The sequence below is a fragment of the Grampus griseus genome, assembly GCF_964374135.1.
Source record: "Grampus griseus genome assembly, chromosome: 18".
Taxonomy (NCBI): domain Eukaryota; kingdom Metazoa; phylum Chordata; class Mammalia; order Artiodactyla; family Delphinidae; genus Grampus; species Grampus griseus.
This window is the reverse complement of record NC_139012.1, coordinates 59584079-59656167: the sequence shown is the minus strand read 5'-3', so window position 1 is coordinate 59656167 and position 72089 is coordinate 59584079. Positions and strand designations below refer to the sequence as shown.

General features: G+C 38.0%; 1 protein-coding gene across 1 annotated transcript; it reads right to left on the bottom strand.

Moving 5' to 3' along the window:
- Nucleotides 1-15242: 15242 nt before the first annotated feature.
- On the bottom strand, nucleotides 15243-57822 carry LRRC63 (leucine rich repeat containing 63; the record flags this gene model as incomplete). Its single annotated transcript, XM_082675630.1, has 8 exons — nucleotides 15243-15486; nucleotides 25892-26131; nucleotides 27677-27760; nucleotides 34038-34174; nucleotides 38941-39039; nucleotides 45552-45712; nucleotides 56161-56249; nucleotides 57629-57822. The coding sequence occupies 8 exons, from the start codon at nucleotides 57820-57822 to the stop codon at nucleotides 15243-15245; spliced, it is 1248 nt and encodes a 415-aa protein (XP_082531756.1).
- Nucleotides 57823-72089: the final 14267 nt, after the last annotated feature.

Sequence of the window (72089 nt, the reverse complement as noted above, 5' to 3'; positions counted from 1 at the left end):
CTCCTAGTAAAGATGAGTACAATTAAAAAAAAAAATTCTATTCAAAGAGGAAATCAGCTCTCATGAAAGAGAGTTAACATATATAATAAGAGATCAACATGCTGAGAATTTTAAATAAAGGATAATCTGAAAGAAACTATAAAATAAACATATTTATAGTGACCAAATTTTTCATAAGCTTAGAAATCATAATAACAGCATAGGTTCTATGAAAAAGAGAGTTAAGAAAGAATCAAATAGAATTTCTAGAAATAAGTCATTGAAAAAAACTTGTATGAATTAAACAGCATGTGAGGAACAGCTGAAATACTGGAAGGTAAATTTGAAGAAATCGTCTTGAATGCAGTACACCAAAATAAAGAGATGGAAATATACATGAGAAAAGTTCAAAGACATGGGGAACTAAATAAGAGATTTTAAAAAATTACATCTAGAAGGAAAGCATAGAGGGAAGGAGGGAGAGGCCAATGAAGAGACAATGGCTAAGAATTTTCTAGAGAGGAACAGTATGCAGTCTCAGTTTGAAGAAGCATTCTGAATTCCCAAGCATAAAAAATAAAACCAAGTCCACACTAAATATTTTAGGGTCAAACTTCAGAATATCAAAGACAACAAGGAAATACTAAACACAATGAGAGGATCCACAGGTTACCTACAAAAGAATAGTAGTCATGCAGAGAACAGACTTATCAACAATAGGTACAAAAGATAAATGTCACAGGGCTGAAGTGAAATAGTCATCAGCCTGGAACTCTGTACTCACCTAAATTATTATATGAGAGTGAAGTGAAATAAAGGCGTTTTGTACATCCATGCCTACCATGTAACAGAAAGTCTTCCTGTAGAAATTCTTCCTGTATTTAAAATATATATTTGTTTCTAAAAATTAGTGTTTCTCATAATACACTTTATAAATGTTACTACTGTTGATTCAGTTCCCTGGGCAGAACCAAAAAGCAGGGGAAAGAACGCCAAGTTTACCAAACAAGTTGAAGACAAAAATCCTTGATCTTGGACTTCCAGCTCCAGAACTGTGAATAATAAACTTCTGTTGTTTACAAGCTACCCAGTCGGTGTTGTGTTGTCATAGCAGCCTGAACGGACTACCAGATAGGTAACAAATAGTCTGTGGACTGACAGGGATCCACAAAACACGCATCATGTAGCACTGTCCTGCAACACAGTGGTTTCACCCAGAGGATTATTCGATTTTAGAATTTTAGAGCTGGAAGGAATGCTAGACCCCATCCAGTCCAAATCCTTGGTTTTACAGTGTAGGATACTGAGAACCTGAAAGTTTTAGTAAATTGCCCAGAGTCACACAGTGGGTGCAATTCCACATGAAGTCAAGGCCAAGTGTCCTAAATCTCTCTCCTCACCAGCACCCCCTGAAATTCCCAAAGGAAGAGGAATTTCCTCTGAGGTTCCTGCCAAATAGTCTTCAGGCTCCATCTGACATGGGATTTAGTAGAAGGGCCAGGGTTGCCCTCCTGGATGGGGGCATGATGTGGAGGATGAAAGGGGTCATGTTCCAGCTGTCTCTTACTAGAAGAATATCTTTGGGAAAATTACTTAAATTCTCAAAAACTCAGTTTCTTATATCGTAGGCGTCCCACCTTGACGTTTGCTGTGTGGATTAGAGATACAAAACTAACGTCTCCGGTGTTCCCTCTTGTGGTAGGCAGAATAATGGTCCCCCGAAGATGTCTCGGTCCTAATCCTTGGAACCTGTGACTGTGTCATGTCACATGGCAATGGGAGAATTTAGGTTGGCAGGTGGAGTTAAGGTGTGCTAATCAGCTGATCTTGAGATGGAGAGATTATCCTGGATCATCTGGGTGGGACCATTGTCAAGAGGATAAGAATCCTCAAAAGACGGAGAAAGAAGAGGAAATATTAGAGATGACAGCGAGAGACAGAATCATCGCTGGCTTTCAATATAGAAGGGTGTCATGAGCAAAGGAATGAAGGCAGCCTCTAGAAGCTGGAAAAGACAAGAAAATGGATTCTCCCCTAGAGCCTCCGGAAGAAACACAGCCTTGCCGACACCGTGACTTAAACCCTAAACCCAGTGAGACCCATTTCAGACATAAATCCTCCAGAACTATACAATAACGAAATTGTGTTGTTTTAAGCCACTGATTTGTGGTAATTTGTTACAGTAGCTCTAGGAAACGAATATACCTTTCATCTGAGCGTGATTCCTGCTTTCCTAGAGCAGCCGTTACTTATCTTCTGGAAGACATAGCTCTTTGGAGGACATATCTCATAGTGGTATTTCGGGCAGAATATGCTCTAACAAAGCCAGCCAGAGCAGAAAGCCAGCTTCTTTTGAGGGTGTAGCTTCTCTCCTGCTGTTTCTCAGTTGCCTTTAGCTATGTGGGTTAGAAACAGTGATTTCATTTGGGAGTCATCACACTTGGGAATTCAGATGTATTCTAAAATAGCTAATCTGATTTTGTTTTTCTCTTGCCTGATTGTACATTTTAGTTAGAGCTGCCTTCTTGCAATGTGTCAGGCGCTGTTTGCCAGGAAAGGGTTAAGGGAGCAGCAACAATGAGGTTCCGTGGTGCCTGGCAGTGGTGGCAGCAGACGGTTTGTGGTCTCTGCCCCTTGCAACACCCATCATCCTGTTTGATGCAACCCTTTGAGGCAGTGTGAAAGGGCAGCGACCTGCTCTGTTTGACCCACTTCCTTATACTCGAGCACAGGTATTGGGATTTGCATGTTTCGTAACTGGGTATTCATTACATTGCATAAAATTCTCAGCATGTGGAGACACCATAATATGACCGTTGCCAGTGATGCGTTTGTATAAAAAAAGGAGAAAATGCAGCGTGAGGCTCAACCTAGTTTGGACACATGCTTGTCCGCTTGCTTCCAATCACATGGGTGTGTCGCCCTGAGCTTCTCTGGTGATACTGATGCTGGTGGGGACCTGCTGGCTGTTGAGAAGAGGAACAAACTTTTTAGTGGTTCCTCAGAGTAAAGAAGCTGTTTCTGTTTCTGAAACAAGCTGTAGAAGTGTGGGATACTTTTAGCTTCCCCCTTTTCTAATTTTTTTTTAGAATAAAATAGCTAAGTCTGGCTCCAGGTAAAATAGTGAAGCATTTAATCCATTTCCTTAAGATTTATGGCAATCAAATTTATTTAATTTTATTACAAAATTAAACTAGTAGAAAATAGGAAATTTAAAAAAGACAATTCAAATAACCACAATAAGATACCAGTTTCCCCTCTCAAATGATTAAATATTTTAAATGACAATCTCAGTGTTTTGGTGAGTGTGTGGTGGAAAAGGTGATGTAGATTGCCGGTGCGTACATGAGTGAACACACAAATTTTCCAGAAAGCAAACTGGCTTTCTGTGTCAAGAGCCTTCAGTGTGTTTATATATGTAACCCTGAAATGATACTGTTCAGAATTCATCCTTTTTAAACTCATCCTTTCAGTTTCCTTATCTCTAAAATAGAGATATTAATAGAGACTATTTCATAGGGTGATTTGAGAATTAAATAATGGAAAACTGGCACACAATGTGTGCTAGACAAATGTTAGGCATAATTATTGATGAAAAAATAAGAATCTTTCCAGATAAAAATTATTACAACATGATGGCATAGAACTTTCAGATATTGGTACCCTGTGTGCTTGAACAAACCTAAAAAAATATTTTAGGAAGAGAGCTTTGGTCCACCCACTGCTCTGGAAATAGATCTCTTAAGATGTCTCAAAGTTATGTAAACTGGAGCTTTTGATTTAATTCAGACATATTGTCATAAAAAGGGTTAAGGACTTCTTTTGTGATACGCAGGCCTCTCACTGTTGTGGCCTCTCCCGTTGTGGAGCACAGGCTCCGGACGCGCAGGCTCAGCGGCCATGGCTCACGGGGCCAGCTGCTCCGCAGCATGTGGGATCCTCCCAGACTGGGGCACGAACCCGTGTCCCCTGCATCGGCAGGCGGACCCTCAACCACTGCGCCACCAGGGAAGCCCAGGACTTCTTTGACGTAAGAAAACTACACATATAATTTTTATGGATTGCTTTTAGGGTAAACTTTGTTGTGTTTTTTTTTAAGATTTTTTTGATGTGAACCATTTTTAAAGTCTTTATTGCATTTGTTACAATATTGCTTCTGTTTTATGTTTTGGTTTTTTTCGCCATGAGGCATGTGAGATCTTAGCTTCCCAACAAGGGATCGAACCAACATCCCCTGCATTGGAAGGTGAAGTCCTAACCACTGGACTGCCAGGGAAGTCCCTAAACTTCGTTTTCTGAGGGAACATTCTAGTGAGCACTCAGTGCCTGGAATTGTACATTTCATGTGGGCTGATTGAACTTTATAAGCAGCAGGTGTGTAGGATTAGGGTCTGGGTCTATTTGAAGGTTTTCAAAGGTCTTTGATGACGAGCCTTCCTGGCCCCTAAGGAACAGGAATTCAGATTGCTTTGGCTGGTAATGATTGGGCTGTAGTTTGGATGAGCAAATCAAAGTCTGTTGTGAAAGGAAAGAGGAGAATTCGGCTGTTTGGGAAGACAATAAAGGGAGTGTGCAACAGGAACTCACAGAAAACAGAGAAGAGAACGCTGCAAGTAGTGTTTATGGGATGGAGAGCCAGTTACCTGGGACTTTAGAGGGGATGCTCAGAATGCGGGGAGGGAGGGGGGAATTGGGGAGGGGAGTAGACTGATAGACCTGTCCTGGGTCCTTCTCATGCAGTTGGAGCCGCCTTGAATGGTGTCTCCATCACTGACCCACAAGCGTTCACACATGTAGAGACCTCCGTCCCCTCTGCCGCTGAGCTGCATATAGGGTAAACCTGGGCTCCACCTGCCCTGTGTTTTGTCAGCTGAAAGAGAGACCCTCAGGCTGGGACAGTGCTTAATGGCATCCCCATTACCATTATAAGGTAATATTGTTCTCCTGTTTTTTAAAAACCTGTTTGTCTTTTACACAGGACATGCTATCTGCTTGTGTCCATTGTGAACTGTAAATAGTGGTAATTCCATTTGCTCTGTAAAAAGGAGGTCAAGGAGATAGATCCGGTAGTCATGATAACAAACACCTTCTGTTATCATAATGGAATGAAGACAGCTGCAATCTAAATTCAGGGACTTTTGGGGGTTCTTTGAGAAATCACCAAAAGGAATACTGTACATCACTTTGGGTCTCTTTCTTGGTGTATTGCCAAGTGGACAGGGAAAATGAAATTGGAAAGTTCCAGTTAAGGCAGTTCTTTCTCTGACACATGATGTTACAAAACAGCGCCCTTTCCTGGACGCTGTTTCAAGAACTGTCTATTATCGTGCTTTCTGGGCCAAGAGCATCTTCAGTTAAGGTCAATTGGAAATCTGGCGGCTGAGCAGATATTTCCCAAATAGATAATGACTTTTTGTAATTGTCTCTGTATCTGTCCCAGGCCTTCTGGAGACTATTGATCTGTGAGCCGAGCCAAGTTTTGCATTACTGTAAATTACTGGGGTAATTCTTACTTTTTAGTGCCTCGCTCCTTAAGTGAAAAGTGTATGACCAAAGCAAGAGTGACTCAGGGGTCAAAAAATGCCATTAGTGTGCATCTCTTTTTAGTACAGAAAACACCTACCGTTTATAAGCTATGTGAAATTGAGCTAAGAAAAAGTAAAGGAAGAAAATCAAGATGACTGTCATTTGTACAGTTTCAAGTAAGCCCATGGTTCTCCCTGAACTTTTTAAAATTAATGGTAGGTGGCTTAGCTGAGTTGCCAAGGAATATGCCACTTGTCCCCATAAAGTTTCAACTCTGGCTTCTGCAGAATTTTCTAACATCAAATTCCTGTATTTGAAAGCCAGTGCAAATTTAGTTGGTTCAGGTTTTCCCAGTGATCAAACATACTCAGCAAATTGCTGTGGAAATGCTGTTAAGGCGGGTCAGACAGCATTTCAAAACTGACACTTTGAGGAGGCTGGGCCTTATTCTTCTCATGCGCCAGGCGCCAGGAAACGTCCTTTCCAATTTTTAGAACAGCCGGGGTAGAAATTCTCTCAAAAGGGACAGGTGGTCCCAGGGTCCTGCACTCGGGCATTGTCCTTGCGCCACGAGGGCCCGATGGCGAGGGGGCTGCAGCTGCCCTTTTTGAGCGAGTGGGACCCAGTGAGGGCGGAGGCCGTTGTCGGGAAGGGGGCGGCGCCGAGTAACTTGACCCTTTCTCAGCACAGCCGTTTATATCCACGTCCAAGGGCTGGTTCTTTCCCTGCCCCGGCATGGAATTTCTGCTAGATCCCGAAGTCCTCCTGCCCTCTGTGTCCTAAGCAGTATCCTTTCAGTACCAAAGCAACCAGTCCAGTGAGATAATCACACTCGGAACTCTTCAGCAAGTAAGAACATATTGGGTCAGGCCTGGAACCCATGGGGGGGAGGGGCTGTGATCCACTGCATCTGTCACCCCTCACTACCCTCCCCCACCTTGCTCTCTGATTGCTTAGCTACAGTGTCTGACCTTTCAGAGAGGTGCCCCGGGGGGGAGGGGGTTAGGAGACAAGGACACAGTCTCGTGTGCTGTCATGATCTGGCACTGCGCCACGTGGGCTTGGTGGATGCTCGAAGCCCTCTCTTTCTGGTAGTTTTGTGGGTTTCTTGGAGAGTCCGCCACGCCCAGGAATCCCCCATTGCGCCTCCCACCAGTCAGGCAATGCTTCCTTCAGTTGCCGCTTCCGTCTCCCTCAAGCCCTGTACCTCCAGCAGTAGATCCCCCTGCAGAATCGTTTGACTCCACACCCCAGTAGAGCTCCCAGAGAGAACCCTTTCACAACGACTCCAGGCCTGATGTGCCCTCTGGTCGCCTGACTCGAAGGGAAACTCCTGCATCCTTGCCCCTGAGTGTGGTCCTGCCACTCGTGCCCAAGCTGTCCTGTCTCTTTCTTTATCTTTGCTTGGCCACCTCAGGCCTGTAGCCACAGTCTCTTCCCTTTAGAATTCTCTGTGCGTGTCCTTCACCAGTGCCTTGTGTTCATGAAGTTCCAGTGAACATACAACTCATCAAGCAGGCCCTAGAAACCTCTCCCAGGTGCCTTAAGGCAAGGGGGAGGCTACCTCCAGGATTTCTTTTGGGTAGCTGGAGGATACCTGTGTGTCTGCTTGTCTGTGACGGTCACAAATCTAGTTTTGTCCACCTTATTTCCAAGCTCTATATAACGTTTTGACTTGAAATGTTATGTGTAACACCTCAATTTGGAAACTTATTTTAAGCATTCAGGCCCCCGCAAAACAAACACCAAGAGTCCCACTTTAGCATCCTGTTACAGTTGCTAACCAGCATCAAACAATAGCTTAGAACCCAAGAAGTGATATCAAATGCATTTATAAGGTGCTAACATGTAAACAAAGAAAAGCTTAGTCTGACAAGTTATACTGACAAGGATTCAGAGGCAGGTCAGGACCTAGCAGGTGTGAGTGTTAGGATTGATTAGTAATGCCTGCAGGGAGCTGGGGAATATGATGATGCGGGGCTAGGTGTCTGCCGGTCCCAGAAGATGTTGGGGGCTCAATAACAAAGCAGATCTTACATGCTGTTCCCAGGCTATCTTGGTTTGCTCTTTAGAAGATTTTTTTTTCTTTGAAGAGGTGGACAGAGGTACAAAAAGGAAAGTAATTGGACCAGGAGTGGTTGCTTTCTTCCTTGCCAGTAGGCTAGATAGACCAGTGTCTGGTGAGGTGAAAGACACGGGCCCCCTGCCCCACCTCACAAGTGGGATCACAGCAAATCAGTTTGCTTAACCTTGTTCCCAGCCTAACATTATAAACCTAAGTGAAATCAGGTTTAAAAGAGCAGCTTCAAGGGAAAAACAAGTGAGCTCAAGACAGATGACTTTAGCAGGGGGCATATTACTCTTTGCTGGTATGGTTAATTGGAGTCACACGACAAGCTATATTTGTTAGGGTTAGGTCTGGCTGGAGATAACAGCAAATGCAAAATATCAGTGGCTAAACCAAGCTAGAAATTAATTCCTCTCTCATATACAAGATATGCAGTACCAGGTCTGACTTTGTGGTTTATGGTGTCATCAGGTACCTGGGATCCTTCTTTCTATTCTCGAGGTCACCTCATGGCCCAAAGTGACTCCAGTTGTCTGGTTTTCATCCCAGGCTGGAGGAAGGAGGAAAGGGCAGAAAGGGTCTTCTCTTGGATCAATCTGATCCCTTTAAACAGACTTCCTGGAGCCCTGTGGAAACTTTCATGTCTCATTGGCCATAATTTCCTCATCAAATCTAGCCTCAAGGGAGCCTGGGAAATTCAGTATCTTATACTGGGAGGCAATGTGCCTAGCTAAAAATCAAGATTCTGGTCCTAACGAGGAAAAGGAGAAAGGAAATGCTGTGGGTTTTCAGTCTTCTGTGCCACATAGGTAATACTAGAAAAGCAATGGCTTTAAAATCCCTCCATTCTTTTGGTATATGAAAGTGCTTTGCAAATTATAAAATATTTAGGCAATGTAATCTGGTTTCTAATGGGTTGTAAGAGTTTGAAGTGATGCAAAGACAGGGCACTATTTGGTGAGAGGTTAAATGAGCAAATTAGGAGTATTCAAATCGTAGTGTCTTTTTCTCTTGATAAATAACTTAAACATTGTGACCATATATCTGAATTTTTTTTTTAAATGAGAATGTATAGTCTGGCATCTCATCTGAGTCTGGCAATAGATCAGAATATTGTGAAGTCATTTTACAATATGTTATTAGACTCACTTTCTGTTCTGTTGAAAATTTATTCAATTGAATAAAAACATAGAAGGTACCTGCTATGTGTAAGGCATTGTAGTAGAAAATACCTGAAAAACTAGCAAAAGGGAAAATGGCATACCCAATTTTTAAAAAGGAAAAAAAATGGCCAATCCATTAGAATGTGAATTTCATGAGGACAGGAACTTTTGTCACTTTCATTCACTGCTATAACTGAACGGTCTAGGACAGTGTCTGGCATACAATAGGAACCCAATAAATATTTGTTAATTGAGTGAATGACTGAATGCATCCTAGAAAATATTGACCTGCCTCCTACTCTAAAATAACAAAACATAAATCAACTTGAAAGTATATATATGTGTATGTATTTCTTTATTTTTTTTTAGGCCACGTCATGCGGGACCCTAGTTCCCCAACCAGGGATCGAACCCATGCCCTCTGCATTGGGAGCACGGAGTCTTAACCACTGGACTGCCAGGGAAGTCCTTATATATGTATGGTTTTATAAGTATGTTTCTGAGGAGTGGTATATTAAATCATACTTAGAGCTAATAATTTAAAGATGCCATATAAAGATTTTCAAAGAATGCTTTTATTAAGAGAATAATCAGCCTTACTTTGTTTGTTTGACAAACCTAGATTTTTTTAATATGTGACACTTGCATAAAGTGGCCTCAACTCCACTTCAGTGCCCAGAAGAGAACAGAATATGACTTAAAACTAACATAGTTTCTAAATATCATATCAGCTCTATAAAACTAATTTTTTCCTATGACAAAGTTATAGTCTTGGTGAATTAATGAATGAAATAAAGATTTTTTTCATACTTCGTCCTCCTATGAAGTATAAAACAAGGGAATCATTCTAGAGACTTCCCTCTCTACATCATGTTCAACATCTACTAATTTTATATTTTTAAAATATTTTTATATATTTTATTTTATATTTATATATATTAATATTTATATTTTATTTATACTTATATTTTTATATTTTATATTCTAAATATTTCTTTTTTTTTTACATCTTTATTGGAGTATAATTGCTTTACAATGGTGTGTTAATTTCTGCTTTATAACAAAGTGAGTCAGCCATACATATACATATGTTCCCATATCTCTTCCCTCTTGCATCTCCCTCCCTCCCACCCTCCCTATCCCACCCCTCCAGGCAGTCACAAAGCACCCAGCTGATCTCCCTGTGCTATGCGGCTGCTTCCCACTAGCTATCTACCTTACGTTTGGTAGTGTATATATGTCCATGCCTCTCTCTCGCTTTGTCACAGCTTACCCTTCCCCCTCCCCATATCCTCAAGTCCGTTCTCTAGTAGGTCTGTGTCTTTATTCCTGTCTTACCCCTAGGTTCTTCATGACATTTTTTTTCTTAAATTCCATATATATGTGTTAGCATACGGTATTTGCCTTTCTCTTTCTGACTTACTTCACTCTGTATGACAAACTCTAGGTCTATTCACCTCATTACAAATTGCTCAATTTCGTTTTTTTTTATGGCTGAGTAATATTCCATTGTATATATGTGCCACATCTTCTTTATCCATTCATCCAATGATGGACACTTAGGTTGTTTCCATCTCCGGGCTATTGTAAATAGAGCTGCAGTGAACATTTTGGTACATGACTCTTTTTGAATTATGGTTTTTCTCAGGGTATATGCCCAGTAGTGGAATTGCTGGGTCATATGGTAGTTCTATTTGTAGTTTTTTAAGAAACTTCCATACTGTTCTCCGTAGTGGCTGTACCAATTCACATTCCCACCAGCAGTGCAAGAGTGTTCCCTTTTCTCCACACCCTCTCTAGCATTTATTGTTTCTAGATTTTTTGATCATGGCCATTCTGACCGGTGTGAGATGATATCTCATTGTAGTTTTGATTTGCATTTCTCTAATGATGAATGATGTTGAGCATTCTTTCATGTGTTTGTTGGCAATCTGTACATCTTCTTTAGAGAAATGTCTGTTTAGGTCTTCTGCCCGTTTTTGGATTGGGTGGTTTGTTTTTTTGATGTTGAGCTGCATGAGCTGCTTGTAAATTTTGGAGATTAATCCTTTGTCAGTTGCTTCATTTGCAAATATTTTCTCCCATTCTGAGGGTTGTCTTTTGGTCTTGTTCATGGTTTCCTTTGCTGTGCAAAAGCTTTGAAGTTTCATTAGGTCCCATTTGTTTATTTTTATTTCCATTTCTCTAGGAGGTGGGTCAAAAAGGATCTTGCTGTGATTTATGTCATAGAGTGTTCTGCCTATGTTTTCCTCTAAGAGTTTGATAGTTTCTGGCCTTACATTTAGGTCTTTAATCCATTTTGAGCTTATTTTTGTGTATGGTGTTAGGGAGTGTTCTAATCTCATACTTTTACATGTACCTGTCCAGTTTTCACAGCACCACTTATTGAAGAGGCTGTCCTTTCTCCACTGTACATTCCTGCCTCCTTTATCAAAGATAAGGTGACCCTATGTGCATGGGTTTATCTCTGGGCTTTCTATCCTTTTCCATTGATCTGTATTTCTGTTTTTGTGCCAGTACCATACTGTCTTGATTACTGTAGCTTTGTAGTGTAGTCTGAAGTCAGGGAGCCTGGCAGGCAGATTCTTAACCACTGCGCCAGTAGGGAAGCCCCTATACTGATTGATTTTTGAAGGTTAAACCAGTCCTGCATTCCTGCAGGAATGCAGGAATAATTATTATATTACTATTATGCTCAGAATAATATGCAATCATAAAAAATAATATAAGCTAATAATATGCTGAATATGTGAAACTATCTCTGTGACATAATATTAAATGGAAGGGTGCAGAAAGGAGCATGTATTATTTTAATATTTTATAAATAGTAGGAAATATATATATTTATTAGCTTACATGTACATAAAGTATCCTGGAAAAATATAAAAGGCTTGATATCATTGGTTGTCTCTGAGAAGGGAAATGAATGACAGGGCACTGGGGTTAAAGAATTCTTAAGATATACTCTTCTGTATCTTTTATATTTTGAGTTACGTGATTTTAATACCTGGTAAATATTTCTCTGACAATACTTGGTAGATATCTTTTCATGTCAGGCAAAACAAAGCTATCTAATTTTTTAAGTGGCTGAATGATACTACCTAGTTGGATTTGCCATATTTAACCAACTCTCCACTGATGAAAACTTAGAATGTTTCTAATTTTTCACTATTGTAAATATCATTGCAGTGACTGTCTTTGGATATATTTTTGCATACATGTACAAGTTTTCTTTTTTAAATTATTTTTTAATTTTTGGCTGTGCTGGGTCTTCGTTGCTGGGCACGGGCTTTCTCTAGTCACAGTGAGCAGGGCTTACTCTTCATTGTGGTGCACGGGCTTCTCATTGCGGTGGCTTCTGTTGCAGAGCATGGGCTCTAGAGTGCAGGCTCAATAGTTGTGGCACACGCACAGGCTTAGTTGCTCCGTGGCATGTGGGATCTTCCCGGACCAGATCTCGAACCCGTGTCTCCTGCATTGGCAGGTGGATTCTTAACCATTGCGTCACTAGGGAAGTCCTGTGCAAGTATTTTTGAGCAATAAATTCTTACAGTTATTAGGATAAAAAATACACATATTAAATTTTGATTGTTATAGCTATTTAAATATTTAGTTCATCTTTTTGTTGTTATTTGTAAAAAGTCTCTGATAGCTCTAGATTTTAGCTGCCCAAAACATTTTTCCTTTCCCCAATTTTCAGTTCCAGAACTCTTCTTCCTTGTAAAGAATCTATTTCATGTGTTTGGGGAGGGACTAATTTCCCTTTTCCCAGTTACAGAAATGGGCATGTGACTCAGCCAATCAGAGTATTCCATTCATGCATCTAGAATGATTTGTTCATATATGGACATGTGAGAACCATGTTGAACCAGTGAAAATCATCCCTAATGTGTTTTACAGTAACAGTGGAGATAGATAGTGCCCTTTTCTCTGAGGTTCCTGGCATTCCAATACACGAACCTGGAATCATCAGTGGTCATCCTTGCTACCTAGAAATGAGACAGACTGACAGAAAGGTGTTACTAAGAGGTAGATGATAGATAGATAGATAGATAGGAAAATAGATGATGCCTTGATGACACGGTTTGAACTGAATTTGCTTGCCTGAAGACTCATGCACAAATGACTACTAATACATTTCCTTTTGTTGCTTCCACTGGTTCTAGTGGGTTTCTGTCATTTACAATCAAGATTCCTGGGTGAATAGTCTAGTTCTCTGTCGGTCGTATGTATTACAGATGTTTTCTCCAGTATGCTGCTTTGTCTTTTGACTTTATTTGTGGTGTTTTTGGCTGTACAGGAATTTTTAAAAATTTTACACAGTGAATCTGTTCATCTTTTCTCTTGGGTTTCATTTCCTACTTAAAAAGATCCTTCTCATTCTGAATTTTTATTAAGACCCATTTATCTCTTTATATTTTCAATTTTGACCTTTAGGAATCTGGAAATTAATTGTTGTGTGTGGTGTGAGGCAGATACAGATCCCGTTTTTTTAAGTAGAGTAATACATTATTTCAGTGTGTACATATACACATATACCTGTCAAAATGATTATCTCTTGTTCATTGTGTGGTGGCATTACAACAGATTTTGTTTTCCTCTTAGGTTTAGTTCCATTTTCAAATATTTCTGTAATGTATGCCTTTTTAAAAAAAATTATTTATTTTAGGCTGCATTGGGTCTTCGTTGCTGCACGCAAGCTTTCTCTAGTTACAGCGAGCAATGGCTTCTCTTGTTGCAGAGCATGGGCTCTAGGGCGCGCGGGCTTCAGTAGTTGTGGTGCACAGGCTCAGTAGTTGGCTCGCAGGCCCTAGAGCGCAGGCTCAGTAGTTGTGGTGCACGGGCTTAGTTGCTCTGCGGCATGTGGGATCTTGCATGCCCCCTGCATTGGCAGGCGGATTCTTAACCACTGCGCCACCAGGGAAGCCCCTCTATAATGTACGTCTTACTTTCATATTTAAGAAACACACTGTAAGTTATTTTTTTAAAGATCTGTAAGAGATCACTTAGATTCGAGGTTTGTACTGAACATGAAGAAATAGCGAGATTGAGCGCTAAGTATGTTTCATGTTTGTCCAAATGTCTAGGTATATTTGTTTCTCTGCAGTGTCTCTAAGATATTGTAATTTCCCATGAACCCTATTCTTTCCTGTTTATTCTTATTTCAGTATGATACCACCCAGTTACTCAAACCAAGAAACAACATTTTTTTAAATAAAAAATAAATATACTTTTCCTCCAAGAAATATTTCAGGAACAAGTGTAAGCATTAGTAGGCTATGTGCCACTAGGATTTAGTGAATTAGGATTTATTTTTTTAAATCTTGTTTCACAATTATGGGTATATTACATTTTTAATGAATTTATTATCATGCTATAAACATCCCCTTCTGGATTACATGTGTGATATGGTAGTTACTTCTCCTACATTAATAATTTTATTCTTTTGCTGGAGAATACCTTGTATACTTCTCAGGCAAGGTTTTCCTATTTCTGCTTAAAACTGAATTAATTCTCAAGGAGAAGAATACAGGCATCCCAATTTATTGAATTCATTAGTCAGAAAAATTATTTTGCCTGGCTTATTTTTTTATTTAAATGATATTACTACATGATATACACAAACTGACATAAAATGTATTTTCTGACATTCTCTAATGATACGATAGTTGTATAAATTTAAGTCGTTTCATTTCATCAGGTTTCATTAGCAATGACATTTTAGATTTAAGTTACCTGCACATAAAAGATATGCCATATATGAAACAATTCTATGCCTTTCTAAAATTGTTTGTTATCTCAAAATGCTCTTTTACCTTCCTCTTACTAAATACTAATTCTTAAAGCCTCAAGTTCTACTGTATCCATATGTTGCTTTGCAATGTAATTTTTGTACGTTTTACTTTATTTTCTTGCCAGGCTATCACTGAAAGCCTGCTGAGTGCTGGCACTAGCCTGTGGAATCAGGCTTTATGAGATGGCAGTCCGGGTAACTGAAAAATTGTACCAGTTTTCTTAGAGCCTGGGTAATGAATTCAAACAACTAAATATAGTACTGGAATTAATCTTTTATTCCCCAGAGCAATCCACAGTTGAGATGGTTGGCACTGGACAAATTTCCACAGAAATGCACAAATATTGAGAACTTGGGTACATGACTTTGAATCCATATGAGGCCCAAACCCCACTGAGGACTTTGATTACTATCTTATCCCTGAGAATGGATGCATAAAAAGGCCAATTGTAAGAGAAATACTTTTTGCAAAGGATTCTAACATTTTTCTTTTTATAGTAAACATACTCTGAAAGAAATTTTCTAGATCTTCTCTGAAATCCCCGAAGACCTTTTTACTAATCATTCTTAAGGAAATATTCTGCAAAGATTCCCTAACAATCGCAGACTTTCATTAGGAGCTAGGATTACAAAGAGGATTCACATGAGAAGACACTTATCTTCCACACAGAACCTGTGCTCTCAAAGACATGAATGATTATATACGTAAACTTTAATGGCTTTTAAAGTGGGACTCATAAATCACTGTATGATTCATCAACTCGGGATTTAGAGATATTCTTTCACCAGGAACATTATTGAAAACAAAATTGCTTTCCTTTACTTTTCTGTAGCAGGAAGAGGAACAGACATAAAATATAACAGGAAACTGTGTTACTCCAAAAATATTGCAGGATCGGATGATGCGAAAACCTTCACCGAACATTGGACCATGACACCATTCACATTGGGATGTGCTGCAATGAAGGAAACATCAGATCTACTAAAGGAAAGACATTTTGCTCGATGCTCTGTAAGACTCAAAGTAGTATAAAATATGGCCTTTCTCATTATCGATCTTACCATCTCCTTGAGGAGCTAAGACATACGCAAGTGTAAAACTAAATGCTAAAAAATAGATATATGTGTATAAAATAATCCTAGTTCTCTAAAACAAAAAAAGTATAGATTCATAGTAAGAAAACACCCTAAGGACAAATCCCAAATGGAAGACAGTAATTATCCTTGGACTTATTCTCCTATGTGATCACAGGGAATTTTAAATTTCTTCATAATGTTTTTCTGTATTTCCCAAATTTTCTATAATAAATACATATTATTTTTATAACTCAAAATAAATATATCATTTTAAAAATAAAGGGACTGTTGTAACCTAGCGTAGGATTAGTGTCCATGTATATTTTTAAATGCTCACAAATCAGTTAAAAAAAGACATCAGCCCATTAGTATATTAAGAGTAGCACATGAATGGACTATTCACAGAAGATGAAACTTGAACATCCAGAGAACATTGAAAAGTAAAGCTTCTCAATTTCATTAGTAATCAGGGAATACAAAACAAAATAACAAAAGAATACCATTTCATAAATCATCAGATGGGCAAAATGTAAAAGTCTGATAGTGCAAAGTTTGGTGAGGATACATATAAATTGGTGGACTATAAATTGGTGTAATCACTTTGGAGCAACTTGGCAATTTCTGCTTAGGTTGAAGATGTACGTACTCATAGAAAGAGTAGAGTGATGGTTGCCAGGGGCTGGGGGAAGAGGGAAACGGAGACGTGTAGGTCAAAGGGTACAAACTTTCAGTTATAAGATGAATACATTCTAAGGATCTAATGTACAACATGGTGACTATAGTTAATGTGGTATTATATACTTGAAATTTGCTAAAAGTAAACCTTGAATGTTTTCACCTCATAAAACAAGAGTTAACTATATGAGGCAATGGATGTGTTAATTAATATTATCTTTGTAATCATTTCATGATGTGTATGTATATCAAATAATCCTATTGTACAATTTAAATATATACAATATTGTAAAAAAAAAAAGAGACAAAAAACAAGCCTCCTCTGGCCAGGAATTGTAAGAGAGGAAAAATATCTTTTCCTCTACACATCTTAGGTTCATTGGCTGGGGCCCTGGAAATTAAATTTGTCAGTTTAAACTTGTCAAACAGATTAGCAAGAGAAAAAAACAGTTTAATTATGTACACATACATGGGACTTTCTCAAAGAAATGAGACTCAAAGAAGCAGTCAAATGATTGAGGCTTATATACCATCTTAGGCTAAACAAAGGAAAAGGGGATTTGGGCTTCTGGACTGAGAAGCCCAGTTATGGGAAGGCAAAGGGTGGAAATATATGGTAAATAAGGGTTGTCTTGTTATACAGCTAAGAGTCTTTCAGGTGATAAGAGTTGTCTCCTGAAGTAGTTCTCTTCCTGGTGTGAAAACATTTTACAAATGGAAATTTCCAAAAGGGGAAATTTATGTTCTATTTTAAGGTAGTTACTGGGAGGTAAAGAGCTTTTCCTGCATCTGCTAGATCTCAGTTGCCTTAAGCTCAAAATAATACCTATGTGAAAGAAGCATATTTTGGGGTGGCATATTCTGGTAGCCTTAAGAAAGTAGAAAAATTCAGAAGGTCCAATATTTTCTATAGTCCCAGAAAGAGCACAGAAAAATAGAAGATAGAATTTTCGAAGTAATAGTGTAAGAAAATTTCTCAGAATTAAAATACATGAGTTTCCAGATTGAAAGGATACATCAAGTACTGAACACATTGAGTTAAAAAAAAAAAACTCACAAAGGCACATCATCATGAAAATTTTAAACAACTAGCAAAAAAAGAGAAGATTCAAAAAGCTTCCCCTTCCAAAAAAAAAGGTATAGGTTATATATAAAGCATAAGGAATAAGAAAGCTGTAGATCTCAAATAAAAAATAGAAAAGTAGAAGATGATGAAGCAATGTCTCCAAAATCCTGAAGAAAATGATTGAACCCAGAGTTTTATACCCAGCCAAATTATCAATCAAGTCTGAGTGCAGAATAAAGACATATTCAAATACGCATGGTCTTAAATTTTTATTTCCATGCATTCTTTTGCAGGGAGACACTGGAGGGCTGGCTTCACCAAAATGTGGAGGTAAACAAAGAACAAGGTATTCAATGTGACTATAGTAAAGGAAATTCCAAGATAATGGTGAAGGGAAGTCTTGGAATAACAGTTGTGCACCAGATCTAGACAACAACATTTCTAGATTAGGGCAGAAAGACACAGGGCTCCAGGATGATGTATTAAAAAAAATTAATAGGACTGATAGCCATATCTGATACATTCATACTGATAAAGATTTAAATAATTCTATTAGAATTTTCATGGCAGAATTAATGATAAACACATAAAGCAAAGTAAATGAATAAAAGTCAATAACTCTAGGAAAAACAAAAAGTTGTACAGTAAAAGAAATATATTCATAGTACACTGTGTAGCCTAACTATGCATTACTTAGATTTTATAATTAAATAATAATTATTGATTTAACTTAAAATCATTATTTTACTCGAGAAGTATTAATCATTATGTCACCAGAACTATCCTAGGTACTGGAGATAACATTAATGAACAAAACTATCATGTATTCTTCTCTTCATGGAGTTTACATACTAGAGGACCAGCCTGATATTAAATAAAATAATTAGATAAAATATAAAATGAGGTGATGGTAAGTGCTACAGAGAAAAATTAAAGCAATGAAGGGGGAGGAATAAGGAGTGCCAGTAATGTGAGGCATAGGATGCTTGAACTTTGAAACATTCTGTAAATAACTATATTGTGAGGTTGGAGGAAGAAGACAGGTATATATGAGGGCTGATAAGAGTCCTAATACCTATCTTGCTTAGTAGGAAATTTAGAGATGATAGCTAAAATTGAAAAAACAAGAAGAATGACTCAAGGATACTATTTAAAAATATAGAGGAGCTCCAAAATAAATCCTCATATATATGGTCAAATGATTTTCAGTAAGCGTGCCAAGACAATTCAGTGGGGAAAGGACAGTCTTTTCAACAAATGATCCTGGGAAAACTGAATATCCCACATTAAAAAATGAAGTTGGACCCTTACTCACACCATATCCAAAAATTTACTCAAACTGGATCAAAAACCTAACTGTAAGAGCTAAAACTATGAAACTCTTAGAAAAAAATATAGGGGAGGGACTTCCAGGTGGGGCAGTGGTTAAGAATCTAACTACCAATGCAGGGGACACGGGTTTTAGCCCTGGTCCGGGAGGATCCCACATGCCACGGAGCAGCTAAGCCTGTGCGCCACAACTACTGAGCCTGTGCTCTAGAGCCCGCCAGCCACAACTACTGAAGCCCGCGTGCCTAGAGCCCGTGCTCTGCAACAAGAGAAGCCACTGCAATGAGAAACCCACGCACCGCAACAAAGAGTAGCCCCCGCTCGCCGCAACTAGAGAAAGCCTGCGCACAGCAACAAAGAACCAAAGCAGCCAAAAATAAATAAATTAATTAAAAAATATATATATATATGGGGAAAAGCTTCATGACATTAGATTTGGTAATAACTTCTTGTAAATGACACCAAAAGCACAGGAAACAAAAGAAAAAATAGATTAAGTTGTACTTCAGCAAAATTAAAAACTTTTGTTCATTAAAGGACACCATCAACAGTGGGAAAAGGCAACTGACTGAATGGGGGAAAATATTTGTAAATTGTATTTCAAAGGGGGTTAATATCCAAAATATATAAGCAACTACAACTTGACAAGAGAAAACACAAACAATCCAATTTAAAAATAGGCAAAGGACCTGAATAGACATTTCTTCAAAGAAGATACACAGATGGCCAAAAAGCACATGAAAGGATACTCAGCACCACTGATAATTAGAGAAATGCAGTGAGAACCACGGTGAGATCCCACCTCACACCCATTAGGATGGCCAATATAAAAAACAAAAACAGAAGCAAAACAGAACATAAGCGTTGGAGAGGATGTGAAGAAATTGGAACCCTGTGCACTGCTGGTGGGAATGTAGAATGGTGCAGCCTCTATAAAAAGCAGTGTTGCTGTTCCTCAGAAAATTAAAAATTCAATTACAGCAATTTCACTTCTGGAAATAGAAAAATGGAAAGCAGGTATTTGTACAACCATGTTCAGAGCAGTATTCACAATAGCCAAAAGGTGGCAGCAATGCAGATGTCCTTCAACAGATGAATGGATAAACAAAATGTGGTGTATCCGTACAATGGAATATTATTCAACCTTTAAAAGGAAGGAAATTCTGACCCATGCTACAGCATGGATGAACCTTGAGGACATCATGTTAAGTGAAATAAGCTCATCACAAAAACAGACTAATATTGCATGATTCCACTTATATGGGGTGTTTCTGGAGTCGTCAGACTCATAGAGACAAAGTAGAAGGCTGTTTTCCACGGGCTAGGGGGAGGGCGAAGTGGGGAGTTGTTCTTTTATGGGTATAAAGACCGATTCCAGTTTTGCCAAGTTGAAAAGACTTCTGGAGATTGGATGCACAGAAATAAAAATGTGCTGATTGCTAAACAGTACACTTTAAAATGACCAAGATGGTAAATTCTGTGTTATGTGTGTTTTACCACAATTGAAAATAAAATTTAAAAAATATGAGAGCAAACACCCAGGGGAGAACTGCAAAAAGAGTTTGGCAATAGGTGACTCTGGAGGTAAAGAGTGAAGGGGGATAGAGATGCGGGCAGGGGTGATTTTCATGGAAAGACCCGTAGTAAACATTTGATCTTTTAAACTAAATACTTGTGTTGATAAAAGATAAAATTATTTTAAAGAGAAGAAAATTTGGTTGAGCAGGTCACCTAAACTCTTGAGGAATGTCATCTTCAGAATAAGGGAGTTTAGTGGCCTGAGTTGTTATTTCCTTATTTCCTCTAACTAAATAGTTCTATTACTGTCCCCAAGTAAGTGATATGTACTTGAGAAAATACACTGGTACTAATAAAATCGCATGGAAAATTAAATTGCAATATTTAATATAATTTTATCAAAAAATTCAAAGACTTTTGCACAATAATGAAAAATGGAAGGCTATAAAGATGTTAAAAAAAACATACTGAGTTATCTCTAGTAAAGATGACTTCCAAGTATTAAGTATGATCAAGGCTTTATAGTTTAGTGGAACTGAATAATACTTTTGAAACTTTAGTCTATATCTCTAAGTAAATATTTCTATCATTCTCGTGCGCAAGGAAGTTAAGGTAAAATCCTATGGAACGTGAGTCTTCTGACCCAACTCTCAACAAAGGCAGATTCTCTGTCTGATTGAGGTGATAGAATGCAGGTAGAGACACAGGGAGGCAAAATGCAAAGAGAAGTTGTAGGAGTCAAAAAAGAAGCTCACAGCTGCTAATGGGTAGGGCCCAAATCACTGGGGTGGCGGCAGAAGCTGGGCTTGGAGTAGCCTAGCAGCAGACATTGTACAGAGCCCAGAGCTGAGCCACCATTCAGACCCAGCAAACATGGTACTCGGGACGGAGGTTGGAAATTAAGGATCAAAGCCAAGAGTAGACGTTAGAGGGTGAGGGTGGGCTTGGGTGACAAACGCCTCCTTCGTTGTTTCTATCTTTATTAATATGACAGTTGTCCTCGATGAGATTGAACCCCTCATCGTTTTTACTCCTCCCTCTTTTACTTGCCTCACATACTCAGGCAGCCGTTGAGTTCATTTTACCTTCATAATTTGTCCTGTGTCATTTCCTACCCATTTACTTCTATGCCCATTACTTTGGTTTAATCTCCCCTTACCAGTTAACAAGAGCGCTTTAAGTGAGCTCCACCCAGCCTTCCGCTACTCTAGTCGATCTTCGACACTACTGCCAGGTCTGCTGCTATCACCTGCAGTGGCTCGCATGGCCTAAAGAAGAGACCTCATCAGTGGTCTCCATAAGCTAGCTCCAACCTTCCTTTTTAAACTTACTTTTGCTACTCTTCATAGATGTTTTGTTCTGCCTGGACATTCACTTTTTCTCTTTGCCCACGTTCCTAATTTTACTCAGCTTCGGTTCACTTCCCCATTTGGTTCCCTCTTCCTGGAATGTCTCTTCAATACAACACATATTTCCAAATATATACATTTTACCTGTTCTTCTAAGACTCTTTTCAAACACCGTTTCATTCCTAAATCTTTTCCCTATTTTCCCAGCTGTAGTTGTAATCTTTCCTTCTCTATCCCCTTTTGTTTGTAATTCATTTGTCACTTTTTATTTACATGAAAACCCATCCTTGTAAAATTTCCAAAAAAATATAGATGCATACAGGAAAAAAAGCACAGAATTTCCCCTTTATTCCTCCTTTAAATCATTCTAACTCCCCTTTGCAGAATAACTGAAGCTCATATTGGTGGTGTTCCCTCTAGCTCCCAGACACATGACTCTTCTCTACATAAATGGAATCTCTCTTGTGTATGTGTTCTCTCTGTATGTGTCTGTACATACAGCTTGCTTTTCTGATTTAACAAGATGCTCTGGACAGCTTTGTATGTCAATACATTTTGTTTTATTTCATTCTTATTAACAGCACCATAATGTTCCAAAATACGGATACATTTTATCTGACCACTTTTTTATTGATGTGCACTTAGTCTGCAGTGATCATCCCTCTGCCTAACTGTGTATTCACATATACCTATTTCTATAAGACATATTACTAAAATTTAAATTTCTGTTTTAAGGAATATGTAAGATACTGTCAAATTAACCTTCCACAAAACTTCCACCAACTTGACAGTGCCACCAATGGTGCAGGATAATCTTGTTTCTGGGCATGCAAGGGCAACACTTAATATCAATCTTTTTAATTTTGATAAACAGGTAAAAACCCTATTGTTGCTATTTTACATTGCAGTTCCTTGGTTACTAGAGAGATTTAACATTCTTTATGTTTATCATCTATCTGTGTATTGTCTTCCATGAATTGCATGTTCCTATCATTTAACCACTTTCCTATGGGTTATATCTTTTCTTATTGATTTGTGGGAGATATATGTTTAAACAGTTATAAGCATTGCAATATCTTCTTTCAGTTAATAGCTTGCCTCTTAATATTATTGATGGTTATAATATTATGTAGAAACATCTTTTGTCAAATTTATGAAACTTTGCTTTACTGTCTATATTTTCGAGGTTTGTTTAAGGTATCTTTCTCTACCTTGAAGTCATACAGATAGTCTCCTATACTTGCTTGTTAAGGCTTTAAAATTTTGCTTTTCATATTTAAGTCATTAATCCAACTGGAAATGAGTTTGTAAATGATGGTAACATATACATAGCAGAAACATAATTATATACTTCTCACTTATAGATGATCAGATGTTTCAGTGTCATTTATTGAAAAGTCTCTCCTTTCCCTACTGATCCACAGTGCTATTTTTGTCCAACGTCAAGTTTCACATGTACATGAGAACATAACTGAGCTATGTATTCTTCATTGGTTAGATTGTCTTTCCTTGCGTGTAATATCAACTGTATTTCTCTAATTTTATAAGTCTTTATATCTGATAGGCAAGTCCCTAATGTTAGGCTCCTTTTTCAGGCTTGCTTTGGCTATTTTGGAGTGTCTGCTTTTCCATACACATTTTATAATCAGCTTATCAAGTTTCTCAGAAAATTCTGTTCAGATTTTGACCAGAATTGCATTGAATCTATAGCTCTATTTGGGGAGAACTGATATATATATATATCTCTCTCTCTATATATCTCTCTCTATATATCTCTATATCTATCTATATCTATATATATTTATACATATATATATATATATTTTTTTTTTTTTTTGCTGTACGCGGGCCTCTTGCTGTTGTGGCCTCTCCCGTTGCGGAGCACAGGCTCCGGACGCGCAGGCTCAGCGGCCATGGCTCACGGGCCCAGCTGCTCCGTGGCATGTGGGATCTTCCCGGACCGGGGCACGAACCCGTGTCCCCTGCATCGGCAGGCAGACTCTCAACCACTGCGCCACCAGGGAAGCCCAGAACTGATAGATTTTTGGTATTAAATCTTATTATACCTGAGTGTGTGTATCTCTCCCATTTCATTCAGCCTTCTTTACCTTTTTGTAAACTTGTAATCTTTTTCTCTATAAATATCTTGGACATACTTCACTTGATGTATTCCTAGGTACATTATGTTTTTTATTGCTATCATAAAAGGTATCTTTTTAAAAATCACATTTCTAACTGTTTGATGTCTGATTTTAGTTACATCTTCTTTTTAACACCACACCATAGACTTTGTTGTTACTATTACTTTATAGATCGTAGAGATCATATTTGTTTAATTTCTTTTCCCTCCATCCCTTCTTACATCTCAGACCATACTTCTGGAGTTATCTTCCTTCTTTCTGATGCACATTCGTTGCAAGTTTCATTTCACTAAAGTGAAAATCTGTGGGGAATAAATTCTCTGTTTTATTATCTGAAAATCCATTTTTCTCCCTTGTTCTTGAAAGTTAGTTTTGCTGGGCTGAATAACATTTCTTCAGTTATTGTTCCACTGTTGCTAGCAGTTTCTTTGTTGTTCTTTGAAAGTGACTTTCTTTCCAGCTGATTTCTAAGTCTTTGTCTTTGGTGTTCTTCACTTTCACCACAAGGTGTTTTACTTGGCTTGTGTAGAGTGTTCAGTCTCTGTGAATTCACTCCTTTCATCACTTCTGAGAATTTACAGTCAATACCTCATTGAACAATGACTCCCAACATTCTCTGGGACTCTAAGGATATGTTAAATTTTCTCCTTTTACTGTCCATGTCTCTTTGCCTCCTGTCCACATATAATTTCTCCAGATTTCTCTTCATATATGGATAATGTCTGTTAAACCCACGCACCAATTTCAACTATTACACTTTTAGTCTCTAGAATTTAATTGTGTTTAAAATTTCTTTCTCATATTTTCCTGGTCATATTTGATAGTCTTTTATTCCTTAACCATTTTAAAAATTATATCTTACTTCTTTACACTCTTAAAGTAGGTAATTCATATTCTGTCAACAATTCTAATATCTTAGATCCTTGGAGATTTGTATCTGTTAATTGTGCTAATTTTTACTCTTGGTGGTTTATTTCCTCATGTATTTGAAAGTCTTAATTTTGAGATAATATTCATTTGAAATTAATTTTCTGGAATCTTTAATGTCTAAATTGAGGATGTTTCTCTCAAAAACATTTGTTCTGCTGAAAGAGAAGTATTCACTGCTCTGGGGCCACCAGCCCCTTTGGCGGTACAGATTTCACTCAGGAATACCATGTTCAGCTTCCCTACTTTGTGGTGAATTAAAATCTCTTGGTCCCATATATGTTTACAGTCACTAGTTAGGTTTTAATTCTTTTTAAATGTTTTTGTCCTTGGTGATTTTCTTACTTTCTAATGTGCATTCAAACTCATGAACATTGACATAGTGCATTAAAATCGAAAACTTTGGCACCTGGTTCCTTTTTTTATTGATAGATTTTTAATTACTTTTTCAGTTTCTCCAATGGTTACTAGTCTGTTCAGTTTTTCTGTCTTTTATTCAATCAATATTGTTGACTAATATACTCCTGGAAAACCATTTTACTTAGACATACAACAAATATTTGTTATATCAGGGAATTCCCTGGTGGTCCAGTGGTTAGGACTCAGCACTCTCACTGCTGTGGCCTGGGTTCAATTCCTGGTCAGGGAACAAAGATCCCGCAAGCCATGCAGCACAGCCAAAAAAAAAAGTTATATCAGTAATACAAGCACTGATCATCGGTAGTGCAGAAAAAATAGTTTTACACCATCTGAAAGGAAATAAGAGGTGAGCCTGAGTGGACTCATAGTGTGTGGGCTTTGAGAATCCTAGTCCTGAGAGAGGCAATAATGCCCACACTGGCTTTCAACCCCTGAGGAAGAGAAGTTGCCCTGTGTGTGTCTGCTCTATTCCTCGTCTCTGTGAAGTTAGAGTAGAATAAAGCATTTCCCTTCATAGTGTGCCTGGCACTAAAGAATCTTTTTCTGGAAGAATCCCCTTTTTTGTCCTTAGGGGTTCATAGAAAAGACTTATACTACAACTGTATAGATATTGCCAGCTATACCTCAGCAATCTGTACCTCACATTGGATTTAAGTAATAACTTGAGAAGGTGGGCTGAATCCAGACTACAACATTATGCCTGAAGAGCCAGAAGGAGCAGTCTGAAAGATTGCATAGATGTTTTGGTGTGTGGTGGTGTGTGTGTGTGTGTACAGTAAAACTATCATCTGGCCCTGTAATAAAGATTTTAAACACTTAAAAGTGTGTCTTGGTAAAAAGAGCTTCAGAATTTGCTCACCATTTTAGTAACTTTTGAATTTCCACTGGGATCACATTATAATATTTATGCAGATTATTCTTTAAAAAGAACAAAGAAGTAAGTTGAGCAAGATGTTGTGGACTATTCATAGAATTCTCTTTCCAAAAACTAGGATGAGTGAAATTATTCTCAAATAGGACTTTTTTCAGGTTAAGCTTCAAAATTGCATGTGGAAAACTAGTCAGTTCATTTCCATCAACGATCAATGTTTCAAGTGATCTGCAAATAAAGGAAACCATATTTTAAAAGATAGAAGAAGACATCTGTCCCAATGTTCCCAAAAATTGGTATAAAACTTAGTAGTAATAAAATATGTGTTAAGTATTTCCTTAAAAATCAAGAGAATTAACTAAAAAGCAACCAAACCAATATATTATCATGGAATTAAGTGCATTTGTGTAAATAGTAGAGTTAAAGCACATATTTTGGGTCTTTGCAACAAGTCATCACTATGGAAAAAGAAATAATCACAAACAGAAGAATGAATGTTATACTACATAAAATATAATATAGTATAGTACAGTGATACAAAGAAAGAATTTATTTTCATAGACAAATTAAACATTAACACGTACTTTTTTTCATTCAGGTAAAGGTCTCAACTATTGGTGGAAGGCAGCAGTGGGGAAACAGACCATCATGCTGGGGGAAGCTTTTATCTTGCTTTTATAAAAGATTAAAGAAAAATGTGTTTGTAAATTTTGGGGAAGGAAAGATAGCCTCTAATAGACTCAGAAAGTCCAATGGAGTTCCAAAATTAACAAGGGAGAAAAAAAGAGAACAGATAGAATCCTGAAAAAAAATCTCCCCCACCAAAAAAAAGAAATATGAAAAGGAGAAAGTGAATAAATAGTAAATACAAAGTAAAACGGAAGGTAAAAAATTATAACAGATGTGAACAGGCTGCATTCTATTAAAGTACAAAGATTGTTACACAGGAAATTAAATAATTGGTATAAATGTTAGAAACAAAATGATCTCATTTTACTGAAGATAAGGTAATGCTCCTAGAAACCAAATAAAATCTAGTAAAACTCAATCAGAACTAAGATAATTTTTTACATAGTTTGATTTTAAAATGTAAAGAAGTAAATAGCTCTTCTCTCTTCTGTTGTATTCTTTATTTCTCTATTCTGACTGGTGATAGTCAACTAGAAATGGAAATTACAGAAAATATTACATTCATAGTAGCAACACAATTGTATGTTTTTGGGGGGAGGAGGGGCTTAGAATGATATTAAATGATCTTAAAGATCATAATCTAAAGAGACTAGTTGAGGCTATTATTGAAAAACAATCTCCATACTACTTATTAAAATTATTCTAAAGTCATAATCAAAATAGTATGGTACTGACCTAGAAGGTCAGAGATCAACTTCAGAGACTTTTTAGAAATTAGTACGAGAATCAGATCTTAGTATTAAAGCACTGTGTATTACTAGCATTTTGTGTATATGTATTTCCTTACAAAAAAATCAACTGAAAAGAATTACAGGTGCACACATGGATAAATGGACAAAAGCAGCTTGTCATTCTGTTAAGGTGGTCATCAATACTAGCTTTTAAATAATTACTGAAAATGTTATGTCTTAAAAATACTAAACACCAGTCATTCAGTTTACATTTTGGTAAACCTTATGCTTCACATATTATGTTTTATGGCTATTGAATAAATGAAAGGACTCAATTTTATCCATCACAATCATCACCTAATATATCCTTAAGGGGCATATGTCTTATGGGTACTTACTACTTCCAAAATACCTGAGTTTCTGGATTTCATTTGGAATAAAAGCAATACTATTGTAGGAAATATCAAGTTCCTCAAGATTAAACAAGCAAAATAACCTTAAATAGAAAGAGAAAATGATTATATGTTTACCATTACTGGGCATTAATAAAGAATTGAATTCGTCAGTAAATAGAAGCATAGAGAAACTGTATTTTTCTAAGATTTTTCAACTTAGACTTTTCTTTTATTATAGATGGTATAATTACAATGAAATTTCCTAAAAATGATTCATCTATCCCTTAAGACTGGTTTGAAATGTTTAGAGTTGGTAAAGCCCCATCTAGAAAAAACCACCTGTATTAGTTCCCTAGGGCTGACATAACAAATAGCACAATCTGGGTGGCTTAAAGCAATGGAAATTTATTCTCTCACAATACAGGAGGCCAGAAGTCTGAAATAAAGGGGTCGGCAGAGTTGGTTCCCCTGGAGGCTCTGAGGGAGAAACTGTCCCTTGCCCCCTCTTCTGGTGGTTGCCAGCCATTCTTGGTGTTCCTTAGTTCATGGCAGTATAACTCCAATCTCCACCTTTGTCTTCACATGGCCTTCTTATAAGGACACCATTTATTGGATTTAGAACCCACCCTAATCCCACCCTAATCCAGTATGACCTCATGTTAACTAGTTACATCTGCAAAGATCCTATTTCCAAATAAGATCACATTCTAAGGTTCTGCATGGACATGAATTTTTGAAGGGCACCATTCAACCCAGTGCAGTTGCATTAAGATTTTCCTGGTGAAATATCTTTGGTCTTTCTTTCCATTAAGCAAAGTACTTAAAAGTAAGAACCAAAGAACACAAAGGCTAACGCAGAGAGTCCTGTCTCCTGGGGGGTGGGAGTGGGAGTTGCTTCTTGGAGACTGGAATTGAAGTATGACATTTACCAAAATCCCTAGTAAATATTCCCCTCTTTGTGAATGCTCTTCTCAAATACATTCCTGTTTTCCTTAAAGGATGAAAAACTACTTGCATGATTATTAACTAAGACATCATGAGCACAATATTTCATTAACTTCGTACTATTTTAGTGTGGATTATAATGGTCCTCATGATCTGTCCCCAGACTACTCGTCCAACTCACCTCTCACACTACCCGACATTCACCTCAGGCCCAGAATTTATTTGCTGAATTTCCCTGAATTAGCCCAGTTCTCACATATCTCCAGTTCCCCCGAATTTGATCAGTGTCTTTCATTTTTTAAGTCTTGGCTTAGATGTTACCTCTTCCAAGGAACTCTTCCTGCATCTTTCAGAATAGGTGAGCTGCCTCTTCTGTACTTCTCTGCTTACCACTATCACAGAATTTATCACACTGTGTAATAAGTGTCTCCTAAACTATGACATTCTGGAGGCCAAGGATTCTATTTTACATTTCTGTATATCCAGTGCTTTGGCCAGTGCCTAGCACATCAAAAGTGCTTATGAAATCACAATTGAATAAAAGGTATGGTGACCCCAGTTAATATAAAATCATTTGCTCTGAGAAAGTAATGAGATTGAATAGAAAAGCAAAAAAAAAAAAAAACTTTTCAGTTCAGTGTTCATCTCAGACTTTTTTTCCACCTCTGTAAAGAAAATATTAGTACCATCTGTTCCATTTTTTTAATTCAAAATTATGTTATTTCATTTTCTTGCCTTAGGCAGTTTCTAGAGTCATTTTGTATTCCCTTATTACTTCAGTACAAGCAAACTAGTCTGGTTCTAGGCTTTCACTGTTGATGATAAATTCCTGTTGATTGTGATGTTTAATTGGGCTTGTAGACAGCACTGAGAAAGCTAATTAAGAAATTTCATAGGCTCTAGAGTTGAAATTTATCTCATCTATATACGATTTTAGAGAGCACATTTGTTTAGATGGCCTTAGTTTGGTTTGATACTCTATACCCCACTAGCAACAAATCTATCACAATTTTCAGGGTGTATAGAATGTTTTACATTTATTTCATTGTTTTATTTATCAGCACATCATTGAGCAATGAGATGCTTAAACTAGACGCTTGCTGTTGGCTTGGAAGATTGTGCTAGCATTAATATTTGCATGTCATAACATTAATCACCACCACAGCAACATAAATATTATTTATTGAGAGCCTACTATGTGTTTGTGGCAGTTTAGAATGGTCTTTCATTGGACCACAGCAATATTGTTAATATTATTTACAGATTTAAAAAATGGAAGCTACCTTGATTCCTTGCAGTGGTAAATGGGAGTGTTCAAAAAGAATAAAATACCTAGGAATAAACCTACCTGAGGAGGGAAAAGACCTGTATGCAGAAAACTATAAGACACTGATGAAAGAAATCAAAGATGATACAAACAGATGGAAAGATATACCATGTCCTTGGACTGGAAGAATCAACACTGTGAAAATGACTATACTACCCAAAGCAATTTACAGATTCAGTGCAATCCCTATCAAATTGCCAATGGAATTTTTCACAGAACTAGAACAAAAAATTTTACAGTTTGTATGGAAACACAAGAGACCACAACTAGCCAAAGCAAACTTGAGAAAGAAAAACAGCTGGAGGAATCAGGCTCCCTGACTTCAGACTATACTACAAAGCTACAGTAATCAAGACAGTATGGTACTGGCACAAAAACAGAAATATAGATCAATGGAACAGGATAGAAAGCCCAGAGGTAAACCCACACACATACGGTCACCTTATCTTTGACAAAGGAGGCAAGAATATACAATGGGGAAAAGATAGCCTCTTCAATAAGAGGAGTTGGGAAAACTGGACAGCTACATGTAGAAGAATGAAATTAGAACACTTCTTAACACCATACACAAAAATAAACTCAAAATGGATTAAAGACCTAAATATAAGGCCAGACACTCTAAAACTCTTAGAGGAAAACATAGGCAGAACACTCTTTGACATAAATCACAGCAAGATCTTTTTTTTTTTTTTTTTTTTTGGTGGTATGCGGGCCTCTCACCGCTGTGGCCTCTCCCGCTGCGGAGCACAGGCTCCGGACACGCAGGCCCAGCAGCCATGGCTCACGGGCCCAGCCGCTCCGCGGCACGTGGGATCCTCCCGGTCCGGGGCACGAACCCGTGTCCCCTGCATCGGCAGGCAGACCCTCAACTACTGTGCCACCAGGGAAGCCCACAGCAAGATCTTTGTTGACCCACCTCCTAGAGTAATGGAAATAAAATTTAAAATAAACAAATGGGACCTAGTGAAACTTAAAAGCTTTTGCACAGCAAAGGAAACCATAAACAAGATGAAAATACACCTCAGAATGGGAGAAAATATTTGCAAATGAAGCAACTGACAAAGGATTAATCTCCAAAATATACAAATAGCACATGCAGCTCAATATCAAAAAAAACAAACAACCCAATCCAAAAACGGGTGGAAGACCTAAATAGACATTTCTCCAAAGGCATACAGATTGCCAACAAACACATGAAAAGATGCTCAACATCACTAATTATTAGAGAAATGCAAATCAAAACCACAATGAAGTATCACCTCACACCAGTCAGAATGGCCATCATCAAAAAAATCTACAAACAATAAATGCTGGAGAGGATGTGGAGAAAAGGGACCCCTCTTGCACTGTTGGTGGGAATGTAAATTGATACAGCCACTATGGAGAACAGTATGGAGGTTCCTTAAAAAACTAAAAATAGAACTACCATATGACCCAGCAATCCCACTACTGGGCATATACCCTGAGAAAACCATAATTCAAAAAGAGACATGTGCCACAATGTTCATTGCAGCACTATTTACAGTAACCAGGATATGGAAGCAACCTAAGTGTCCATCGACAGATGAATGGATAAAGAAGATGTGGCACACATATTAATGGAATATTACGCAGCCATAAAAAGGAACGAAATTGAGTTATTTGTAGTGAGGTGGATGGACCTAGAGTCTGTCATACAGAGTGAAGTAAGTCAGAAAGAGAAAAACAAATACCGTATGCTAACACAGGTGTATGGAATCTAAAAAAAATGGTACTGATGAACCTAGTGGCAGGGCAGGGATAAAGACACAGTCTTAGAAAATGGGGGGGGTGGCAGGGGGAAGGGGAAGCTGGGACAAAGTAAGAGAGTAGCACTGACATATGTACACTACCAAATGTAAAATGGATGGCTAGTGGGAAGCTGCTGCATAGCACAGGGAGATCAGCTCCATGCTTTGTGATGACCTAGAGGAGTGGGATAGGGAGGATGGGAGGGAGGCTCAAGAGGGAAGGGCTGTGGGGATATATGTATACTTATAGCTGATGCACTTTGTTGTACAACAGAAACTAACACAACATTGTAAAGCAATTATACTCCAATAAAGATATTTTTAAAAAAAAGAACTGTAAAAAAAAAAAAGGAAGCTATAAGAAGTTAAGTAGTTTATCCAAGTCAGTATGAAATCAAATTAGTACTCCCTGTTCTTCAGGTATATGGACACAAAGTAATTCAATCCCTATCTTTAATCAATACCAATATGGGAAAATAAATTTGTTCATTTTTAGAATCAGCTCTTACTTCAGGGTTCACAAGTATGTTCTTAAATTCTTTATTCCAAACAGCTTCTCTTTCCCAAAGAACATGCTGGCTAATTAAATCAAACTGAACCAAAACAAGGCAAAACTTTGATTCTGTTAGTTAAAAGTAGTAATTTTCTATGTCATTTTCCTCCTGGTATCCACTGAGAAAAAGATAAGAGCATTTGTTTTTAAACTTTTGTTACAGTTATGGCTTCATAACTTCAGGGAGTGAGGTGTGTGTACATAGATGTATGTGTGTGTGTGTATACACAAACAATTATAGATATGTGTGTACACAGATTAGTATACATACATAAGTTATCTATCTCTGTCCACTGAGAGTGTCTAGAAGCAATATCATCCCAATAGCAGTGGGAATATACAGCACCCAGATCTTGTTTTTTAAATACCATCCTCCAATAAAAAGGAAATAGGGTTTCCTAAGAGAAATGGCTGATTCTAGTATCCAGGCAGGGAATCAAGGCAGTACACTTTATGTTACTCTGGAAAGATAGATGAGTCAAACAAAAATAAAACTCATAATGCAATATCTTTACTTAGTATTTATTCTTTCTTTTTAAATACATTTTATGTGTAATGTGTGATGTGTATATAAGTGTTTTTACACAGAAATGATATAATTTTTATTTAATTTTTCAAAATGAATAGTTTTACAGTGTTTTAATGTAGATCTTGGATTGTTAATTACAAACAATGCTGGATGAACAGTTTTATAAATGAATTTTGATGCACTTTCTTAATTACTATAAGAACTTCTTCTGCAAAATGTTAAACTATTTAAGAGTCCCTGTGCTCTTAACTTTTTGCCCTTAACCTACGTTCAATTTGTTAAAATCTAACTGGAAGAGATATCTTGTTTTGGCATTTGGTTAAGGTTTTGGTTCAAAACTTTCATTAAGACGTAAATAATTACCAGTCCATATGTGGGAAAAAAATCCATCTCTTTTATGCCTGGATATAAACATTCCTATCAGAGTTTAAAGGATCTTAGACATCATACAGTTAATTTCTTAGTTCATAGATTAGGAAATTGAGGCCTAGAATGGTTGTGTCTTTCTCCAGATCAAATAGATAATTCTCAACTTTGAAGTTAAAAGTCTAGAATTGTTTTTTTTTTCTCGATGTTTTTTTTAAAAATAAATAAATTTATTTATTTTTGGCTGCATTGGGTCTTCATTGCTGCGTACAGGCTTTCACTAGTTGTGTTAAGCAGGGGCTACTCTTTGTTGTGGTGTGTGGGCTTCTCATTGCAGTGGCTTCTCTTGTTGTGGAGCACGGGCTCTAGGCACACGTGCTTCAGTAGTTGTGGCTCGTGGGCTCTAGAGCACAGGCTCAATAGTTGTGGCACACGGGCGTAGTTGCTCCACTGCATGTGGGATCTTCCCAGACCAGGGCCCAAACCATGTCCCCTGCATTGGCAGGCGGATTCTTAACCACTGCGCCACCAGGGAAGTCCCAAGGCTAGAATTCTTAATTCCAAGTTCAGAGTTCTTTCGATATCCAAAAAGGCTACCAAGGGATAGGTGTAAGTTTCTCACCTGAGCTTCTTTATATGATTTAATCCATACTCAGATAATTGATGTCTAGATATGTATTTACTAGCCCCAGATTAATTGCCATCTATGTAGCTGGTAGGTTTTTTTTTTTTTAACACAATAATTAGAAGCAAATCAGCTAACTGGAACTGAATAAAAATTATCAAATGGCTAAAAAGTAGCTAGCTGCTTTCAGAAGGGAAATTGATCCTTTTCTAAATTATATGCTCTTTATTTTCTGTGTTTAGAATCTCAGACTATCAACCTTACCCAGGTGGAAGCGTAGTAATCAAATTAAAGGCGATGTTGAAAGTTCTAAGGAACTTAAGTTGTTGAATTGTAGAAGGGATTTCTTTGATAGGATTATTTCTCAGATTCAGTATTTGTAAATTTTTAAGACAAAATATCTGAAGAATGGAAAAGAGAAATAAGCATGAGTAGAATACTAAAGTGTGCGAATCCTTATTTTTTACATTTTATAAACTCTTTGAACCAATGCAGTCAAATCAGTATGGTAACACTAATTGGCTGTGTCATATATCTCAATAAATACCTTTGGTAAGCCTTGAAAATAACTAACCAGCATTCATATGTATGATATGGTAAGATAGTGCAGCTACTGTACTCATATACCCTTGACTCAAGAATGTTCCTTTTCTAAATGGGAAAATCATCCTATTTGATCAAGCTCACGGTTTCATAAGAGACAACCAAGAATGAGGAATGTCAAGAATGAGGAATGTAGGAGATACCTGCAGAATCAAGAAAATAAGTGGAATTAACCGTAGCAATCATGGGGTGTCTGATATCATAGCCAGCTTGATTCACTCTGATATCACAGTAATTTGTAAATAACTGATTTTTCATATGAAATTTAAAAATAGAGTATGCCATTTAAATCCACAATCTTTGCTTGATTTATATATTTCTTCCTCTCTAGTGAATCTTAACAAGCTTTTACATTAGCTCTCTTTAACATTAAATTAAAACTTCTTATATCATGAAGATTTAAAATTGGTGGAGTAGAGCATGCTTATTCTTGCCATCAGAAAGTTTAAGTCCTCCAAGTTTGCTTTTTCTTTTCGATTGTTTTGGCTATTTGAAATCCCTTGCAATTCCATATGAACTTTAGGATCAGCCTGTCAAATTCTGAAAAAAAGGCAAGTTGTAATTTTCATAGAGAGTGCAATGAATCTGTAGATCAATTTGCAAGTATTGCCATCTTAACAATGTTAAGTTTTCAGATCCATGAACATGGGATGTCTTGTCATATAATTATGTCTTCTTTAATTTCTTTTAACAATGCTCTGCAGTTTTCACAGTATAAGTTTTGTGCTTTTGTTAAACTTCTAATTATTTTCTTCTTTTTCGTGTAAGTAGATTTGCTTTATTAATTTTGTCAGAATTGTTTGTTGCTAGTATGTAGAAATACAATTGATTTTTGTATATTGATCTTGTACACTGCACCCTTGATTAACTCACTCATTAGTTCTAATAGTTTTTAGTGAATGCCTTAGGATTTCTATATATAAGACCGTATCAGCTACAACAAAAGATAGTTTAAACTCCTTCCTTTTTAGTGTGAATGCCTTTTACTTCTTTTTCTTGTCTAATTGTCTTGGCTAGAAACTCCAGTACAATACACAGTGACACGAGTAGACATCTTCATCTTGTTCCTGATCTTAGGAAGAAAATTTTCAGTTTTTCACCATTAAGTATGGTATTGGCTGTGGGTTTTTTGTAGACACCCTTTATCAAGTTGAGGATGCCCCCCTTCTATTCATAGATGTTGAGTGTTTTTGTCATGAAAGGATGTTGGATTTTGTAAAATGATTTTTCTGTCTCTGTTGATATAATTGTATAGTTTTTTTTAACCCTTCACTATATTAATGTGGAATCACATTGATTGATTTTTGTATGTTTAACCAACCTTGCATTCCTGGAATAGATCTCACTTGGTTATGGTGGAAAATCCTCTTTATATGTTGCTGAATTTGGTTTACTAGCATTTTGTTGAGGATTATTGCATCTATATTCATGAGCTGTTGTTCTGTAGTTTGCTTTTCTTTCCATATCTTTGTCTAGTTTTGGTATCAGGGTATTACGGGTTTAATAGTTTGAATGAGAACGTTTTCTCCAATTTTTCATAGGAGTTTGTAAAGGATTGGTGTTAATTCTTTTTAAGATATCTGGCAGAATTCGCCAATGGAGCTATCTGATCCTGGACTTTGCTTTGAGGAAAGTTTTAAAATTACTACTGAAACTCTTTCTTTTTTTATAGAACCATTCAGGTTTTCTATTTATTCTTGAGTCCTTTCTTGTGTCTTCCTCAATATGTGTCCACTTCATCTACATTATCTAGTTGGCTGGTATACAGTTATTTGTAGTATTCTCTTAAAATCTTTAAAAAATTTTTCTGTAAGGTTGATATGATATCCCATCCTTCACTCCTAATATTAGTAACTTGAATCTTTGTTTTTTTCTTGGTCAGTTTATGTCAGGTTAGTCAATTTTGTTGATCTTTTCAAAGTAACAGTTTTAGGTTTTGCTGACATTGTTTTTCTGTTCCCTGTTTCACTAGTTTTTATTATGTCCTTCCTTATTCTTTCTTTAGATTTATTTAGCTCTTTTTCTCTTGTGGCTTAAGATGGAATATTAGGTTTCGATTTTTTCCTTTTTAGTATAGTAATTGATAGCTATAAATTTCCCTCTGAGCACTGATGTAGATGCATCTCATAAATTTTGGATTGTTGTGTTTTGATTTTTATTTATTTCAAAGTAATTTTCAATTTCCCTTTTGATTTCTTCATTGACTCATTGGTTATTTAAGAGTGTGTTGCTTAATTTCCATTTATTTCCAAATTTCTTTCAGCTACTGATTTCTAATTAAATTTCACTGTGGCCCAAAAATATACTTTCTGTGACTTTCAATTTTTTTAAAAATTTTTTGTAGACTAACCTATTGTCTCTTCTGCAAAATGTTCCACGTGAATTTGAGAATTATGTATTCTGCTACTTTTGGTTGGAGTGTCCCATAAATGTCTGTTAGGTCTTATTGGTTTGTAATGTTGTTCATGTCTTCCATTTCACTTTCATCTTCTGTCTAGTTGATCTGTGTGTTATTGAAAGTGGGGTATTGAAGTGTCCAACTATTATTTTTGAATTCTCTATTTCTTCCCTCAGTTCTTTCAGTTTTTGCTTCATGTATTCTGGGGCTCTGTTGTTAAGTACCTAAATGTTTATAGTTGTTACAGCATCCTGAAAGATTGACAAAATGTCCCTCTTTATCTCTAGTGACATTTTTTGTTTTAAAATTTATTTTGTCTGATATTAGTATAGTCACTCCAGCTTTCTTATGATTGCTATTTGCATGATATATCTTTTCCTATACTTTTACTTTTAACCTCTTTGGATCTTTTACTCTTAAGTGTATCTCCTTTAGACAGACTATCACTGGGGCTGGCAAACTGTATTTTTTTATTGATTGTTTCATGTATTAACATTTAATGTTATTATTGACATGGTTGGATTTACATCACAATTTCACTTATAGTTTTCTAAATGTCATGTCATTTTTGTTCCTCCTTTACTGTCTTCTTTTACATCAACTGGATATTTTCTAGTATAACATTTAAATTAATTTAATGATTTTTTTCCCACTGTATTCTCTTCAGTTATTTTCTTAGTGATTGCTTTAGGGGTTGTAATATACACCTTGACTTACCAGAATCTACTTCAGATTTACACTAACTTAATTCCAGTGAGATATGGAGATGTTGTTCCTAGATAGCTCTATTCCCTCTTCCTTTTTTGTACTATAATTGTTATACATATTACATCTATATATGTTACAAACGTAACAATACATTATTATAATTAATTACTATTGTATGTGATTTTGTGTCTTTTAAAGAAGCTAAGAGAAGAAAGGAGACCAAGTATATATTATATGGTTTGTTATATTTACCATTTCTGCTTCTACCTTTTCCTGTCCTAAACTATTTCAGTAGGCTCTGTCTCTGCCAGAGTCTACCATCTTGAATTTTCCATGAAACTTGTCCAATCACCACATGTATGCCAGCCTCTAGTCTTCTATTCATTTCACTTACACTATGCTAATAACTTGGCATCATTTGCCTACCCCTAGTACGGCCCTTCCAAGCCTGGATATTGCCATTTTCATTGGAACATTTTATCTATAGCTATACAACACTGATCTGCATTTTAATGGCAAGTTCTACTTATTTCTATCACTTTAAAAATGAGCACTTCATAATTTACACCTGAAAATCTCCCATATGGTTATACATTCTGCTTGAGTGGTTAGAGTATTCTTTGGCAGATGCACAAGCCTCATATATGACTGTTTAGAAGAAAGGTTAAAATTAATGTGAAGAACTAAGATCCCTATATTCCTTGGGAATTCTTGTCAATTTGTCTTAGTCAAATTAATAAAACTAGTGTGATATACTAGAAAAGAACAAATAACTCTTCTAGTGAAAAAAAAACACAATATCATAGAAATTATGGAAAATATATGTTTCCAATACTACATGTTTGAAATAGAAAGCAAGTCAATTTGCTAGAAATTAATTTACTAAAAGTTAATACTCTGGAAATCAATTCACAAAACAACAAAACACCCCGTGACCAATGAAACAATGACTAAAGACACTGAAAACATAATCTGTCCTAATTACTTATAATGACTTGTTTATATAATGACATTGAATCATCTCACCCCATATCTGATTATCCTTGGTATGTTTTATTAAGCAGAATATCCTATTTCAGCCTATTGTAATTAAAACTTGTTACAACATCATATTACCTTGTCACTAAACATTGCCTTTAAAGCTTCCAATTAGCATGGATAAAGTATATCTTAGGTTTTATTCAGAATCAGAAAAATAAATAATTTTATATACGTTGTACAATTATGAGAACATATTTGAGAGCCTGACCATAACACAGTCTTTGGGGATTGTGTCATGGGACTTGCTAAGAAAAATGTACTATACTTTTGGTACTTCTAAAAATAAGCCTTTTAGGATACAATCCAAAATATATTTATTTATAGTAACTCCAGGGTATCATAAGTGTCTATTTTTAAATTATAATTATTAATAATAATAAATTATGACAATATATACAATAATAAAAATGGACTCACTTCTGTGGGAAAGTAACCGATGTTATTATATGATAAATTAAGATATATCAATTGGAAAGCCAAAGATGTTAGGTCTGGACAATTCAGGAGAAAAAAGCCCTAAAAGAAAGTGACAAGAGATAAGAATTATTTACCATGCACAAAATATTTTATATTAGTGTTTAAAAAAATGAGCACATAGTCTAAATGTGTGACCTAATAACAAGCCTATAATAATCTTCCATTCATTTATTTTAGTCTTTCATGATAATAATTTCTTAAATATGTAAAGAAAAAAATAGAAAAACTAAGTATTTACATCTGTAATAAATATAGTGTTACATGTGTGAAAGGCATTATTTCAGTTAATAACAAGCAAACATTTATTGACTGTCCACTACATGCTGAAATAAGTAATTAAATATATTTTATATTTAATTCTCTTTACCCCCTCTTTTTTTCATGTTTCTACTTCTATTTCTCTGTTATCTTTCTATTAATCTAACGTCTTCTTAAAATTTCTTGCTTAAATATGCCAATTTCTGATTGAGGAAAACATATGCTTTTGTTATGGACTAAATGTTCATGTTCCCCCAAAATTCATTTGTTGAAGCTCTAATCCCCAACATGATGGCATTTAGAAGTGAAGTCTTTGGGAAGTAATTTGGATTAGATGAGGTCTTAAGGATGGAGCCCTCACGATGGAATCAGTGTCCTTATAAGAACAGTGGACCAGAGATCTCTTTCTCTCCACATGTGAGGATACAGCAAAAAGTCAGCTGTGAAAAAGAGAGCGCTCACCAGGAACCAAATTGGCTGACACCTCAGTGTCAGACTTCCCAGCCACCAGAACTGTGAGAAGTAAATGTCCATTTTTTAAGCCACTCTATGGCATTTTGTCATAGCAGCCCAAATTGACCAAGACATGCTTAGTGCCCCCAGTATCTTTAATATTCCAGGAAAGTTGGTACATTTGTTTCTTAAGTATCATAGAATCAGTAGTGTTCAGCTGAATGAACCAAGGAACTCTAATGCTGAAGGATCAAACCTCAGCTTATAGTGAAGGGAGGCATTGCTACCAATGCATTGGGTTATGGCATGCACTGTATGAGAGAGATGAGGTTCATGGCTAAAGAATCTTAGAATTGACAGTACTGGTTTCAAGACTGACCTCTTATTAAAGTATCAATATTTGTAAATGTCTAGATGTTGGTAGAAATATACACCTATAGAAGAGTAGGTGTTCTTTCTTCCTGTCACTAAACATTCATCTCTTCTCGACATAACTAGTAGTACACTAAATTATGTAGCAGGAAAGTGTCTGTCACAGTCTGTAATCATTCCACTAAGTGTGCTCAGATAACTAGTGCCTTTACATTTTCTTCTGCCTGGAAAACTCTTCCCCCATCTATTCCCATGAAGTATCTTCTCACTTCATTCACAGGTTGCTTATAGGCAGCTGTCTGCTCGTAAGTCATCACATCCTATCACAAATAGCAACCTCTCAAACCAGTGCCCCATTGATGGCTTTCTGTCCCCTCCACTTGCTTTATTTTTCTTCATAACTCTTATCACCAGAGGACAGACTATATATAAATGTATGTATGTATGATCTCATCCCACTAAAGTATAAGCTCCATGAAATAGGTTTTTTTTTTTCTGTTTTGCACACTGATACATAATGAGATACATAGTTTACCACTGGGTACATAGTGGGTTATTACTAAATATTGGCTGAATGAGTGACTATCCAGGACCTTCTTATTGCCTCATGGAATCCCAGGAACCTTCACTGTGGATATACTATGAGGTCTGCCCAGCATAGGTATGCTGGATCTCTCTTTTACCATCCCATCATAAAACCTGTTTGCTGCAGTTACCATGATAAGGATGTGAAGAATTAAACAACACCAAGAAAGTGGAGGCTTTCTCAAGCTCTTGAATTGCTCTAGCAACATTTAAGCATTGATGCACTGAGTCTGTATTAAATTAATCAGTACATTTTTTTTGTGTAAATTCTATTCATGTAAAATCTGTTTCCTTAATAAGTCCATGAGATAGATTAGAAGTTATTACTTTTAATTCTTTTATATCATCCCCACAGAGCTCAGGATTCTACTCTGGAGTCAAATATTCTTTTAAAATAATATTGATGACTGTGTAAGTAGATGTTTCTCTTGACTAGCTCCATTTAACTCTTTAGAAGATATACTCTTCCTCGATTTAAAGCAGGAATCAGTGAGCTACAGTCTGCCACCTGTTTCTATAAATAAAGTTTTATTGGAACACAGCCACACTCTAAGTTTGGGTGTTGTAATATGGCTGTCCTTATACTACACAACAGAGTTGATTAATTGTGACAGAGACCATGTAGACTTCAAAGTCTAAAATTTTACTTATCTGTCCCATTACAGAAAAACTTTGCCAACCTCTGATTTAAAGTAATTCACTTTGGGACTTCCCTGGTGGCACAGTGGCTAAGAATCCACCTGCCAGTGCAGGGGACACAGGTTCAAGCCCTGGACCGGGAAGATCCCACATGCCGCAGAGCAACTAAGCCCATGCACCACAACTACTGAGCCTACGCTCTAGAGCCCATGAGCCACAACTACTGAGCCCATGCACCACAACTACTGAAGCCCGTGAGCCTAGAGCCCGTGTTCCGAAACAAGAGAAGCCACCACAATGAGAAGCCCATGCACTGCAATGAAGAGTAGGCCCTGCTCGCCACAACTAGAGAAAGCCTGTGTGCAGCAGTGAAGACCCAACGCAGCCAAAAATAAATAAATTTATTTAAAAAGAAATAAATAAATAAAGTAATTCACTTCAAAACCAGATAATCTGATTTTTTCACTTATACTAATGGGCAACAGCCTTGTTTCAAACCAGCCCTTCAACTAAAACCAAAAATGGAAACAAACACAACACAACAAAGACTTGGAGAATGACTAAAGTAGCTAGGTCTTAAGAAGCCAAAATTCCAGAAAGAAGGGAATCTCAGGGTGTTAAACACAGCACTCAACACTATTTTTCTCCAAAAGTCATTTGCCTAATCCAAAGCTGTGGTGGCGAACTATAGCCAGTCTCACAGGGCTAGGGAGACAAAAATTGGAATTCAGGGCTTCCCAAGGAGAAGGGACTTCAGACTTGATATGAGGTGGCTAAAAGGCTACAGCCTTAGGAAAGAAGTTTAACAGGAAATCTCTACCAAAATTAAAGTCCAGCATTAAACCAGCTGATTTTGATTAGATTAAGATGAACATCCCCTAGCCTCTTTGCCTGTCAGAAGCAACAATAAAAAAATTTTGGAAGAATATAACATTATCTATGGCCTCAAATTATTTCTACACAACATCTATCATGCAATCAAAAATAAAAAGACGTGCAAAAAGATACTTCGACAAAAATCAAGAGAAATGATAGACCATAGAAATAGGCCCATGGAAGGTCCATATTTTGGATACGTCAGATGTGTTAAACAAAAAAAAAAGTTAACTGTGATTAATAGCCTCGAAAAATCAAATTATAAGATAAAGAATTTAAAGTTCAAAGAAATTAGATTATAAAAGAAACCAACCAAAATTAAGGACTTGATAAAGGGTTTAACAGCAGATTTCACAAAGCTGAAAAGAGAATGAATGAACCAGAATTTAGGTAAGAAGAAAATGCTCAGAATAAAGCACAGAAAGTAAAAGGGATACAGGAAGAGAGTAAGGGATATATGGGACAAGATGAAAAGGCCTAAGATACATGTAGCTGGAGTCTGATAAGAAGAAGACAAAAGGAATGAGACGGGAGCAATATCTGAAGAGATAGTAGGAGAGTTACACAGGCATCAAACAATGAGTTAGCAAGTGTTCTTCCTCCTCTGATTTCTGAAGGAGTTAGCCTAAACTGATATTATTTCCTTCTTCATTGTCTGATAGAATCACCAGTGAAGCTGTTTGTGCCTGGAGCTTTCTCTGTGTGAAGGCTCTTAATTAAAATTTCAATTAGGTTTTTACAGGTGCAAGACTTTTCTGATGTTCTAGTCCTTGTTGTGTCTGTTTCAGCAAGTTGTGTTTTTCAAAAAATTTTTCCATTTCATCACAGTTGTTGCATTTATTGGGAAAATGTTGTTCTTATTATTTCATTATTTTCTATTTTAATGTCTGTAGGAAATGTGGTGATTTCCCCTTTTTAAATTTTGAATTTGGTATTTAGTGTTTCTTTTTTTCTTAATCCTATCATGGATTTAGCAATTTTATTAATTAATTAACAAAGGATATTGATCTGTAGTTTTCTTGTGGTGTCTTTATCTTCCCTTGATATCTGGGTTATACTGATAGCATAAAATGTGTTATATGTTGTTGATATTTTTACTTGTTAAAAAATGTATTTGGTCATCTGAATGACCAAAATATATTTCTCATATATAGTTGGACTTTATCCATGGTTCCTCGCTACCAGCTCCCAAAACCCTTGGAATTTCCTGAACAATAAGAGCAATGGGAGCATCTTTTGTCATAATACTTATTCTCTTATCTTCAGCTCCTGAAATTGAATCAGAACCATAAAGGCGAAATGGGTGTCTTGTTATTCATAACAAACACCTTTCCACAACAACTGGATTTATGTTGGTGAGGTGACTTTTGAAAGGGGCTGGGTGTCAGAAGAACCAACCATGTGATTAGAAGGTTGGAACTTTCAGTCCCCTCACCTCTGAAGAGGGAAAGGGATTGAAGACTGAGCTCAATCAGCAGTGGCCAATGATTTAATCAATTATACTATTAATGAAACCTCCATAAAAACCAGAAGGACAGGATTTGGAGAGCTTCCAGGTCTGTGAACACGTGGAAATTTGGGGAGAGTAGCACCTGGAGAGGGTGTAGGGTCTCCACACCCTTTCCTCATACCATGTCCTATGTTTTTCTTCATATAACTGTTGATTCACATCCCTTAATATCCTTTGTAATAAACCAGTAATCAAGTAAGTAAATAGCTTTCCTGAGTTCTGTGAGCCACTCTAGCGAATTAATCAGGAGGGGTCGTGGGAATTTCTGATTTATAGCCAGTCAATCAGAACTATAGGTAACAACTTGTGATTGGCATCCTGAGTTGGAGGGGGTCCTTGGAACCTCCAGTCTGTAGGTGGTTGGTCAGAATCACAGGTAACCACCTGGGCTTGTGATTGGCGTCTGAAGTGTAGAGCAGTCTTATGGGACTGAGCACTTTACGTGTGGAATCTGATGTTATCTCTGGGTAGATAGTGTCAGAATTGAGTTGAATTGTAGGACACCCAGCTGGTGTCCAAGAACTGTTGGGTGATGTGGGATTCCCGCCCCCTCCACCAGCACAACAGTGGAATTGGGTGGTGTTCCTTCCTCTTTTATTTTCTGAAAGATTTAGAGAAGTATATATGTTCCTTTTTCTTTAAACGATTAGCAGAATTCACCCATAAAGCTATCTGGACCTGCACTGTTCTTTGTTGGGAGGTTTTGATTATTTATTCAATCTCTTTACTTTTTATAGGTCTGCTCAAATTTCTATTTGTTGTTGAGTCAGTTTTGGTAATTTATGTTTTACTAGAAAATGTTTCATTTCATCTAGGATATTTAATTTGCAGGCATGCAGTTGTTCATAGTATTCTCTTATAATCCTTTCTGCTTCTGTGAAGCCAGTAGAAATGTTTCCATTTTCATTTCTGATTTTATTTATTTGGACCTTCTCTCTATTTTTTCTTAGTCTAGCCAAAGGTCAACTTTGTCATTCTTTTCAAAGAACTAACTTTTGGTTTCATTGATTCTCCCTATTGCTTTTCTATCCTCTGTTTCATTTATCTCTGTTCTAATCTTTATTTCCTTCTTTCTGCTAATTTTGGGTGTAGTTTGCTCTTTTGTTCAAGTTCCTTAAAGTGCAAAGTTAGGTTACTTATTTGAGATCTTTCTTTTCCACATACCCCTTCCCCACACACATCCAGTACATCTCCCGACATCAACATCTCACACACCAGTATATTTGTCACAATCAGTGGACTAACATTAGCACATCATTATCAACATAAATCTGTAAATTATGTTAGAGTTCAGACCTTTTGTTGTATATTCAATGGGTCTTGACAGATGTATAATGAAATGTGTATCCATTATGACAGTATCCTACAGAATAATTTCACTGCCCTAAAAATCCCCTGTGTTCCTCCTATTCATCCTTCCCTCCCTCCCTCCAAAATCCCTTACAACCACTGATATATTTACTGTCACCATAGTTTTGCCTTTTCTGGAATTTTTGTTGTTGTTATTCCACGTTTACTACATTACTGCCTCCTTGGTGTTTAATTAATTTTTTGTAATCTGTCATGTTGATTCCTTTCTCATTCTCTTTTGTGTACATTTTTAAGATAGTTTCTTAGGAGTGGTTACCATGAAGATTACGATCAGCATCCTAAATTTAAAACATCTAGTTTGGATTGATACCAAGTTAACTTCAACAGCACACAAAAGTTTTGTTACTATACAACTCCATTACTCCCTCAACCACCACCACTTTATGTTGTTCCTTCAATACCATGGAGAATAACCTAAGTTAGGAAACCTAAAACAAAAATGACCGATAATACAACAGGAAGTTGCCATTGAGAAGACGTAGTATACCTTAAGATTAAGTGCATTTCTTCCATGAATTTGACAGGTTACTATGGCCATCTTGGTCATGGCTGTTACTGTTCCATAGCGTGTTGCCACAACAGCCTTAAAACCTTCACAATGTACGATATGTGACACTGAGGTTTCGATTTTTCTAGATTTAATGCTACCTAAATAAACAAAACAAGACAGGAAACGTAAATGTGTCATCACTTAGAGTGAAAGTTAAAAGGTATTCATGTTATGATAACAGTAAGTCATCATAAATAGGTTACCTGGATGCCTCCTTTGGAAGAGATTCCCCATAACTTTCACCCACCCAACCTCATGTTGGAGACTCCCTATAACCTCCATCCACCCAACCTCAGTTGGTTCTGTTGGCCAAACATTTTAATATTAGATAGCAGACTAATATTAGATAGCAAACTTTTCTTCCCAAAAGAAAACCATAAGCTCATAGATTTCTACCTCAATAATTTAGATTCCATCAGTCTGAGTCTTGTGCTATATGTAAAAACATCTTATTTTATGATGAATTACATAAACAACTTCTTTCTTCACTAAATGAATAAAGGACATCATATAAGCATATATCAGATAGAGATCATATCCCAAGGAGAAATCTTGCTTTTTGCTTTAATATCGCATTGATGCATGATTCAAATACCCTATGTAACTAAGCTCTTCCCTCAGTTTAAAGACCTCACACAAGAAAGGGGTGGGGGGAAGCAGACAACTCAGGAGTAGCCAAACAGCGACCACCTACATTTACTTTATCACAACCCTCGTGGGTTTCCCCTTTTGTCAAAAATGGCATGTTCAAGCACACACCCAGGTGTGGCAGGAAAATATTTTGAAATATATTTTACACTCCCAGCCATTCTTGCTGTATTACTTGCTGCAACATATTTTATCATCTGAATAATTCTTATACCATTGCTTCAATGAGAAGAAACGAGGCATCCTAGACCAAAGAAAACAATGTTCAGTTGTTAATTTCTAAAATAGGCCTTTGTGCCCATTTCAGGTCAATCGATGTGAAAGTTAACCACAGAATGAAGAAAGATGTATGATGTGATATGGAGATTCCTTGTCTTTTGGGAGGGAATGGAGCAAGAGGAATGGAGAATGAGTTAAGAATTAAGTCTGTGGCCTGCTTCCTGCCCACCCACACTTATGGGCTAAGCTCAAGCAGTTGATTTTGAGTGAAAAGGAGGGAGATGGAGGTGCAGAGGTGGTTAGAAATTCCCTGAAAGATCTCTGAAGGATCTCAGGATGCTTAAACTTCCCTGGGAACTTTTCAAAGAGGGAAACACCAGAGTGGAATAAACTCCCTAAGTCAGAAATGGTAACATGACTGGTTTAGGCCTATGATGTGGAGGAGACCCAGTGGTTAATTTATGTCACAGACAGGGATAGGGAACTGCTGGAAGGGTAGTGTGCTCAGAAAGTCTTATGGCTGCTGTAGTTAATGATACTACAGTGTATATTTGAAAGTTTCTGAGAGAGTGAAGCCTAAAATTTCTTGTAGCAAGAAAAAGTTGTCAGGTGATGGGTATTAACTGAATTTATTGTGGTAATCATTTCACCATACTGTATATTCATGTATCAAATCATTATATTGTATACCTTAACTTTATACAGAGTTGCATGTGAATTGTATCTCAATACAACTGGGGAAAAAAGAGAAAGTTTTATGTCTGGAGTGTTCTTCTGTGTATAATCTCCTACTAAACACATCTGTGAATCGTTAATTTGTTATATTACTTTTTCTGTTCTAAAATTTTATATGACTCTAATTTTTAAAAGCAGAAATTCCAGTTCTCTGATAAAATTCTTCAACTTTTTATTTTCTTCAACATAGTAATCATAGTTATTTTAACATCCTTGTTTGAAAACCCCAATACCTGATCCTATGGTTCTCTTCCTTTTGCCTCTTTCTACTGGTTCCCAGACCTTTTATCCTGTTTTTAGGATGCCTTGTGATTTTTAAGTTTAATGCTGGACATTGTGAATGAAAATTTTAAAGGGTCTGGATAATATTATCTGTCTCTAATAAGTGTTAGGTTTTCTTTGACTAGGCAGGAAGTACCACTTTGATTTATCAAGGATTGGTTTTGAGTTTTGTAGGGGATAACCTATTTTAGTTTTGTCCTTTCTCCTAGAGCATCATTCTTATTCCCAAGGCATAGGTCTTCTGGGTCTGCAACTGAAAGCCCAGTGTGTTTACCAAGGCCCCTTCATTTCAGCAGAGCTTGACCTCCAATAATTGCCTTCTGTGCAACTGTCAAAATCTAGGCGCACTTCCTTAGCATCTCAGCTGATGGTTTCTGCTGTGTTTCTTAGCGTATTGTCCTGTACATGCCCAGCTTAGAAATCAGCCAACACTCTTATGGGAGTTTGTATGCAGGTATTTGAATTCCGTTCTCTCCTCTCTGATATATTACCCCTCTATCCCAGCTATCTTGTCAACTCTGACGTCTGACTGCTATCTCTTCAATCCAGTAAAACTATCACCTTCTTTCTACCTGTGCCCTGTTCGCCAACACCACAAACCCCCTCAAGAAAAAGCCAAGGTAAATGTACAGCTAATTCAGCTTATTTCAAAGATGGTAACCACTCAAGTCATGCTTGCAAGGGTTACTCTCCAGTAACCTCAGTGGTTATTTTATATATTTGTGGGCAGCTTTAATAACTGATTTTGGTGGGAGGGATTGTCCAATACAAGCTACTCAGTCTTGGCTAGAACCAAAAGTCATTAGGTTATTTAAAAATCTGAATCTGATCATTCTAATAGCTGGAACTCCTGTGGGTATGTTTCTACTGCTTACTGTTGCTGCTAGTTTTCATTCATTTTGTTTTTCTTTGTGTACCTGACAATTGTGAATTGTTTACTATACACTGTATTTGTGAAATCGTTTATAGAAATAGTGTGAGACGTAGGATGATGTAATCTTTCTCTAAAGATGATTTCTCATTTGTTTCTGCTAGGTAACTAAGGTCAAAGCACTTAAAACAGTGCTGGCACATGGCAAGCAGTTAACTGTCATGATTGCATGTCTATCTTCTCCATCCAGATTAAGAATACTCCATCTTATATGTTCCCAACATCAGTACAAAGTTGGGTTTATAGTCAACACTCTAAAAATAGTTGCTGAGTAAATAGCTTAAGGAATGGAAAATGAGGTGGGACATATGTGTGAATCACACACATATACACAAACACACAAAATCACAAATACTTTTATGGAGAGATAATCATATATACAATTTTTAAAAGAATGATATAAACCTAGCATTTACCTTCACATACGTTCAGCATGCTTTGCTTTGGGACACTTTCTACACGTTCATATTCTGTTACATGACTTTCTAGGAAAAAAATTTAAAATAGGATAATGTTTAAATTCGTGTGAAAATTCATGTTGAGGGTATTATGACTTCATTATAATTGTTCATCTTTTAATGAATTGAAGTTATCCATGGAAAAGTGCCCATGAAGGCATCCATGAGCACTGGCATTCTGCTTCTAGAGTTCATCTAGACCACCTTACAGACGACTGTTCATTCACACTCCTCCTTTATGTGAGCTTTTCTGATCCTTTGAACTGCTTTATCTGGTTCCCATCACCACCATCTGGGTGGAGTTCCCAGTTTGCCCTTGGCAGACCTGCAAGGTCAGGATTTCTGCTACTGCATTCTGCCCCATATATTAAATGTACAGGTGAAAAGGGATCCCACCATCCCATTCTGCAGACCCAAGGGGGAACCACCATATGCTTGGATGCCTTCTCTCCCTTTTGCTCTACTTGACCCCATTATTACAGACCATGTTCAGACTGGATTTACCTATCACAGACTGTCTTAGAGGTTTCCTTGGTAAAACTGGCGTCGGTGTGAAAATGGAACCTGGAAAATCTTTAATATTTAGTGTCACCGTACGACATTGTAAACGGTCAGACTGCCGACTTTCAGCTTTAACAGGTATAGTCCTCGGTACAGGGATTGGCACTGTTGCACTTAAACGTAACAGGGGCTGCTTAAAAGTATAGGTACTGCTCATTTGTAAAAACTGGTCAGAATGAACTTCCTTGAGTTTGGGAGTGGGCACTGAAGAAGGGGCACTTGGTAGTTTGGAGAACTCTGAGGAGAGAATCAGAATCTCTTTTAAAATGTTAGCATAAATATTTGTTATTTTTAATGGCTCTTCTGATTTTCTGGAACTTTCCATCTTGCTTGTTTCTTTCCCAAAAATTCGACTTGAAGCTGAACAACACTTGGGAAAAAATATGGAACCAGTAGCAGTCTCTGGAATGTGCCAATAGACATGCTTAGAAGATTTTGTGGTTGTTGAAATAGTAGTCACTCTTTTTTGTACATGATGATCAAGAAAGAGATTTTGAATATTAACAGGGGGTTGTGACTGATCTCTTGGAACATCAGGAAAACTAGTTTTATCTCTTTCAAATGAAGCGGTTTTATCTGGAATGAACCGTACACGTGGTAGCTTAGTTTCACCAGTCTTTCCTAAACCAGAAAAAAAAAATAAGGCAGAATTAGATTATGTTTATCAAGGTGTCAGGGGCAGAACTATTAACGTCTCAGCATTCATAGCTTTTCTTTATCCACTCACCCTCTCTCACCTTATAAAAACGTTTCTGTATACACTCACTCAGCTATCAGGACTTCTGCTTACCTTACTGGGATAAAGTTTGCATGAACAATTGGAGAATCAGGAAGGCTAAATTATACTAGATTTAGAAAGAGTAGGGGGCTACTCCTGGAAGAACAGAATGGATGAAGAAGAGTAGGACATAAAGGGAGATTTTTGAGCAGTTGCCACAGAAAACTCTGGCAATATGGAGAGGTAAAAATGACTCAGTGAAGTTTTGCTATTTATCATTATCACTTCCTCATTTGAAACTTCTTTGAGCAAAGATTTACATTTCTTTTCAAAGCCAGATATCAGACCAAGATGGCTTTGGAACATGATAACATGCTGATACTGGCTACAGGGTACCACGAGTTCACTCAGGTTACAACCAGAAGTATTCTTATCTCTCTTAGGTTCAGAAAATGCACTGTGCCTGCATTCTTAGGGACCTCACTATATCAAATCGTGCTTTCTCTTTCTTCTGTGACAGAATGTTAAATAACATTTTTGTCCATCATCTCAGTTGAGTACAATAAATGATGAGGACCTCAGCATTCTGATGAGAAGATAAGAGATTCATTAAGGCAAGATTTGCAAAGAGATGGCCAAAACAAGCCCAAGTCTCACCTGTTGTCTGTATATGAGAGATGGCTAGAGGTTGATCTACATTCGCAGAGAGGATTTCTTCTGAATTGAGCTATTGGTGAGCTATGTGTTTCTCAGATCTTCCCCTCCTTGTGGTGGGTAGAGGAGGATTTACCCCGACCTCAAACCAAGTGAGGGGGATTCTCAGAGAACCATCTACAGAGCACAGGAGTGTATGCCACAAGGAGAAGATAACATCTCATCATTCCCTGCCATGGTTCCCCCAACCCCCTTATACCTACAGAGTAACAGAAATGTATTGGCCCTCCCATTGCTGTGTCGCAACTTGTGTAAGGCAAGAGAATCCTTGAATCTACTTGACCTCTACCTTCTGGCATTTCAGGGGGGTACAGAGACTGATGACGGATTCTCACCTTCACTCTTAACTCCTTAACTCTTTCCCACTCCTAGCCACACCTATGAAGATACCAGAAACTATGAGTTGGGGAAGAGAAGTAAAAGAACAAGATGGACGCATTTATCATGCCCCTGTTTCCCTTGGCTTGTCTAAAAATTAGCAGACCTAGTCTGAGCTGGGAGAAAGGGCAAGGTTTAATTACATGCTAGATGAAAGTATTGATTTAGATTGGACTTAATATCTAAAAATGAGACAAGGCTAATAGATGAAAGTGACTAGAAAAGCCTCGGTAGAGAGATGTGTGCCGTGTGAGTTTAAAGAGCAGTAGTAGGAGAAGGATAATGTTTGCTTCCTGCTTATATGGAACTTATCAAAGCTAGCTCGTTCCATAAAATGGTTACACCACCATGTTCAACTTTCCTTTCTCTCTCTCTCATATTAAAACAAAACATAACATGAGCAAAATCTAGGTGATGTTAGGTGTGGCAGTGACTTTTATTCTTAATGTATTTTTTTATTGGAGTATAGTTGCTTTACAATGTTGTGTTAGTTTCTGCTGTGCAGCAAAGTGAGTCAGTTATACATACACATCTATCCACTCCGTTTTTTTTAGATTATTTTCCCATACAGGTCATTACAGAGTATTGAATAGAGTTCCCTGTGCTATTCAGAATGACTTTTTAGATATGACACCAAAACAACAATCCATGAAAGAAAACATGGTTAAGTTAGACTTCATTAAAATTAAAAACTTCTACTCTGTGAAAGACATTCTTAAAAGAATAAAAAGACAAGCCATGCACTGAGAGAAAATATTTGCAAAACACTCATCTGATAAAGGAATTGCATCCAAAATAAAGAGGTCTTCAACTCAACAATAAGAAAACAAGCCAATGAACATAGCTACTCCAGCTTTTTTTCTTTTTTTTTACATCTTTATTGGAGTATAATTGTTTTACAATGTTGTGTTAGTTTCTGCTGTATAACAAAGTGAATCAGCTATACATATACGTATATCGCCATATGCCCTCCCTCTTGTGTCTCCCTCCCACCCTCCCTATCCCACCCATCTAGGTCACAAAGCACCGAGCTGATCTCCCTGTGCTATGCGGCTGCTTCCCACTAGCTATCTATTTTACAGATTGCCAACAAACACATGAGAGGATGCTCATCGTCACTAATCATTAGAGAAATGCAAGTCAAAACCACAATGAGGTATCACCTCACACCAATCAGAATGGCCACCATCACAAAATCTACAAACAAATGCTGGAGAGAGTGTGGAGAAAAGGGAACCCTCTTGCATTGTTGGTGGGAATGTAAATTGATACGGACACTATGGAGAACAGTATGGAGGTTCCTTAAAAAACTAAAAATAGAACTACCATGTGACCCAGCAATCCCACTACTGGGCATATACCCTGAGAAAGCCATAATTCAAAAAGAATCATGTACCACAACGTTCACTGTAGCACTATGTACAATAGCCAGGACATGGAAGCAACCTAAGTGTCCATCAACAGATGAATGGATAAAGAAGATGTGGCACATATGTACAATGGACCATTACTCAGCCATAAAAAGAAATGAAATTGGGTTATTTGTAGTGAGGTGGATGGACCTTGAGTCTGTCATATAGAGTGAAGAAGTCAGAAAAAGATATTACTGTATATTAACACATATATATGGAATCTAAAAACAAAAATGGTTCTGATGAACCTAAGGGCGGGACAGGAATAAAGACGCAGACATAGAGAATGGACTTGAGGACACTGTGGCAGGGGTGGAGGGCGGGGGATGGGAAGCGGGGACGAAGTGAGAGAGTAGCATTGACACATATACACTTCCAGATTTCTTTTGATTAGTGTTAGTATGATGTATCTTTCTCTATCCCTTTACATTTCATCTATCTGTGTTTTTATATTTAAAGGAAGTTTCTTGCAGACAGTATATAATTAGCTCTTGTCTTTTATCTACTCTGACAGTTTCTATCATTTAAGTGGTACACTTAGACCATTCACGTTTTAACGAATTACTGACATCATTGGCTTAACATCCACCACATTTGTAAAGTTTTCTATTCATCGCAGTTGTTTTACTTCTTTGTCTTTTTGAAATCTTCCATTCTTTTTCTGTCTTTTCTGGTTTTAGGTGAGAATTTTATGAGTCAGTTTCTCTCCTTCAGTTTCATTCCTTTCTTAGCATATCAATTATACTTATACAATTTTTTAAAAAGTGGTTGCCCTAGAGTTTGCAATATACATTTACAGCGAATCTAAGTCTACTTTCAATAAACACTACACCGCCTAATGGGTATGGCAAGTATCTTTTAACAGAATAGTCCCAATTCTTCTCTCCATTCCTTATAACACCGCCGTCATTCGTTCCATTTATCCTTGTGCTATAATCACCCAGTACATAGTTGCTATTCTTGCTTAGAACAGAGACTTACCTATAAGATCAAGTGAGATCACTTATCCTTCTCTGACACTCTTCTTTTTTTAGGTAGACCTGAGTTTCTTTTGTTGCTCACACGGTGTGGAATACTTTCTCTTACCAACCAATTTAAATCATTTTCCTTTGCCAAAGTCTACCTTAAACCTTATACAATCCATCCTTCTTGATTAACACAACCCATACTTACTGTTCTCATTACTTAATTAAACAAACATTTAACACCTCCCATGTGCTAGCTGTACACATAGTGCTGAGGGGACAATCACACAGCACAAACCTTACTACCATCAAAGATCTCATGATTTAATATAGAAACTAGGCAGGTAAACAGTTACACTAGAGAATAAGAGCTCAGTAAGGGGGTAGATAGGGGATACTCTGGGACCATAAAGGTAAGCACTCTGACTGGGTGCAGAGAGAAGAGGTGCTTAGGGAAATCTGCCCAATGAAGATATCTGTCTTCTCAATTTAGACTTCCCTATTTTTTAAATTTTTATTTATTTATTTATTTATTTTTGCGGTACGCAGGCCTCTCACTGTTGTGGCCTCTCCCGTTGCGGGGCACAAGCTCCGGAAGCGCAGGCTCAGCGGCCATGGCTCACGGGCCCAGCCGCTCCGCGGCATGTGGGATCTTCCCGGACCGGGGCACGAACCCGTGTCCCCTGCATCGGCAGGCGGACTCTCAACCACTGCGCCACCAGGGAAGCCCATAGACTTCCCTATTTTTTGATACATTTCCCCATCCCCATGATTTCTTTTCTTTTTCTTCTAGTACGTTAAAATTCCACTTTTCCAATAGACTCCTCTGCCATCAAAAACTACATGGGTCTCCTCTATAATTAAACATATTTCATTTCACTTTCACTAATTCCTCAAGTCTTAGTTCACACCCCATTCCTGCCCCAGGGTTTCTCACATTTATGAAGTACTACTGTCTGTACCATTAATTGGGCATAAATTCTATGCTCTTTGTATTATTATTTAAGGTACTTACTGTATGTGAATCTCATCTTTAGAGTTTTAACTAAAGTTCTTGAAAGGTCCTGAAAGGCAGGGACCAGATCAATCGTGTCATTCATTCCCTACAGCGTTTAGCATTGTATGCAAACTGCAGGTATTTATTTCAGGTTTTTATTTCAGCGTTTGAATATTCATTTTTATAAATTGTATTTCAGTCATTTTAAGTATTCATTCATTTATTCGAGTATTTTGAACATCTACTATTTGCAAAGCACTCTGCCCAGAACCTTTGGAGACACAGGATTACTAATAGTTAAGGTCGTTGAATCTCCATGTTGTCAAAAGCAGGAAAGCCCCCCCCACAAAAAAATTATCCAGCCCCAAATAGCAAGAGTGAGAAACTCTGTACTAGAGGATAAACTTCAACCAAAAGATAAACGGAAAAACTACAACCAAAGAACTAGTAGTGAGCAGTATATCTACATAACTGTGGGTATTATTATTACAGAACAGATTGTAAATGCAGAAATGTAGACCATTATAGAAATGTAGAAATGATATAACAAAAGTTGGTAGGGAAAGTGAGAGAGGAAATTGGATGTAACATAGGTATGTTGATTGACACATCTTTAATAGCCATGGATCAAAAGGTAATGATTTAGCATTGTAAATCAAGTTAGACTAGGCACGTTTTAACAGTATAAATGCCGACACTAAAATAATATAATCAACTAAAATCAGGGGGTAGAGGAGACTGAAAAGGGGAAAGAAGAGGAAATATGCTAATTTTACCATTGCTTATAAGTAAGGAGTTAATAAATACCATATACAGAAATAGAGGATTAAGGGTATTATATAAAGTTATAAAAGTGGCTCATCTTTACTTCACAGCACTTATCACGGATAATTTTACATTTAGTTGTATGATCATTGGATCCCACCAGAGGGTAACTAAGAAAGAGGAGTGGCAGACTTGGTTTTGCTCACTATTATATCTCCAGTTCTTAGCACTGTGCTTATAAGTACACTCTGTTCTCATGATTTGTGGCAGTTCTGTTCTGTAGTCTCAGTGAGCACTGAGTTATCCAACACTGAGCCATTACTTCTTGGGAAGATACGGGGTTAGGTTCCTCCAAGCCTCTGGTCTCAACATTATCAGCAGCCAATCAATACATAACCTTGTTTTATATGTGCTTCTATTTCAAGACACTTTATTTAATATAGATCGTTCATTCATTAACATTGAACTCTCAGCCAACAACGCTGTAACTCAGGCCTGAAGGTAGCTTCTCTAAGGCATATATTTTCTCCATAAGGCACATCACAGCCTTCTTGTACTATACTTAGGGGCTATGTTAGACTGTTAAATCACCAACAGAAAGTACAGAATTCAAAAAGCATGGCACTAACTAGACCAGGAAAAGGGCAGTTATTTGTAATATGAGAGCTAAAACAAGAAGGCACAGCCATATCTTTCTTTGACCTCAGCTGGGAACATGTGTGTTTTCAATGCCCTGCATGTGTCCGAGAATTATCATATATACCCGCCTCCTGCACAGTTTCACTATTATAAAAGGACTGAGAAAGAACTCTATATACTGCTCCAAAGTGTTCTTCATGGTATATTTTGGAGCTAAAAAGACAAAATATAGTACAGTGTACTGATTCAGGAGTTACAAATAGATTCTAGCAGTTAGGTAAATTCACTCCTACAGAATCCACAAATGATGAGGATAAACTGTACTTGTAGAAATGAATTGGATGTTACCATCTTACAACAAACATTTGTAAGTTGCTGGTTATTAGTGAATGTCCTTATTGCGATTCTGAGCTGTGCAGGTTGAGAGACTTCTGTAAAAAATAAAGTTAAACATCTGAGTAATGCACATACCTGCACGGGCTTTCTTCTGACATAAAGACAGCTTAGGGAGATTTGGAGGTAAGGGTCTTCTAAGAAGTTGCGGATGGTTTTGCATTTTACTAATAAGCACTGTTTTTCACAGCTATTGAGAATTGAAAAGTTTTTGAATGTGTTTGAATTGTTGCTGAAAAATAATTCATTCGAATGCAGATTACATCCTAATGAAACTTGTTCTACACTAATACTATACCGGGTCCAAGCAGAATTCCTATAAAAGGAAAAGAGGGGAAGAAAATAATTTCTTAAAACTTCTAGAAAGAATCTAAATAAAATTTAGGTTTATAATTAATACAAAATTTAAAAATACATATACTATTACCAATCAGGATCATTCTAAAATTTCACATGTTAGCAAAAAGTTCAGTCAGTGTTATTTCAGCTAGTAAATACTGATTTTCCAGAACAGTAGAACTGACACTCATTTTTTTCCTACCTCCAAAATATTATCAATTTATAAATTTGGAAAGAGTTTTTGGTCAAAAAGGTGAGGAAGTCCTTCCATGGCCTCTGAAGACCCACAATACCTAACTCTTCACAAATAAGTTGTTTCCTTTCTGTAATAATGACTTATTTTAAATTTCAACCACTACACTTGGGCCATAACTATTTAACCCAAAAAAAAAAAATGGTCTTCAATATAATGAGATTTTCCAGGATCGCGGTCCCAATTAGTACTGTTTGAGAAATGACGCCAGAAGATAGAACCAAATATGTGTGCTTAGTCGCGACAATATGAAAGTGCCTGGGACATCACTATTCCGTTGACAGTCTAGGCGGGTACGCTCTGGAGCTGCACAAATGGGCCGCTTTATCCCCCCAGGATGACTTGCACACAAGCACTCAAGGTATGCTTCCTGGTAGTACGTCCCACTTGATGCCTGTAATTTTCCGTTCTTATTATTGGAAGAGATGCTTGGAAACGTTGGACTTGCACGCTCTCCTTTAGGGCAATCAGCTGCTTCTCAAAACAATCAGCTTTTCCTTTTTTTATCTCCTCTTCCTGGGAATTTAGGCAGGTTAAGGGCAAGTGAGGTCGCAGGTCTTCCCGCGGTATACGCTGTCAGGAAAGAAAGCACTCAGGCCACCCTCACCCAACCGCCAGGTGCGACCCGAGGCCAAGGAGACAGGCCCTAGCAACCGGAAGCCGATAAAAGCGTCCCGGCCGCCGGAATGCGCAGGCGCAGAGGGGAGGGCGGGGCCGGGCGGGGCCGGGCGGGGAGCGCACCCGCCTGCGGAGCACTGCGCAGCGGGTCCCGCCCCACCGGGCGGCGCGCGCCGAGGCCATTCGCTTTGCCCAGCCGCTGTGCCGGGCTGCAGGAGAAGCCCGCTCCACGTGCACCTGCTGTACGGAACCCCGTGGTGACAATCGTTATTACTGTTTTTATTCTTAATGACAATGACCACTATTATGTATTTACTTTCCTCGCTTGCAAGGTGCTTAACTCGGGTGTCTAGGGTCCAGGCTGGCATTCTTTCATGCTGCACTTCTGCGCAGCCGGGTCCCGGGGCTGATTTTACAGGGCCCCCGAATAGCGAACATTCTGTTTTGTTTCTCTTCCTTTAATGCAACCTGTTTTGTCTTTCTGATCCTTCAAAGTGCCTGGATGAATAGGAAATGTGTAGGCATAGGGGCATTAAGGATCCAAGAAAGCTTTAAAAGAAGCCCATTTCTCACTGTCCTAGTTATTTGTTCTGACTATAGTGTTGTGACTTGTGTCGTGTGTCATGTTGTTGATGAACCTGTACGTACAGTGATCGATACGTCGTGTGTGTTTGCATGTATGCGCATGTGTTTCTCTGGAGATTTGATGGAAAAAGTGCGAGAGAGAAAACTCATTAGGTAGGTGTGTAAATCCCAGCTCAGAAAGTGAAGTAGATGGAGCTACCTTCCAGTCTCGTGTTTTGTTTTGTTTTGCTTTATTTTGTAAGTACAAGTGTAGGAACTTTAGTACAGTTGTTGGAAGATGAGACTTGTGTGTAAATCTTTGTAACTCTGGGGTCTTTCAAGATTTACTCCCTAACCAAGTCTTCCTTTTTCTCCTTAGGAGCAAGCATATATTTTTAAACAGTCAGTGAAAAAAGTGGAAAAGTAAAAAAGTATTTCATCAGACTCTGGGAAATATTCTGCACCTTGTTTTCCTTTGTATGTAGTTTCTTTTCCTTGTAAGATAACTATGTCCCAATTAAGCTGCTGCTCAACACTATGAATTTATTCCACTCAATCGACTGCATAAATTAATTAGCTTCTCAGAAAGCTAAGAAAGTTGACAATAGGCAGATCCGTTTGCTAGGTTTTGTCTCAAGTAATATTTGTTGTGCATATTTTGTAAGTGTGAAAAATGTTTATATTTTTAACCATGAAAAATATTTATGTTCCAATAGATAAATTGAGTCAGGTTCCTATCCTCTTAAAATTTGCTTGAACCGTGAGAACTACTGGGATTCAGTTTTACTGACCAATGCTTGGCCTTTAAAATTTGTACTTAGTATTGCATAGTCAAAATCAAAGCGATGCACTTATCAATAGTTTTTTTTTAAATGCTTTGTCACACATGGAATCAGGCATCAGGCTTCATTCCCTGCAGATTTCTTCTAGCAAAAAGCAGGCAGAAACTAAGGCTGTTTAATATGTAACCTCCTTAGGTGTGAATATTTTGTCTTCCACTACTTATTACTTCTGTTACTTAGCACCAAACATTTAGGTAAATGAGATCGTGATTATGAAAATTCAATTCATGGCTTGGTGTGTTTCATATGCATATATCAGTTTTTCTAACACAGATTACATGCTTCATCTATGGAAATGATGTACAAGTGCAGGCCGGATTTAGAAAGTACACATCACATTCAATTTGGATTCTTTGACTATTTTTATTTAATTTATTAATTTTTAAATTTTGGGGGGAATATTGCTACCTCAATCTCCTTTTCATTTTTAAAAATAATCATGTCTCTTTAAATAATACAACTCCCTCTGATTTTAAGGGTCTCCTTCACCTGAGGTACACTACAGTCGTCCTTTTTGTTTGTCGCATTAGCTGTGTGATGAAGCTTGTCAAACTGAACCACAGCACTTTAGCAGACTGTATTAAAGAGGCCACAGTAATGGTGAGCGCCAAGGTTGTATACATTCTGTGGTTTTTTTTTTGTTTTTTTTTAATGTTGCTAAAATGAGATAAAAGCCTTATGCACCAGCAACCCTACGCACCCTGCAGGTAATGCTATTGATTTTCCTAGCGAATGGGGAGTACTTGGGGAATCTCAGATTTGCTATTGGTGAAAGGACACAGCTCTGTTGGAATGGTGTAGAAACTGTTGCTGGAAATCTTCTATATATAGAAAAATATTTTCTATATACCGCTCTATTTGTTTGTTTTCCTTTTAAACAGGATGGAGGTTTACAAAATAGTTTGGTCAGTGTAGATTTAATTTAGCATTCTACTTTATGGAAATAACTGCAGTGATCTGTATTTTTGTGCTCATATTAGTTTTTTAGAAGTTCTTTTAAAAAAAAACAGTTATTTTTGAGAGCACATTGAATAAACTGTTGAGTCCCCAGGGTAAACCAAGGCACAAAAAGCTTTTGAGAAAGAGGTATTTTCTTGATCTGAGTTTACCTGTTTTCTTATATATATACTGAGAAATGTCTTTACTCTTCACCAGTCACAGTGGCTTAAATGTATACTTCTGTTTCATGTGTTTTCATGCTGCTGCATAGAGAACAATTTTATATTTTCTTAAATGTTAATAAAGATATTTTGAAGAAGCTGCTTTTCTTTTTACCTCTCCTATCTCATTGCAAAGGCAAAAACTTCATTTCTGTTCTTAATTATTTAGGGGCGGGTTATTTAGTTTTTCCTTTTTGTCTTTCATGATGATAGTCCTGGGATTTTTTTCAGAAAAATCATTATTAATAAGGAAAGGTCATGCAACCTGCATCATAGAATTAAGAAAAATTCCCAGACATAGTGAAAGAACAATGTCTATCTGTTATAAAAGCATATTCATGAATTCAGCCATTCATTCCAGAATGATTTATTGGAACCTGTGTGTAAGGCTCTTTGCTAGGTGCTAAACTTTAAACTTTATTAAAACAACATGTAATGATTCATTTGAGGCTTTATAATTTTAGACATTAAAATGAAAATTTAAATCTTTTCAGTCTTTATAATTATGGCTACTTGAGGTTTTTAAATTTTTTTAACATTTTTTTATTATGTTGCTTGGATAGAATACTGTTATGTATTCACAGTACCCCGAACACTTAGGAACAGTTCTGTATTTCCTTAGTTTCAGTGATTGTTTTAGACTGTCTGCGCCCAGCTGATACTAGATATCTGTGTATATTGTATGATTGTGACCTTCACCAAAAAAGGGTAGATAATACTTGTTTCCTTAATGTTAGGTTGACTAAGCATCATTGCCTTTCATGCTGTGAGTGATGAAATGTCAATGGTGGTTACTTACCATGTGGAAGGCACTGGTCTAAGTGTGGATTTTATGTTTTATCTTACTCCACAGTTCTCACGTTAACTGAAAATTCTATTACCTGCATCATATGTCAATCCAAGGCAGCATAGCTCAGCTCGGCTGGGTTCAAATCCCTGGCCGCTACTTGGTAGCTCTGTGCCCGTGGACCAGCTACTCAACCTATTAAAGCTCCTGTGGTTTCTTCACCTGTAAAACTGGGGTAAAATGGTACCTGACTCAGGATGTTGTGAGGATTTAGAGAGAGAATCTAGGTCAAGGACTTAGGTTCTGCTGGGTACAGGTGAGTCCTCGTTAGATGCTAACTGTTAAAAACAAATAGCTCAGATTTCCTATCTGCGTTGTCCCTGCTTTATGTGATTATAGTTGATGTTAACCGAAGTATTTGGAGGGTTGAAGGGTGAATCCTGGGCATTTATCCATAAAGTATCACACTTGGTTTGCTAACGTCTCTGATATGTTGGTGAAAGAGGTCTGCACCTCTCAACTTGTGAACAAATGCAGCGCATGCTCCAGGGCAGGTCCCCACATTCTGTCACTGGTCCTTATACCCCCCTGGGCCGCAGAGGAGCCATGGGACAGCTCATGCCTGAAAATGTCCAAGTGCAGTGATGTGAGTAAAGAGACCTTGACCTGTGTCATTTACGTGAGTTGAGTCCGTGAGCTGCTGTCAGCATTGACTGAGCTGGACCGAATCCATGATGAATTTCAACCTGTGACCCAAGGATGAAAGCCGCTTTGTTCTCGGTGTCCTCCAGGCCAGCTGGTGAGCCAAACAAAAGTGGAAAAGGCCAAAAGGCTGCAGTGTGTCCCTGCTCAGAATCGCTAGAGGGAAAGATGTTCTGAAAGTATATAATTTTTCTCAGGTTTTTTCTAAAGTGCTCACTGGACTTTGGGAGAATAATCTACTGAGTCCTTGGGACCAGCTAGGATTTAGCCCTAAACTTACAAGGAGCATGTGCCAGGAGGTGGAGGCGCTGCGTGCCTTCCGTTCAGTCCTCAAAAAAGACCTCTAGGGCTTCCCTGGTGGCGCCGTGGTTGAGAGTCCGCCTGCCGATGCAGGGGACACGGGTTCGTGCCCCGGTCCGGGAGGATCCCACGTGCCGCGGAGCGGCTGGGCCCATGAGCCATGGCTGCTGAGCCTGCGCGTCCGGAGCCTGTGCTCTGCAACGGGAGAGGCCGCAACAGTGAGAGGCCCGCGTACCGCAAAAAAAAAAAAAAAAAAAAAGAGACCTCTAGCATGTAGAACCATAGGTAAGCAGAAATGCTTTGTAATGACTTACTCTTCATTCTAAGGCAAATAGCAGTTCATGCTCTTAAACAGTAAATATGGTGGATTTGCTTTTCAAACTTACTCTGCTTTATGCTGACAGTCCTAAGTGTAATGAGGCCTGGGGATGGCAGGTGGGGAAGAGCACAGGTTGCCTGCACATGTCATGGTGCTTTATATTCTCCATGTTGGTGAAGAACTCACATTTCTTACACCACAACCGGACTAACAGAACCATCACTTTTGTTTCAGTGTCACACAGTGAGTTTAGTATGCTCTTGACAGTTCTTCAAGAGTTACAACAATCTCAATCCCCCCCACCCTTATGTTTTGATGTTGGAGAGTTTATCAGGATTGAACTTAGTAAATCCCAGGACACTGTTTCTTTTCTCACCCTGTTCCTTCATTTCCTCTGCCAGTTATTCCAGGTGAGGTAATACCCTCCAATGGAAGAGATACGGTGTCCAGCTCTGTTCAGGAGCCATGGGGAAGACAGATCATGGGGCTTTGCCCTTCCCTCCACCGCAGTTCCAAGCAGAGCAACTACCCTTTTATCTGTTTGACATATTAATATGGCTCTGCTTAAGACTTGCTTTAAAGAAGAGGTTCGGTAACTACAAGAGATTTGCATGCAAACCACCAAATAGCATGAGAGTAAGTCTGTGCTCCTGCTTTTCATCAGATGGTACCTCATCCTGAATCATGGAGACCTCGCATGCCATTGCTGGTGGGGTACCTTCCTTGCACCCACGAACCCCACACTACCCACCCATCCGAATCAGACCCATAAGGAGATACCTCTAGTAACCCCTTCTTTCAGTAGGAGCTAAGGAAACCAGACCATCCCCTTCTTCCCCAACACCCACTTCCCAAACCCAGACTCCTGGCATGGAAAAGGATTTGCATCCAGAGGAGTTGTACCTTCTCATATCACTTTGCCCAGGTGATCCCTTTTGGGAGGAGAAAAGCATCTCATCCTCACACTCACTCTCTGCTTCTCCTCAGTACATGGTTGTGAGGCACTTGATGTCCCCAGTGAATGGAAAAGGGACTTATGGGATCAGTGAGGAGCTAAGCTGATAGACCACAGTGACTGAAAGTGGAACCACAAGTATAACAAATCCGGCTTGTCACCATTTGCTTAGTAGGAATTAGTTAGTTAGGAACCAGAATGGCCGGTTTTGCTAATCTTGTAGTGTAAGACGAGCTGTAATGAATTAGAGCAGCTGTGATTTTTAGACCCACACTTGAGGACTAGACTTGATTCAGAGTGGGTTTTTTTGTTTGTTTTTTTAAATATTCTCAAGGTTCTTATTTATGTATTTATTTTTGGCTGCATTGGGTCTTCGTTGCTGCGCGCGGACTTTCTCTAGTTGCGGCGAGTGGGGTCTACTCTTCGTTGCGGTGCGCGGGCTTCTTATTGTGGTGGCTTCTCTTGTTATGGAGCAGGGGCTCTAGGCGCGTGGGCTCAGTAGTTGTGGCACTCGGACTCTAGAGCACAGGCTCAGTAGTTGTGGTGCACGGGCTTAGTTGCTCCGCAGCATGTGGGATCTTCCCGGACCAGGGCTCGAACCCGTGTCCCCTGCATTGGCTGGTGGATTCTTAACCACTGTGCCACCAGGGAAGTCCCCCTATTTTTCTTCTAGAAATCCTGATTTAAGCACCTATCAGCTGTGTGTAAGAGTGTTTATTTCCCTTCATTCTAACTGATCCTGGGAATTAGTCAATTTTTTAAGCTTTGCTATTCTAATAGGTGGGAAATAACATCTTATTTTAACTAGCATTTGATTATTAATGAGCTTAAACATCTTTTCCTCTGTTTATTACTGAATGTTTTCTATTATAGATGACTTATTCTAGCCTCTTGACTATTTTTACATTTTAGTATTTATTATTCCCCGTGGTGATTTTGAAGGGAGTCTTTGTATAGTATAGATACCTAATGTACCCAGTTTGTCTACCTCACTATTTAAGATGAGACATAAAGTGGTTACATGTTTGGGCCCTAAAACCAAACCGGCATGGTTTGAGTACTGTCTCCACCATTTACTAGTTGTAAGACTTTGGTCAAGTTTCTCAACCCTCTAACTATTAATGTCCACATCTGTAAAATTGGGACAGTAATGGCGCCTACCCTACATAGAACTGTTGTGAAAATTAAATGAGAATGTCCTCATAGTGCTTTAATACAGTGCTTGGAGTATTGAAAATGCTCAATAAATGTCAACTATCATTTTTTCCCAGTGATAATTCCAGAATCTAATAGTATAAAGAAAAGGCTACACTCCTGACCATTATTATTATAATTACATATAACAGTGACTTTCTTTGTTGCTAAATTAAACTGAAATGGAACTTGTGCCCTTCCCAAAAATTATATATATATATATATTCATAACGTTATTTCATGCTTGAGCATGTGTGGTTTGTTTCGTTGGTTAGAAATCACTGATAGGACTTTCAGTCTATGTGGCTATTAGTGCCGATGTGGACAGCCTTCTACCCACCTCAAATACATAGAAATGTAAGATAAAATATGTATGAGATGAACAGAAAGGGAGATCCCAGGTGTTGATACAAAAAAATTTAATGGCAGTGAAGTAAGGTCGAGGTGAAGCCATGGTACTCCACAGGGGTATCCAACGTGGAGTTTTAGGGACCAGGCACCGGGATTGTACCACTGACACAGGAAGTAAAGATGAGCTCTCTAGTCTCCAGTGGGCAGAGAACTGAATCAAAACACCTTGAATAAAGTTGAGAGCCTCAAAACTGCAACCCATCCTCTGGAGCTAGAAAATCTACACCTTAGCCAGTGAAGTGTCAAGGAAGTTGACCGTAATGCTGGGCAAGAAATATACGAATATTGGACAAAGTAGGCTCTCATGGACTTATTTTTTAAGGATGCAAGGAAATGATTCATCAAGATGACATGTCAACATGAGACTGTCTGCACCTAACCACGTAACTTCTAAATACATGAAACAAAAATGGACAAAATTACAAGGAGATGTACTAAGGATATAGAAAATTTGAATAACCCAATTGATAAGTTTGATCTGATAGACGTATATAGATAACTGTATCCAATAACCAGAGAACACACAGACTCTCAGTACACAAGAAATATTGACCAAGATTGATGCTTACTTGGCCATAAAGAAAATCTCAGCAAATTCTAAAAGAATATTTTGCAAGTGTCTTTGTCTGTTCTGGCTGCTGTAACAAAATTACCATAGACTGGTGCCTAATAAACATTTATTTCTCACAGTTCTCACAGTTCTGGGAGCTGGGAAGTCTAAGTTCAAGGCACCAGCAGATTCGATGTCTGGTGAGGCCCGTTTCCTGTTCCATAGATGGCTGTCTTCTGCCATGTCCTTACATGATGGAAGGGGCAAGGGAGCTATCTGGCATCTCTTTTAAAAGGGCACTAATCTCATTCATGGGAGCTCCACCCAAAGGCCTCACCTCCAGATACCATCACCCTGGGGATTAGGTTTTAACATATGAGTTTTGAAGGGACACCGACAGTCTATGGCAAAAGGTATCCTAGTTTGACTAGAGAGAAGATGGGTAGGTAAGGCTGCAAATGTAAGTCTGGGAGAGACTTAAATGTCAGAATTTTGACAGGCAGAGAGCTACTGAAAGATTTGGAGCTGGGAATCCACGGGGATCTGCATTAAGAGATGTATCTAGAATTGAGGCCAACTTCCTCCTTTAATTTTCATGAGCTAATGAAAAAGAACCAGCTCCAAGTAATTCATGAGTTCATGCAAAGTGAAGGCCAAATGATGTCACTGAAGCCTGCAGTTGTTCAAAGAAAGCAAAGTGGGAGAACTGAGCAGAACACAGTAGACAACCTGGACGGTGAACACAGAAGAACTCGCACGATGGAGGATAAGCACCATGTTCACAAGGCAATTTAATTCCAGAAAATCACGAGTATCCTCATTAAAATAACTTAATTTGGTTTTGTTGTTATTGTTGTTTTGAATTTAACCTGATTTTGGATTTATACTTAGGCTCTGATGGCATTAGCAGTTTATGCCAAGTTTTATGTTTGCTCATGTAATAGAAATAAAGACAACTTTGGATGTTTGGGATAATTTTTCCAGATATTTATTCATGTTTGAGAAATTCTGGTCTAGCTGATGCCCCTCATTTTACAGTTATGTAAAACAAAGCACAGAATGGTGACTAATAATAATAGTAACTATAATAAAAATTATTAAATATGGCTTACGTTTGGTTCATATCTTGTATATTGGTCATCATGCTAAGTGCTCTCCATGCATCACTTCCTGTAAACCTTGTAACCATGCTAGGCTGTGAGTGCTGTTTACTTTTCCCGTTGTGATGAAAAAACAGGCTTACAGGGATTAAGAAGCTTTGTCCAAAGGCACAAAGACAATAAACCTAGGAACCAAGTTAGGAACCCAGACCTTTGTAACTCCAGAGCATGTGCTCTTAATCACCTGGCTATACAGGCTTCATCTGGCCACACAAGTTGAAACAGCCAAATTTTGATCCAGGATCTCTTGACTTGTGGTCAGGTATGTTTTCCACCTCACCCCAGGCCTCCATTTCTTTGAGAGTATATAGGTGAAGCCACAGAGTCGTTCAAGATCCTATTGCAAGAAAAATGTTTAATTAGGCATATCTACTGTGTCAGAAGTTTAGAATATTTAATCATATTTTTAATGTCATTTGGGAAAATCTTTGACTTTTCATGGAGCCTCTGGAATGTTTTAATCAGATATTTGACACATCTTTTGTTTTCTCTATCACCTGTAGCACAAACCAAGTATTCAGGTTTTGGACCAGATATTGGTCTAATAAGTATTTGTTGGATGGATGAATGAAAATCTAGAGCCTCTTTTCTACTTATGAACAGGTTAGATTTCAGAAGTCTGTTTTCAAGTACACTTGTATGTAAGTCTATAATGACAAAAGTGGATTGAAGTAGTATTTCCCAAAAGTCCCCAGAAGTATTTCCAGTAAAGCTGGGTGTCAATCAACCAGACCTGGAAAACTTTAAAATCAGGTCTGTTTATCTCCTTTGATAATCAATCTATCAAACATCTCTTCTATAATTGATTGTCTTGGTCTACTTTGAAAATCTTTTGAGGCAGTTAACCCTTCTCTTTGATGATATCTACAACTGTTTTAGTTATACCTTGGTTGAGGTCCTCACTTGATAAACCACAATATTAAATCAACCCTCCACTTACTCAGTACCTGCACCAGTGGAGATGAATGGGGTGGGGAAAAAAACCATACGGAATGCTTGTATTTTAAAATCCATGATCACTGTATTATTAATTATAAAGGAAATAGTACCTTTACAGAGGAGGACCCTGGCAGAGATCACGTGCCACACGATGTGATGCACTAAAAACAACACATCACTTTTGTGATATTCTTGCCAAAACTACGTACCTGATTTAAATTGTGAGGAAACAGACAAGCCCAAACTGAGGGACATTCTATGACTAGCCTTTTCTAAGGTGTCAAGGTAATGAAAGACAGACTGAAGAACTGTCCCAGATTACAGGAGACTAAGAAGACAACACAACTAAATAGAATATGGGATCGTGGATTGGATCCTACTCCAGAAAAAGAACATTCATAGGACAGTTTGCTAAATTTGAAAAAGGTCTAGTTTACTGAAGAGTGGTGGATCAGTGATAACTTTCTGATATGGACAGTTATACTGTGATTATATAAGATGTTAACATTTGGGGAAGTTGAGTGAAGTGCACATGGGAACTCTTTGAACTATTTTTGCGTCTTTTTGTAGTTCTGAAATGATTTCAAGATGAAAAGTTAAGAAATTAAAAGGAAAATATTTTTAAAATGTAATCACTAGCCTGGGATGTTGCTCAGCCATCATACCCTCTGCCCCTAAAGCATTCACTCTTCCAACCTCCTCAACAGTTATTTCACACACTCTGCTTTCTCTTTAACCCTTCCATAGCTTCCCCCAAATCCTTCACTGTGAATATAGAGGCAATCAGAAGAATTTCCACAGCCCGACCTCCCAGCACCTGTGACCATTTACTCAGCTCTCTCTCCTATCGTTGTAGATGAGCTGTCTCTGCTCCTAGCCAAGGCTGAGCCCTCTACTGTTCACTAGAGCTTATCTTCTCTTACCTATACGAGAAAATTGTCACAGCTAATCTTCCCCCTGTCTCTTGCATTATTTTTATCTTTCTCTCTGCTGGATAATTCCTGGAATCATAGAAACATACTGTTATTTCTCCTGTCTTAAAAAAAAATCTCTTGAGCCCACTTCCCCCTTGAACAAGCTTCCACAACATTTCTCTTCTTCCCTTTATAATAAATCTTTTGAAATTTGTTTATAGTTGCTATCTCCAATTTCTTCCCTCCCATTCTTTTAGGGAAGCTCTCCAATGGGACTTTTGCCCCACTCCTCCACCAGACTGCTCTTACATGACTACTAGCGGCCTCCATGTTTCTGTATCCAGTGGCCAGTAGTTGTCCATCCTTAAATGACCACCAGTGGCTTTTCAGAGGTTGAGCCTTCTCCCCAACTTGAGATCTATCTTTCGTAGGCCTCCAAATCATTACCATCACCTGATTTATCTCCTACCTCACTGAGAGTTCCTTCTTAGTATGCTTTGCTGGTCCCTCTTCATTTCCCTAACCTTTTATGTTAGAGTGCCCCCAAAGCTCAGAGCTTGGTCCATTTCTCTTCTTTATCTGTATTCACCCTCTAGGTGATCTCATCCAATCTCACACCTTTAAATACCAAATATATGCTGATGACTTCAAATTTAAACCTACAGTGTGGACCTCCAGACACTATATCCAACTGCCTACGCCGCATCTCCTGATTGGATCCCCAGTAGGCTTAATGGGTCTAAAACTGAACTCTTGCTGTTCTCCACCCCCAAGCCTGCTTTCATCTAGTCTTCTCCACATCAATCAATGCCAGCTTCATCCTTCCAGTGGCTCAGGCCAAAGGCCTTGGAGTCATCCTTGCCTCTTCATTTTCTCATATGCCGCAAAGAATGTCAGCAAATCCTCCCAGTGCTACAATAAAAATATACACAGAATCTGATGCCTTCTTGCTGTCTCCACTGCCAAGACCTTAGTCCAAGCCATCATTGTCTCTCACCTAGATTATTGAAACAGCCTCCCAACTGGTCTCACTGCCCCTGGCTTTGCTGTCTTTTGGTTCAATCATGACAGCAGTCAGAGGATCCTTTTAGAACATATGTCAAATCTTGTAACTCCTTTGATTAGATCACCTTCCCTGCAATGACTTCCAGTACCACTGATGGTGAAGGCCAGTCCTCTGTGTGATCAGGCCACCCTGACCTCATCTGCTACTGCTCTGCCCCTAGCTCTTGGATTTATCATGTTGCTCTTGAAAGTGACACATGCACCTTTCCCTTGGGACCTTTACACTTGTTCCTTCTGCCTAGACTTTTCTTACCCCAGATATCTCAAGGCTTGCTCCACTTCCACTCACTCACTGTCAGCCCTCACCTCCCTCGTGTGTCTATGCAAATGTTTCTTTCTCAGTAAGGCCTTTCCTGTTCCCCTTATTTAGAATTTCAAATCCTCTTCACCCTTCTCCCTGCAAAAGGATGCACACATACTACACAAAAACAAACTTCTATTCCCCTTTCCTGATTTAATTTTTCTCCCTAAGACTTATCAGTATGTAATATAGAATTTACTTATTTATATTGTATATTGTCTGTCCCTCTTAACTGGAATGTCAACTCCAGAAGGTCAGGAACTTTTGTCTCATTCATGCACTATTGTATCTCCAGTGCCTCTGATGGTACCTGGCACATAGTAAGTGCTCAATAAATATTCGTTGAATGAATGAATGGATGCATGAATCTGTACTGGAACCTCAACACAAGCCTTAGTGAAACAGGCTTTGAACCAATAGACTTATCCACGCCTTGCAACAACTTTGAGCAGTAATTTGCCACAGTATGTTATGACTCAGATTCTTAGCTTTCTTCCTCTAAATTAACATTAGACATCCAACATTTATCACACCAAAGATTTTTCCCTAGTTTCTTGCAGATGATAATGTTGATGATGATGATGATGATGATAATGATTACATAGGTAAAGCCTGTTTCAACATTTTGCATGATTCGTTATCAACCTTTCAGTATCATCTTTACTGTCACATCTTCATCCAATATGCACTAGTAATGGTCATTATGTTCTTATTATTCTTAAGTTTAAAATTTTTCTCTTTTTTCATTTCAATTATAATTGCATGCCTCTTCCTTTAGGTTATTTCAGCATTCTTAAGTCTTTTGCACTGATTGCATATGCTAAGGTTAATCATGTTTGTAAACCTGTGATGAGTTCCATGTTTCTGTGCAAACACAGCAAACTTGCCATAGACCAGAGGTTGTAAATTAATGACCTCTGGATGAATCAGTTACAGAGTAACCAATATGACATTTAATATTTTTAAATTCATTGCCAGTATTTTTAAAAATCAGATGATTTCCCAAGAAAATCAGAGTTTTGGTTTCTCTTGAACAATCAAATTTGCCTTCCTTCTGCTACTACCTTTAGACAAGACATACATTTTCCAGTGTGTGTCAGTTCCTGCCACCTACACTTGGCTCATTTAGCTCAGTTTAGTTACCTGCCTGGTCCCTGGAGGTATTTGAGATGGACTCAAACCATAGGCAGGGAAATGGCTTAGAGATTAGAACAACCCTGTGTGCTCACTGTTGCCACCTGCTACAGTAGGCAGAGTTGTATACTTACTCTGAAGCTTTGCTTCCTCTCTCTGAACACTTACAAAATGAAAATTTATAAATTCAGTAGCTTCAGTGAAACTACCACTGGAAGTAGTTTTGGAGAAGTTCATTCATTCTGGCTCATTCATTTCTTTTTTTATTCTTAATTTAAAAGTATATATATTTTTGTTTATCTTTCATTTACCCTTCATTTCTTTTTTGTTTGTTTTTTTTGTTTTGTTTTGTTTTTTGTGGTACGCGGACCTCTCACTGTGTGGCCTCTCCCATTGCGGAGCACAGGCTCCGGACGCGCAGGCTCAGCAGCCACGGCTCACGGGCCCAGCCGCTTCGTGGCATGTGGGATCTTCCCGGACCGCGGCATGAACCCATGTCCCCTGCATTGGCAGGCGGACTCTCAACCACTGCGCGACCAGGGAAGCCCTACTCTTCATTTCTTTTGACTTACATGGGAAGGAGCAATGAGATGAGAAAGGAGATGAGATGGCAAAGGATTCTTCTCCCTCCCATGTTCTCATTCCTCTGACTGGAGTCATAAAGGACTAGGAGGCCTCTGTAAGGCCCAGACCTCACTGTGTTGACAACTGGCACAGCCCTCTGGAGTGGTAACAGGAACCACAAGTTCCTGTTAAACTACTCAGGTTAAAATGTGTAACCACTGGGGCATATATTTGTCACATTTTCTGGCTACTCTATAATTCATTTAAAAGAAGACTTCTACTTGCTGGTTAACAAACGCTCAGCCTTCATCTGTAAAAAGTATGTGGCCAGGGACTTCCCTGGTGGCGCAGTGGTTAAGAATCCACCTGCCAGTGCAGGGGACACAGGTTCGAGCCCTGGTCTGGGAACATCCCACATGCCGTGGAGCAACTGAGCCCGTGCAGCACAACTACTGAAGCCCACGTGCCTAGAGCCTGTGCTCCGCAACAAGAGAAGCCACCTCAATGAGAAGCCTGTGCACCACAACCAAGAGTAGCCCCTGCTCGCCACAACTAGAGAAAGCCCACGCGCAGCAATGAAGATCCAATG